General features: G+C 39.0%; 1 pseudogene; it reads right to left on the reverse strand.

Annotated features, from left to right (window-relative positions):
- Positions 1-3,715: 3,715 nt before the first annotated feature.
- On the reverse strand, positions 3,716-34,358 carry LOC130455592 (ruvB-like 2; annotated as a pseudogene).
- Between the last annotated feature and the right edge of the window lie 37,731 nt (positions 34,359-72,089).

Consider the following 72,089-nt stretch of genomic DNA (forward strand, 5'->3'; position numbering starts at 1 on the left):
CTTCACTGGCATTTTGCCTACTAATACCATGGAGTCCTTAAGACAAGTGGAAATCTACCCAGTTGACTAAGGCAGTCACTCTCATTTGCCTTGTTCAGGATACAGTAAAAGAGTCTCCAGAGTTACCAGCTAGAATGACACATTCTCAACTTTTCTGAGTTAGCTTCTCTCCTGAAAGCTAGGGTGTACCTTCATTTATTTAATGTCCTTTGGGTAACACAGACCCTGAAAACAGAGTGCCAAATGCACAAGACAGCTTATTATCTGAGCCACAACCAGGATAAGTGATACCTTCAAAGGAAAGCTGAGATTGAAGACCAGGATAAATGGGGCCCCCAAAGAGGGCTATAATTAGGGTTTGGGGAAGGAGAGAGTTGATTTGGCAGCAAGCTACATAGAATGAGAATATGGCGAGTATAGGAAATGCTATTAATTATAATGATTATTAATGCCTTTTGTATTATATATACATATATATATATCAGTCATGTCTGGAATAGTGAGTGAATGAATAGTGGAAAAGCATATATTAAGTGCTTACTATATGCCAAACATTGTACTAAACTTTGGGAATACGAATAGAGAAGAGGAGCAAAACTCTGGCTTGAATAGAAAGCTCCATAATGTCTGTAAAGGTGGGTTGGAGACCTTCTGGATTTCTTATCACCAGGTAAAGACAAACTGAGTCAGTCCCTGATACTGTCACCACCTTCTTCAGTCAGACTGCCCAGGACACAAAAAGCCCAGGACACATTGACCTTTACAAGTATAGTGAGTCACTTCCCTTCCTTGGGAAATTTTCCAGATTATCTATATCCTTCCTGAAGTACGTAGCCCCAAACTAAACACAATGCCCCAGATGTTGTCTGATGAGGGCAGAAGGCAGGAGAATTTTTTCTCTCTCACTTTAAGATCATGAGCTTTCCCCTAAAAACACACTTCTTTTCACCTGAGCTGATGTCTAGCCTTCCCTTTTGTACCTGTGGGGTCAATTTTCTGAACTGAGTTGTGAAATTTTACATTTCATTTACATTAAATTTTACCCAATTAGGTCTGAACCAATGTTCCAGCATTCTAAGGAGAGAAGCCTCATTCAAATGCATGAATGTCCTAGTCTTATGTATCTTAAGTGGGGGAAGGAAATAAGCATTCTGTAGCACCTATTCTTATTATGTTCCAGATACTATTAATCATTTTTAGACAAACATTATCTCATTTGATCCTCACAATAACCTTGTGAGGCAGATATTGTTGTCCCATTTTATAGCTGAAAACTGAGATTAAACCAAGCTTAAATGACTTGCCCATCATCCCACAGCGACTTAGTGTCTGAAACTGGATTTGAAAGCAGGTCTTCCTGATTCCAGGCCCAGCACTCTGTGTACTATGCCATCTAGCTGCTTCTAAGTCCACAGACTTTCCTGGATATTACCTTTAGCATGGGATCTTGCAGTATGCCCCTATGTCAGTTTAATAATAATATTAATAATAACATTTATATAGCTCTTACTCTCTTCCAGGCTAAGCACTGTAGAAGTATTTTTGATCCTTATAACCACCCTGGGAGATAAGTGCTATTATTATTCTCATTTTTCAGAAAAGGAAAATGAGGCAGACAGAGGTTGAATGATTTGCCCAGGGTACACAACTAGAAAGTGTCAAGTTGGATTTGAACTCAGGTCTTTCTGACTCCAAACCCAGCACTCTATCCATTGTCCCACCTAGCAGCCTCTAAGTCCACAGACCTTCCTAGATATTCCCTTTAGGACAGACTCTTACAGTACACCCTATGTGAGTCCAACATGAGAACTACCAGGTGGAACTAAAAGAAAGCCTTAGCTGGCATGTCAGCCACTGAATTAATCAACAAGCATATTAATTACCTACTATGTGCTAGGCACTCTATGGGAGGTATATGAGGACAAAAGTAATCTAACCCCAGCTCTCAAAAGATTTATATTACATTACAACGAGCCAACATGTACAACTATATAAAAAACAAATACAAAGTCAGTACAAGGTAGATAGGGTAGGAAGATACTAGCAGTTGGGAGAATCAAAAAGAAGATAGTTTTTGAACTGTGTCTTAAAGGAAGTGAGAGATTCTCTGAAATGACTGTGAGGACATTATAGGGGTGTATGGGATATTTAGGGATGACTGGCACCTATAAGATTAAAATAATATCCAATAACTCCAAGTATTGCATTTATAAGATTTATTAATAATCGCTTAAAATATAAGAAATAAAAATAAAAGTAAAAGCCTAAGTAAATAACACATGAGAAAAATTCTCCTGCTTGGTACTCATCCAACCTCCACCAGCACCATTTCTGGGAAAAGAGAGGGAGGACAGAGACACTCTTATAACTTTATCTCCAAAACATAAAGATGTAACATGAGAAGGTAGATGGAAAGCTGGGAAAGAGAGTTTTGGGGAGCAAAATTCTAATTATATAATTCTCCCTGTGATTCCAGGGAAACAAGCATGTAGAAATCTCCCGGATTTACATGCCCAGTTTCCCCAATGAATCATTTCACTTTAACCAACTTATATCTCTAAAAATCTTTAACTAGAGGTACATACAATTTTGCACTTTCTAAGGGGAAATTACAATAATTTGGGGATAAGAGGTAAATAAAAGAAAGAGCAAAACCAATGATTGCTAGGTGAGTTGACAAAAAGACAATTAGGAGGCAAAAATATACCCTTTGGTATAAGAGTATACATTCAAAATAAATGTGTTCAACTCCCTCGCCCCCCTCCACAGTTCAATTCACTACATCCCAAAGTTCATTCTGAATCTTTTGGTATAGTGTATGGTTTATTTAGGCTTCTTTATCGTGCTTTCTCTAAACAGCTCACTTTTTTGATTTGGGGAGGTAGCAAGTTTCTTATCCTAAAATTACTCTCAAACAAGAAAAAAATTTATAAATCTAGAATTTTATGACAATAATAAAATCCCCCCTGAGGAGGGTGTTGACCAATACATGGATCACCCTGGGATACATGGCTAAATTATGAGGTATATGAATCAATTGTCAAAAGAAAATCAAAGACACACAAAAAAACAAATAAAAGAGAAAAAATAATTTCTGGATGGAACATAAAATATCAAAGTCCCATGTGTAAAAATTCTAAGTAAGGAAGAACAAGCCCATAACAGGTCCTTGAATCAGGGCCCAATTAAAGTAATTTATGTCCCAGAAGCCTGTAATAGCAATTGTAACAATGTAACACTTACCGATTGGCAGCCAGGACTACAGAAAATGGTCATACCATAAAAGAAAGAAAAAGGACTAGATTTTGAAGCAAAAGGGAAATATCATTCCCTGGTATGATTTTACCTTTGCTCTCAGGGATAGAGGAGTCAAAATGGCAGCCAAATGGAGGTACTTGGTAGAAGTCTAGATCTGGCACAAGGGAATCCTGCATCTGACTTTGCAAACAGCCGTTTCTTTGAGCCCCAAAACAAGTCCTCTGTCTTGGCACAGATCTCATCAACCCCACCTAGATTGGTTGGTCTCCTTGACCTTGTACTCCTAGGCACTGTTCAGGTTAACTTTGGGCTCTTTGGCACTGAACAATGGATCTTTTGTGATCCCTTCTCCTGGAATCAGACACAATCATTAATGAAAGTGCCACAATATTTAACTATCAATGGCAGGTTTCCATAGTCTAAAGTTGTTTTTTTTGTTTGTTTGTTTGTTTTGTTTTTTTCCAGAACAATTTTATAGAAAGTCAGTGTCACAACTTGGGTACAAAAGTGGGGCAGGAGCTCAGGAGTCTGCGTCTGCGGCCGCTCAGGAGGTGTCCATGGTCTCACAGTTTAGCTCATTAAAGAGGAAAGTGTCCTGGTACTCCTTCATGTACTGTGTGGACCAAGACTCGTCCAAGAAGAGAGAGTAGACCCGCTTAATGTCATCCACCTGCACTTCGGTGCCCTTGCCCTTCCGGCACACCAGGCTGGCGGCTGTGATGTGCTGAATGGCATACCGAGATCTCCAGACCGATTCGGGTCAGCACTGTATAAGCATCTTCACTCATCTCTACATCCGGAGAATATGCTTTGTGTCCTTCTCACCATAAGGAGTGGTGGAGATGATGAGCAGCCGATCTAGCAGGTCAATGGGAATGCTGTGGGGACTCTGGTAGCTGGTACCCTGGATTCCGGTAATGCCTCAGTTGGGAGCCATAATGAGCACAGACGCCATGTCACTCTCCAGTGCCCGGTTGAAGAAAGAGACATTAGAGCTAATGGACATTTTAAACTTATCCTAGTACAAATAAAAAAAAAAACATTAATACTGGTAACATGTGCTTCAAGTACAAAAAATGAAAGAAAACAAGAAAACTAAAATACTTTATTGTACATACAAGGAAGAAAACAATAATAAAATTAAAAAAATTAAAATATATATTTCACATTCCATGAAACACTGCATTAGCCAAGGAGAGGCACAATACAAAGGATTATCACTCAAAAATGAGATCTATTTCCTTTTTAACTTGGCCATAATCCACAGTGTGAGTGCACATGATTTTCACAAAGTAACAACTTTATAAAAACAGTAGTACAGCATCTAATGCACATTCAAAGAAGTACCCAAATCCCCCCAAATCACAAGACCACATCATCTTCTCCAAAGGTTACTAATACAAGTTTTGTCCAACTGGTTTATGGACTTTTATAATGGTATCTTCTCCAGTCCAGGCATAGGATGGTACAAATAAAGACAGATCAACTGACTATATAGCTAATAGCCAAAACACAGTAACAGAAAGTGACATAGTATAACAATATTAAAGATTAAATTAATATGTAAACTTAAAAACAAAATTAAATTTTAAAGCAAACAATCAGCAAATACAATATATATGACAGGATGTGAACAATGAATTCAAGAGTCCTTTTCTCTAATTCTAATAGCTGTGCTACAGAGACTTCTTCACTATTTGGAGGGGAACAAACTGAAACAGTTAACATCAATAAGGTAAATTGAGTCTGAAAAGTCTTAAAATTCACCTCTAGACTCTTTAAAGTTCCTTCTCCTCCCGAGTATCATTATCCATTTAGATTCCTTTGGTCACACATCTGGGGTTCCCCATATCTTCACTGAGCATAGTGTGGACCCACCTTATATTGAATGTATTGCAGAGACTTGGCATGCTCAGGTAGTAAGGGGGATTGCCAACCCCTTTTAAGGTATGCTTATCTGTCTTTGGTTTCTATCTTTCACCCAACTCTTGCCTATGGCTCCAAGAAGAGGTAGTAAGCATAGAAGCTACACCATGGTCATCCTCTTGGCATATGAGGGTAACCAATAGACCATAAACCTCTTAGTGAGTTAGGAGAATGTCTACTACCCCAGGCTCATGAAGACTTTCCCCAGTGGAATGGGTATATGAGAACAGTTGTTTAAACATCCATGAAGGAGACTGAGGCCAGAGCTGTGGAGTGCTTAGAGCAGCTTGGTCAGACATTGAGGATGGAGGACACCAAGGTATCCTGAGCCATCACAAAAGCCACTCTGACTTTTGTCTTGAATGGACATAGATGACTCCCGAAGAGAGTAAGGCTGATTACTTTGTGCAACTCTGAGTCACTGAAATCCAAATCACAAACAAGTCATGGCATTGATCCTCTTCCAAAATGAAGGATGAACAATAACATTCCAGGCATGAGATCAGCCAGGGTGAAGGCACAGAGATGGAGTTATGGCACATACAGGGAACAGAGAGAAGGCCAGCCAAAGGGTCACAGTTGCATAATATGAGTAGAATATATATATATAAAGATATATATATATATATATAAAGATATATATATATAAAATCATCATGGAATCCATCTGGCCACTGGTTTCTGGGAAGCATAAGGTACCAAAAAAATCTGAAATATATTCTTTAGTCAGTCATTCAATAAACATTTATTATTCATTTGCTATGTGGCAGGCACTATGCTAAGTGCTGGGGGTTTAAAGAAAGGCAAAAAAACCCAACCTTTGCTCTCAAGGAGCATAGAAGAATAACCCCCACATCTACTACATTTAGCAAATTGCAAAGCATTATGCTCGAAATGCCTTTCTAGGTAAGTAGTGCTCATATGATCCCTGTTTTACAGATGTGGAAACCAAAGATCAGAGAATTAAGTGACTTCTCCAGGGACTGGGTGACTGGTGAGTATCAGAACCAAGACTTCAAGTCCTGTCTCCTGCTGTCCCAGCCAATGTTCTTGGTAGAACTTGAGACTGACTATCCAGTCTTTCTTTGCTCATTACGTGCCTAGTGCATCTCCCAAATCCTAGTCAACCTTATCTACCTAAACCAAAACCAGACTATAAGAGAACAGAGTGATGTCTAGAGCTTCTAATTGTCCCATATTTCCACTTAATATTTTCTAATGAGGTGAGACAGGCTTTCCTGAGGGCCCAAATCACTATGTGAAAAGTTTGTTTTAAAGGCAGGTACTGTTTGTTAACTCTTAGAGGAAATTAATTGAAAAAAACATGGGAAGCGCTGAACTCTAATTCTCCCCCTCCCACCTTCCCAACCCTCTTCTCCAATCTTTCAAAGCCTAGTTCCATTCCTTTACCTTCCAACACTCTATCCTGGACCATACCAGCCCATAGGGTTCTATATTCTCTGAACTGCTCTATAATTTTTCTGTGCTCATTTACCTTTGTATACTTCCTTATATTGTCTTACTTCTTAATTATTTTTTGTAGGTTTTATCTCTCCATGCATATTGGAATAAGGACCATAATTTTTGTTTCATATCTATGGATCATTTATTACACCTTAGATAATATGTAGTTAATGCTTTTAAAATGTATATATGTGTATATGTGCAAATTCACATGATAGGAAGTGCAGAGGATAGAATACTAGGCCTAAAGTTAGGAAGACATAATCCTGAGTTCAAATTTGGCCTTAGACACTAGCCATATGGCCTAAGGCAACTTACTTAACTCTGCTGGCCTCAATTTCCTCATCTGTACAATGAACTGGAGAAGAAAATGCCAAACCATTCCAGTATCTTTGCCAAAGAAACTCCAAATGAAGTCATGAAGGATTGGGCAGGACTAAAAAACTGAACAGCAATGTATATTATATACATGTTAAGATATTATCTGATGAAGGCAGAATACAGAATCTTATCACCCTCCTTGTCCTGAGCAACATATGTCTCCCCTAATATATGGCTTAAGATCATAGTGAGTTTTTTTGGCTACCATATAATACTTTGGACTCATATTAAGGTTGCTCTTCCCTTTTTGCTTAATTCAATGTCTATCCATACCCCTTGTGCTTATGAGGCTCATTTTTGGAACTCAGTTGTAAAATTTTACAAATTTTTATTCCTTTTAAATTTTACTCTATTAGGTTTGACCCCAGCGATTCCTTATTCTAATGAGAGAACCTTCATCCAAACTCATGGGCATCCTTGTCTTGAGTGTATATGCCTAAGGGGATATAGATACATGCAAACAAAATCACGTCTAAATGTACCCATATATAATATATAACATATGTCTATATACGTGTGTGTATTTGTATCTAAGACTGGTTCTTTCTATTGTGCCCAGGCTGGAAATGCATCAGTCAATCCTATTGCCAATTGGCACAGAAACTTTGACCCCCATTTCAAAATTGGGCAACCTGGTGGCCCTCCACCCCCAGAGCCTCATGGTATTGGTACCAGACTAAATGAGGACATCTGATTGACTTTTGCCTTACTGTATCTCAGAATTCTTGAGCTCAAGTGATTCACTATCCTCAGCCTTGCTAGTATCTGGGATAATAAGGCATATGTCCCTACCCAAATATAATATTTGTTGAATAAATAAATGTATCATTTTCTTCATATGCCTTACCATGTCTCAGACAATAACTTGCACTCAGTGGGTGTTCAGCAGCTCAGATGGAATCTGTAATCTGGTCAAGTCTCTGTCCTCCATTGATGATCCAGTTTGTAGAATATCTGTGTCCTTTACTTCTCTTTTGAGGCATACTATTCAACCATCAAGCACATAAACCCTCAAAATCTTAGACGTAGAACAATCCACATACTAAAGGCTTTAATGTTTTCAAAATACGTTCATCACAGAAACCCTGGAAGATAATTGGAAAAATTATAATTATCTCCATTTTTTAGATAAGGAAATTTTGGTTGCTGGATTTACCTAGAGTCACATAGTTAGTGTTGGTGCTGGAACCAGAAACTAAGTCTGTGAACTTTAGATGTTCTTCCACCATATTGATTGTCTCTCTTATGCTCATAGGAGCATAAAGCGAGATCTGAAAGGGACTTCAGAGGCTGTCTCGTTAAACTTTCTCATTGTATATTAGGAAACGATGACCCAAAGAAGTTGGGTAATTTGCTCAAAGTCACTTAAATAGTATCAGAAATGGGACTTGAACCCAGGTTCTCTGACTTCAGAATCAGTGGTCTTTCTACTCTACCATAATGGTGATTTTTTTTCCCTTTAGTTATTTTTCCATGGTTACATGATTCATGACTGTCCTCACTCCCACTCCCACCCCCTAGATCCACTTGAGATGGAGGCTAAACCCGAGCCAAGTGGCTCTTTAGCATAGTAGGCAGCATGTCAGCCTTGAAAGCTGAAGGTCCCTAGTTCAATCCTCAATCCTCAATCTTCAGAAGGAGGATGTGATATACTGGGAGAGGCTTCTGGATACAAGAAGAGTCACTTGGCTCCACCTCAAGTGGATTGTCTTTCACCTTAGGGTCCATTATTCAATCTGAAAGTGCTAGCCTGAGATTCCCTTCAGGGTGAATTCTCACAGGAACAGGGAACAAGTACAAGCTTTTGGGTCTCCAATTTAGAATCTATTCCTAAAACTTGAGGTTAATCAGATCTTACTAGGCTACAAGTTTGGGGTTTCTAGATTCCATGTTACCAATACAAATACAAATAAAACCAAAGGCAATCTCTGACCTCATGGAGTTTAAAAGCTAATGGGAGAAAGATAACCCTCAGGGAAAAAAAAAAAGCTGAGAGGTGTATGTGTGGGAGGGGGAAGAAATCAGCAGGAGAGGAGGGGGGAAATGATGGAGAAGCCTAAAGAAGTCCAAATGGAGCCTCTTTTTAAGGCCCTGCCCTCCCCTCCAGTCAGAGGAGCAAAGGGTACTGATGAGATGTGAGTATCAGGGAAGATTTAATCTTGCCAGTCTTCCCAATGATGAGTTTCCTGGAAAAGGAAGGCATGATGGAGAAGTCCAAAGAAGTCTAAAAGCAGTGTAGATATGGTGGCCCCACTGAGATTACCTCCAGACAGAACTAAGAAAATATGGGGAAAAGAAGAAATCAAAGAAGATCTTGGACCTACCGATTGGTTTTTATTTTAGTCCATTATGTCACAGAATAATGTATGTTGGAAGGAGGGAGAGCAAGAGAAATAGGCATTATCTCTTTGTGTTAGAGCAATGCTGTTTCAGGTATGTGCTCTCACTTGGTGATTTTTCTTGGATTTGTATCTGTGTTTTCCATGTGTTATGTTTATTCCTGAAAAAAGGTGGTGCGTGCTGGGCTGCACTGCAAGCCGACTGAGGTATCTGGCATAATAAAAATAGCAGCAAATATTTTTATAGTTTAAAAAGATGTTTGAAGCACCTTACATATATTAGCTCATTTGATCATAGAGAATGTTTAAAGATTGAGCAACAAGGACTGTATCACAAGGTTAAGGACAGTTGTGTTCTTGACAATACCTTCTGAGTTAGTCCCTCCTCCCTAAGTTATGCTTCCATGAGGCCAGGGGACCTTGACAATGAGAGCGTTCTTGTTGACATCAATTCAAGACTGGCAATGTATTTGAAATACAGTTTACCTTCTTCCTTTTAGCATATGTGTATGGGAACCCCGTTTAGTTAGAGTATATCTTTATAATCAAACACCACTGAAGAGTAAGCTATAACTTGCTGGGGAAATTATAACATGTAGAATATGATCTAAGTGTAAGAAGTGGAAAAATAAAAGATATTTATAAAGATATATATGACTAGAAACAGAGATAAGCTAGTTGCAATGAGAATTGGTGACAACAAATGGATATTTTGGTAGCCTGGCATCCTTAAGGTATAAAAAGAATAAGAGAAGTCTCCGTCATGGTGAGGACATCTGTAGAAGAGAGCTGAAACAACACCAATAACAATTGCAAATAGAGGTGTGTTGGTAAATGTTTAACAGTCAGCTTTCAGGAGTTGGGGGTGGGGTGGGAGGAAGATGCAAAATACATTTTTAAGTTTAATCTTCATTATTAACCTGTTCTCCATCTTTAGGTCTATACAATCAATAAAATAAAAAAAGTTCTGATGTGTAGTGTTTGTCAGTTCCCACTGACATGTAAATGCTCACCCTGAAGATGTAACAGTTAAATGGACTCCAGCACACTCCTTTAAAGGATGAGAAGATGTGGCAGGGCTATGATCAGAGAAGGAAGTACCCACGCCCATGAAGAAAATCAGGGGTTAGTATAAATATGATATTGGTCTAAAGAAATGTTGTACCCCTTAAGAGAGATTGTTTTTGAAGGGAAAAGAATATATGAGTACACTGAAGATAAAAGCCATCATAGGAAGTACACAAGTGTTATACAAGCCACATATAGGAAAACATGTAGCCTACATTTGAATCAACCTGGTATTCAAAGTTAAAATAAATTGAAATCCTTTATTGTTGTTGTTAAGTCAACAATCATCTACTAGTAAAGATGCAAAGACAGAAGTCAAACACTACCCTCAAGGAGTTTGCTTTTAGGGAGAAGGTTTAAGACATTCTATTGGGGTTGTTGCTTTAAAAAAAACGGTTAAAGTATGGTTCTTCTCATCATCAGTTGGTTTGCAAAAGTTGAAGTCTCTAGGCATCCCTTGATACAGAATAAAAAAATATTCCAAGGATAAGCATCTTTTTGTTTTTATTAAATAAACTAACTCCCTACAAACCTCAATGACTTTGTTAATTGCCTCAAGATGTTGAGTATTTTAAGTATGTTGTAAAATCCCAGCATGCAGACAAACAAAGCTCATTAGCTAGTACTATGCTATGGAGATTTAATTCTAAAATATATTAAGTGCAAAAGCTTATGGCAAGGCAATATTATGCCTTCAAGTTAAACCCACTAGCAATATCAGAAAAAGACAAAAATGAGTACAAAGCTAGTTATGCTGCATTTTGGATCTCTAGAGTTTGGCTTGGGAGGAGGGGTGTGCAGACAGAGGACTGGTAAAAGCACTCAGTTGAAAGTCAGTGGGTCCAAGTTTCAGTTTAGTCTCTGCTGTTAACTTGCTCTCTGCCAAATCACTTATTTTCCTTCTCTAGACTTGAATTCTCTCACCAGTAAAATGAATGAGTTGGATTAAATGATTTCTAAATTTCATTTCCATCTCTGATATTTTGTATTCTAAGATCCCTTTTACATTCTGTGTTCTATTGCAATGTCCCTTTCAGGTCTAAACTGCTAGATTCTAAGGATGTGGTAGGACAGGCAGGATTCAGAAGAGAAAGAGAAGATACTAAGAACAGGAGTATGCTAGAGCCAGCTTGAACTAACTCACTAAGAGCCCATTGTTAAATTTTCAAGGTAAGTAGATACACTTCAGAAATTGACAAGGGCTCGATTTGTTGTTTTGTTGACTGTCTAGATTTCAGAAAGCAATAGGGGACATGTTAAAAATGAAGATTAAACGTTAAGTTAAATCAAAATGTATCCTGTGTATGTTTTGGGGAAGGCAGAGGACTTGAAATATTTAGCAACCCATTCCTGCTTGAAACTAAGTTACAGATATGAGATTTTTTTTCTAAAGAGGAGATAGTTCCCTCTGAGGAAGAATCAACTGATTATTGTCTGAGGAACAATTGACATGAGTCCTCAGCTGTGATCCCAGGTGAGAGGTAATCCAGTAAGGATCTAAAGAAGAGAGACAAATAGGAGTGGCTGAATGCTCCCTGCTTAGACTTATTGAGTCAGTTATTTGTTAACCTAATAGTAAGTAACGACAGAGAGACAAGCTGTCTTCCTGGATCATGTGTAGAAGATAGCAACCATCTGAGACTTGTCACTCTAACAACAATTAACTGCTTCTGCTGATCCATCTGGGCAAAACTGACGTTCCCAGAAGGTGTTAGAAAACATGGTTAAAGATTATGAAGTCTGGGGAGAGAAATTGAAGATCTTAGGCACACAGGTGGTGTTTTCATCACTGCTACCAATATAAGGCCAAGAAGCAGAAGACAAAGGTAGATTAGAGATGTGAACAGCTGCTGAAGAAAAGGATGTTTGAGAATTGGATTTGTAGCACATTTTAAAATATAGGAAAGAAAGCATTTGCCTGGAGTCTTGCAAATTTAATCAAAAGGGCTTTAAAGTGAAAAAGGAAAGAAGAAAAGAGAGAAAACATTCTATATCTCGCCATCAAACTAGATACCACGAGATAAACTATAATGTAGAAAGAATAGTGTTAGAGAGGCTGAGAAATTCACAAATGAAATTTTTTTTAACCCAGAAAGGAGCAAGCAACAAAACCCACTATTCAAAAATGCAAAAGGTATGAAAAACAAAGTAAGGTGAACTAGAGATTCAAACCTAAGTAGGACAGCAAAAGTATCAGTAAAGTTTGGTGGATAGGACTCATATGTTCAATATGACAATTGAAGGGTTGAAAGGCATAAGATAGAGAGTATGTGTGTAGGGAATCTGGGTGGCTCAGTGGATTGAGAGTCAGGCCCAGAGATGGGAGGTCCTGGGTTCAAATATGACCTCATATACTTCCTAGCTGTATGACCCTGGGCAAGTCACTTAACCCCCATTGTCTAGTCCTCATGATTCTTTTACCGTGGAACCAATACATGATATTAATTCTAAGATGGAAGGCTAGGGTTTTTTAAAAAGTGAGTGTATGGAGTAGCCTTATATATTAAGAAGGTAGATGCATATTAGGAAATTCATGAATAAGACAGGGGAAAGAATAGTGGAAGATATTTGGGTAAAAATTATTTTAATAATAGCCAAATATCTTTAATAGTAATAAAGTATATACATATATTTTTATAATATAGGAATATAATATATTAATAGCAGTCATGAAAATAACATCTTGATTAATAGAAAAATAGAGAAAATATATGTGACAAAATAAAATACATGTGATATATAAAATATATGTGAAATATAGAAATATGCTATAATATATATATGAAATATAAATATAGCTGAAACATTGATTGTCCCTGAAAGGGATTTTTTTTTCTGCATACAAACATCAGCAGTTCTAAACTTTTAAAGAGATCAAGTTTCAAAAGTTCACGTGTAAATCAGTTATTTACTCTCAGAATACATTCTCCCACAGTATTTAATGCATGCTGAATGGATTCTCAGGTCCTCTTATAAAAGCTTATTTAACCCCAGAGCAGATAAAATCAAACATGCGCAATAAAAATAAAATATACTATTATTCATAGCAGTGGTAAAAATTCCATCTGGGCTCCTAGGGTCTTCACTTCCTCTCCTAAGACTTCCTAATTTTAACATGCATATTTTAACTTTACCATATATTTTACCATATATTTCATAATTTTACCATATATACACACATGTATAGACCTAATACGTATATATGTAGGTATCTATATATCTATAGTTATCTGTATCTCTATCATCTATCTCTATCTACCTTAACAGACCATTTAAACAGAAAGAAAGGGAACTAAATGAGGAATTCTGGGGAAATATTGCTGCATTTTACACTATATGTCAGATGAGAGAAAAGTCTGGAATACTTTGACATGTACCCTAGATTTTCAGAGAGTAGATTTCAAAAGGTTCAGTGAAGGATGGGTAGGATCCCATGACCCACATTTCTAGAGGAAAAGTAGGCCTACGAGTGATGAGAAATAAGAATGACACTATTTTGATGAGAAGGAAGGGGAAAAGTTGTATGGAGATCATTGGATTATATCTCTACTATCTGCAGCTGAAAGAGACATCAGGGATCCTCTCTTCTTCCCCTCCTTCAGTGGTCAGCTAGTCTGAACTATTAAAAATCCTCTCTGCAACCTAGCTAATGATCAAAGGTCATCCAACCTTATTTGAAGACTCCAAATGAAGGGGGAACCTTATTCCCCAAGGTGACCCATTTTCCTTTTGGCTAGTTCTAATTTTTAGGAAGGGCAGCTAAGGGATATAGTAGACAGAGCACCCTGGGTTTGGAATCAGGAAGACTCCTCTTCCTAAATTCAAATTTGGCTTCAGACACTTACTATGTGACCCTAGCCAAGTTCCTCATCTATTAAAAAAAATAAAATGAGCAGGAGAAGGAAATGGCACACCACTCCAGTATCTTTGCCAAGAAAATCCCAAATGGAGTCATGGAGAGTCAGCTACAACTGAAGAACAACAAAATTTTAGAGAGTTTTTCCTGTTGTCAAGCCTACATTTGTCTTTTTGCACCTCCTAATTTCTGTTCCGCATCCTGTCTTCCCCAGCCAAGTAAAAGCAAGTCTGGCCTCTATTGGTTCCTTACTTCAGATATCATTTCTCTATTCTGTATGGTTTGGGAATCCCATCAACATATCAAATCTCCATCTTATATTTTGGGGAGGTAGGAAGGAAGGAGAGTTATCCATCTTGTCTGAATCAACTACATTTCCATAAACCTATTTAGTTCAGTAAAGAGACTTACTCTGAGCAGAAGCATTAATTGTGGGTACCTGAAATAGGATGGGGAGGGGTGGAGCAGAGGTGGAGAAATGGGATGGAGAGGGAAGAACCTGGGAAGAAGAGGCTCTCTAGACAGTTGGCCTTTGGCGGGTATTAAATGTGCTGCCAGGGCTAAGTTTTAGATGAAAGTGCTTCCAGGGGTTCTTTCAACGGCTGGCAAATGGTAAAGCCAAGAATAGTTCTTTGATCCCTTAATTGGCCCTTATGCCAGACTGCAGTTCCCCACAGCCCTGTAGTTATCCCTCCACCCCTCCATCTGCATCTTTCCCTTCTACTCAGTTTCCTCCTCCCAGTAGTTCCTTTTGGTGCTCTAGGGAGATGTGGATATAATAATATTACATATCAATAATAATAATAATAATAAGATAATTTGCAAAGAACTTTACAGTTACTAAGTGATTTGCATCCCTTTATTGCATTTGATCCTCACAAAACCCCTGCAAGTGCCTTTATCACTATTTTATAGATAATTGTAGTTCATTTATGTTGAATTTTAGATTAAAAGTATGGAGGAGTGGATAAAGAACCAAACTTGGAGCCAGAAGGAAATGGAATCAAATCCCACGTCTGACATGGAGCTTCTCAGAGTTCTAGGCAACTTCCCAATACATTGCAGAAAAGGTATCACCTTGAATTGGTAAGAGGTATTTCATCATCCAGGAACTCTGTAAACTAATAAAATCATACATATAATCCTATTAAGTGATTAGGAGCAAACCACTTAACTTCTGGAGACTCAGTTTCTCCTTCTGTAAAAGGGAGCCAGCATTTATACTCCAAGATCTCTTCTACCTCTCAATTTTATGAAGTCTGTGAAGGAGGTAACAGAAATTATCTATCCCATTTTGGAGATGAGGAAACTGAGGTTCTGAAGGATTAAAGGACTTGGTTCAGGCATGCGACTTAAGTATTAGACACTAGATTGTCTTTTGAGACAAGCCCAATGTTGGTTCTGCTGCGGCACATTCTATAGCTTTTGCTGCTGTAGATCACTAACACTTTGGGGATACCTTTTATATATCCAGACTATTTCACTTTTCAGCTGCCCCAAGAACATGTTATAGAGAGAACTCTCATACATTGTAACCTCAGCTCTGCCATGCAATAGATCATTTTGCCTCAGTTTCTTCACTTATAAAAATGAAAGGTTTGAGCAGACAGATTTTTTTATTAACTCCAAGGCTGAAGAGTGGTAAAGGCTGGTCAATGAGGGCTAAATATCTTGCCCAAGGTCACACAGCTAGGGAGTGTCTACAGTCACATTTAAGCCCAGGATCTCCGGTCTCCAAGCCTAACTCTCAATCTACTGAACCACCTAACTGCCTCTGAGCAGACAGTTTTTTAAAGGTGCCTTCCCACTCTCAGGGTCTATAAGTCTATATAGTTGTAGAATGAATGACTTTTAGAGGAAGATCCCTAGCCATGTAACCTGGCTACTTGTCAAAGGTATAGAGGAGAGGAAAAAGGAAAAGGAAGATATGTGTATGTGCAGAAAGAAAGGTTAAGTGATAGAATGAAGGGGAAAGAAAGAATGGAGGAGAAGAAAAGGAGGTGAAGAAGAAAGGAGAAGGAAGAAGAAGAAGAAGAGGAAAAAGAAGAAAGAAGGAGGAAGGAGAGAAAGAAAAAGAAGGAGGAGGAGGAGGAAGAGGAGGAAAAGAAAGAAGAGTAGGAGAGAGACAGAGAAATAGGAGAAAAGGAAGAAATAGAAAGGCAGAAGAGATAAACAAAGAGAAAGTTAGAGAACAGAGGAAGCAGAGAATTCCCACCTTCCCAGCCCCCAACTAAGAACATAAACTAGATAGCAATAGCAATAAAACTCTTGGAGAGAAGTTGTGATAATTGGCTGAAATAGAAGGAAAAATGTAATGAAGGGTTGGGAGGATCAATAATGATACAATAATTATCCTGAATAAGGGAAAAAGAAGACAAAGAGCGTTTTAAAAATAAAGGAAGGGGAAGGAAGGTGGCTCAGTGGATAGAAAGCCAGGTCTGGAGACTAGAAGTCCTGCGTTCAAATCTAACCACAGATACTTCCTACCTATATGATCCTGGGCAAGTTATTTAACCTCCATTGCCTAGCCTTTACTGCTCTTCTGCCTTGGAACTGATACCTAAGGCAAAAGGTAAGGATTATTAAAAAAAAAAATCAATGGGAACCCTTTCCAAAAATAGAAACAAAAAAGAGATTAAAAAGGACCCTTATCTTATAGTTGTGTGCTCTAAATAGCACATGAGCACAAGCACTACCCATACAGAACCACTCAAGCTAATTCATGTCGTCCAATCCCATCATTTGATAAAGTGTAGAAAATGAGGCTCAGCTAAGCAAAACAATTTACCCAAGACCACATACAGGAAGTTAATGGCAGAGTGAAGATGGCAGCCTGATTTGCATTGAAACCCAAGTGCTGGAAGGAAGCTTAGAGATCATCCAGCTCAATTCCTCCTCCTCTCTTCTTCCCCCTTTACAAAGCTGGAAATGGGCCAAGAGAAGTGAAACCAAGATCATTTGGGTTATAAGTCAGTGGCAGAGCAGAGACTGGAACCCAGATCCTCCCATTCCAGAGCTAGATGTCTCTATTGTACCACCATGTGAGAGGATAAGAATTTTAGTAAGTGACCTTTGGAAACCTGGCTTCCTTCACAAGGCAGAATTACTTTGAGGAAAGTATGTGGAATGGGATTAGAAAGCTTAGAATGAAATTCTGGTTCTGTCACTTACTAGCTATGTGTCTAGTTTCCATGAGTCATTTTATCCCTCCATGCTTTAGTTTCCTCATCTCTGAAATGGACATAATTCTTAACCCTCACTTACCTGAAAGGTGGTTGCCAGGATCAAATCATATAATTTTTTAAAAAACAAGCATGTATTAAGTACCTACTATGTGCCAGGCTCTAGGCTAAGCACTTCACAAGTATGATCCTATTTCATCTACATAACCACCTTAGGATATAGGTGAGGAAACTGAGATAGACAAAGGCTAAGTGACATGTCCAGGATGACGCAGATCATAAATGTCTGAGGCTATATTAGAATTCAGGTCTTACTGACTCAGCCCCAGGGCTCTATTTACAGTACTACTTAACATAGTTTTGTAAACTTTAAATACTAGGTGTAGGTCCAAGATATTTATTGATGTACCCATTCTCTACAATAAGCATTGTTCAATCACTTCTTGTTCTTCTAGAGTTAGATTGAACTTAACTGAACTTAAAAATTTGTTTAATTCATTAGTTTTTTTACATTAAAATTCCTACTTTCTCGCTTCCTCCCTCCTATTCCCACATTAGAGAAGGCATCACTTGACAAAAAGATATAGGTATATATAAAACTTGCTTGTTTCTACTTTTCAATTCTTCTCTGGAGGTGGATATATGCAAGCTATTCTTCAAACACTATTTCTTTTGCTATATATAATGTTCTTTTGGTTCTGCCCATTTCACTCTTCATAATTTCATGTAGATCTTTCCATATTTGTTTGTTTTTTAAATCAACAGACTGGGGACAGCTAGGTGGATCAATGGATTGAAAGCCAATCTCAAAGATGTCCTGAATTCAAATCTGCTCTTAGACACTTCCTAGCTGTGTGACCTGGGCAAGTCACTTCATTCTCATTGCCTAGCCCTCTTCTGCCTTGGAATCCATACTTAATATCAAATCCAAGATAATAAGGATTATTTTTTAATTATAAATTGCCAATCTTCATCAGTGGAGGGAAATTTTTACATTGGGAACTCTTTACACTTAATTAAATCACAAATCTAGCCCTGCTACCTCCAAAAAAAAGGCAAGTTACTTTTGATAAGAAAGTGTGGATGAGATGCAATCAACACCATTTATTGATGAGATCAAAGGTCCATTGAAGCACCCAAGTGCAATACTAGCTATTATTCAGGACTCAAAAGAAGTAATCAATAAAAAGTGGGATTTTCAGGGATGGTCACTGGAAAAACATTTTTAATGAGGGATTTTCTGAGATCATTCCTCCTAGTCAGAAGGCCAGTCCTATAATTAATTATAATTAATTAGCCATATAATTAGCCACCTACACCATCCCAAGGAGCTAACCACCAGCCCTTTTAAACTATAGGATAATAGAGCCCAATTTCTAAATATTTATGAATTCTCTCTACTTCTCTAATATCTTATTGTTGAACAGCAGAGACTTAGAGTTTACATGAAGAATTGGCTAAGCATACTGATACATTGTTGGAAAAGCTATGAATTGATCTGATTATTCTGGAAAAAAATGTAAAATTTTACAAGAAAAAATTGTTAAATTATACAGATCCTGTGGTTCAATGATCTGACTACTGGGTAGACACCGGAGGTCAGTGGAAAAAAGGTTCTACAAACAACAAAATGTTTATGACAACACCATTTATGGTAGCAAAAAAATAAATATGATATATGGATATGTTAGAATGCAGTGTGCTATAAGAAAGAAAGAATATGAGAAATTTAAAGAAACACAAGAAAATTCCTACATAATTTTACAGATAGATACAATATCTACAATAATTTAAAATGTAAGTCACTAGTAGGTAGCTTACCTCAGATTAACTGAAATGAAAAATGTTGGTCCTCAATGTAGTTCTTATCCCTCCTTATCAAGAAAGAAGTGAGGCACTATGAGTATAGAATATAGCCTAATTTGTCATTCTTGATTGCTTCATAAATGCTTAACTATTCTTCATTACAAGTGTAGGTTGTGTGTGTGTGTGTGTGTGTACTGGGAAATAACACAAGGTAAAAACTTTAAAAGGGGGAATAATTAAAAAAAGAAAAAAATGGCCAAAGTAGATCTTTCCTCCAGAGCAAAGAACGAATCTTTAAATTTTTATAGTTTGGCAAACAGTTCTGTGGTTTGTTTTGGTCCTAGACAGCATTTTGAGGAATATTCCTGGGCATCAACAGCATTGCCAGTGTACATTTTTATAGTGTTTTATAGCTTTCAAAGGGCTTTTACGTGCATTATCTCTTTTTATTCTCACCACAATCCTCTGTGGTAGGTAGGATGAAGGAACTAAAGCTTATAGAGGTGATTGATCCAAGGTCACACAATTAGAAAAGGATAAGAAGCTACGCTTTAAAAGTCTCAGTCCTGTGGTAGAAAGCAAAGATGGAGCTTTAAGATAAACTCATAGGTCCCAACAGTTTAGGTTCTTTACCAGTGTTTTCAGTGAAATAACACATTGTGCTGGGTCTTTCTATTTTAGGAATTCCTCTGATCATGAGAGAATGAGTAACCACCTCTGAACTCTTTCCTGTTTCCATTTGAAAATGTATTTCCAAAAGAGCTCTTTCTATGTTTGTTTCTTTTTCTTTTTCATCTTGCCTCTAAGGCTGCAATACCTACATAGAGTTCGCATGATCTCCCCCTCTCCTGGTCCTCTCAGTGTAAATAATGGAACCCATTAGGGTTACAATTTAGGAAGAAGAGTCACCCAGCAGGAGAGTGAGAAAATCTGAGGATCAGTATTGTAAATGGTAATTATGGGTATCATGAAATATATTGAACTCCTGATTTCAAACTCATAAAACTCATTCCCTCCCATCTTTTTTTAAAAAGCCAAATAACAGCAGTTGTTTGGATCCCCAGCTGGGAAAAGGAAGAGGTTGTTGACTTGGAAAAAACACAGAACTACTAAGTAGTCAGAAAATCACTCTTTAATCAAGGAACAAATACAGACTTTTGGGGTCTTCAATTTACAAGCTAATCCTAAAACTTGGGGCTCATCAGATCTTATGAGGCTACAAGTTTGGGGTTTCCAGATTCCATGTTGACACACACCCCTTTTGGGCAAAGGCTTAAGGCCACTGCCCAAACAAATGGGCAAATAGGTGATGCTGTATAGGGTTTGACTCTGTTACTAATGGTGAAAACTTTGGGGTACAGGTGTGGGCAACTGGTATTTGGGGGCATTCCCCAAATACCCGCACATTGCCATTTGAGCCAGAAAGGTAGGCAATCTGCCTTTGGCAAAAATTCTAACACACACTTCCTCAAAGTCTGTAAGTCTTTCAAATCTGGTGGGTCCTGATGTGATGTCTTTGGCCTCCTCTCTCTCTCTCCTCAGACTTCTCTGTCCTCCTGCAGACTTCTTTTGTACAAGACCTCTTCATTGCTGCAAGAGAAAAACAAGAGAAATCCACAAACATTCTTTACCAGGACTTGATCAACTCCCAATATACTTACTCACTATAAAGATTATCCATGCTACTAACCTTAATCTGCAATCCCATATTATTAATTCTATTAATATGTCTATTCTATACCAGTTATAAACTTATGTAAACTATATGCTTAATCAGAAAGACTGCCCTACTCTACCAAAATAATCATATAAAGAGCAACCGTACAAACTATAGAAATATTAAAGCAAAAATAAAATCCCCATCACAGGTTATTCAGGGCTTATAAATCTGAAAATGGCCCTTCCTCCTGGTTCATGGCCAAAATTAAAATATTGTCTAGCACTAAGCAAAATTCTAACTAGATATTCTATCACCCCCAAATCCAAAAACACATTAAAATGACTGCATGGCAATTTCAGCCTTGAAACAATTTTAAAAGGCAAATTTTTAAAGTCTCAAAATTAAAATTAACTTCAAAAAGTTCTCAAAATTAAAAATGCTTCTACCTTTCCCTAATTTTAAAACCTCTCACACACACCCCTTTGTGGAGGTTGAGATGTTAGGTATTTAAAAACTGTTTTCATTCACCTTTAATTAATTAACCACTATAATCATGCTTAAATAGCTTAGACTTTATAACTTCTATTAACTATTACTTTGTATGAAAAAATAATGTTGCAACTGAGTCAGCCAATGTAAAAAGTCTGTAGACAAAAATTATTGTGAAAATAATTCTCCTGATTTGACTGAGTTCTATCCTTAACAAAATTAGTTTGGGGTACACATTTCAATTTCCTGAGTATCTATTTATTGGCAATAAGGGCTCATTTACCATTGAACTTAGTCCTAGTCGATAGGTGATTTCATTAATATTCCTAGGCACAGAGGCTTTTTCTAATCTCATTGTTTTCTGCCTTGAAGCTCCAAGATTTATAAACTTTACTGGTACTAGGGAGCAATTCAGTGTTCTATCTGAACCTTGTTTATTAAAAATACTGCTTAGAATCTACTATTTATGTGCAAGACTTCTCCCCTTTTTGGCACTGATGTTCGCCAGGTTTTCCTTGTGACCTGGTATCTCTTTCTCCTTTTAGGAAAAGGGACCTCTTTGAACTTGCTTACTCATTCACAATAGCTAAAATTTTCTATCTGCCTTCTCAATTCCCATATTTTAGGCCTTGCCTTTGTAAGGCATCCTTCATTATATGATTACAGAAAACTTGGTATAACAGGAGAAAAGTGGGAAGTAGCTTAATTGAGGGAGAAAAGCTCCCATAATTTGTAATATTAATGCCATGTGTAAGTTGGTAATGATCAGCAGTCACCTGTAGAACTTGACAAACCTAGCCGAGCCATTTCTCAGCCCTTCCATTCACCCTTGTGACTGTATCAATAACCAATTTTCCTCCCAAGAATTTCTTTTCCCAATTATCTTCCCATACAATTAACCCTTAGATGGCCATTCTCTCTAACCATGCTCAGGGGTCAAAATAAATTATCTTCTGTTATTAAGGATTATTTTTAGGCTCCATCATTTCTTTCCTAACTTCTTCTGATACTACCTTGAGACAAACTAGCACGCTAGAATCTCTTCTGCAAATTCTCAAATTAACAGGTATTACTTTCAAGCCTCCTAATAAAGTAAAATGCTACCTATTTTAAACTTTTCCTACTTTAGCTAAATCTTGGGAATAGCTCTGTTCTTTCTAGGTTCTCTACTTAAAGGGATTTTGCTCAGGTAAATAGAATTCACAGGGGAAATAAAATGACCAGCTTTATGTCTGCTACATGTGGAAAGGAAATAAGACTGACAGTTTGGGGGGCAGGGGGAAGGAGCAACTGGGAGTGGCAGTTGGGTCTTGTGACTAGCACTTCCTGCCGGGAGTGGCAGTTGAGTCTTGTGACTTGCACTTCCTTCCTGCCGGGTTAGACTTGCTTTCTGGTGTTGGAGGAGAGAGGAGCTTGTTCAGCCCAGTCTGGAGTGGCATGCTCTTCTTGGTTCAGCCCGAAGACACAGGCTTCTGAAGGTTAGAACTGTTCTTGTTTGCTTTCTGTCTATGGCTAAGATTCTGACTTAGACAAAGCAGGACTAATATAGAGTAGACGGGAGTGGGAGAACTTTCCTCTAGCCTCTGGGGCCTGGCCTCAACTCTGAAGCTAAGGAAAAACTTCAATCCCAACTGGTTATTAAACTTTATATTATTTGAATTCGCAGTCAGCTAAGTGGACTATCTTTTCTGGGCATAGAAGGAGCTGAACTTCAGTTCAGTCATTCAAAGACAAACAGACCTTATTGGCCCCCTGCTGCTTCCTCTCAGCAGGGGGAAACTCTCTCCTTTGCTTCACCGAGCAATATTCCCTCTCTCCCCTCTCTCCTCAATACCCCCATACAAAAGCCTCCCTTTAGTCTCCATTTTTCAATCCTCCATTTCCTTTCCAAATAAATATTACATACAGAAATATTTCTAAAAGTCGATGAAAATGAACAATACTTATCTGGATTCAGTTTCTTGGGGGCTCCTTTGGACTTCTAGGTATCTTCTTCAAGAATCCTTCAGATTCTAGGCTGCAGGAAAATCTTGTCCAAGCTTTTGGCTCCTAAGAAATGCCTTGAGATATCAAGTCAGTGCTACAGGGGCTCTAAATAAATTCCTTTTAATAAGCAATCTATAAGACTTAACTTTAATAAATTCTCATCACTTCTCCCACACCACTCCAGAACTGGGGTGGTAAAATGCAGGACATTCCTAGAAATTTCTTAGGAATTTCCCAGGTAGGAAATTCCTCAGAAAAAATAATGCTCACAAAACAATTAGTTCTCTCCACTTAAAAAGGAAAAAGTAGTTAACAATCAGGATTCATTGTTCTTTTTAAAACAAAAGACTTACCTATTGTAATGGTTGTACTTTGGAAATTTACCTTAAAACTCTTAAAAATCAGGCCATAGTTCATGGTCCTTTTACTTTTCTTTTTTTTAAGTAAAACTGATAAAAATTTTCTCTCCAAACACAAAACTTAGGATTACTAAGGAAAAGCTTAAAAACTTACCTTTAACTCAGAATACCTACACAATTCCCTTCTTCTTATCTTTTTACTCTAATTTACCCTTGGCTCCAGAATTGCATTTCTTGCAGCTTTGCCAGAAACCCCTTTGGCCTAAGGCTAAAGCCACTCCTTGAAGAGTAAATTTGTTGGTCAACTAAAACAGGGTTCTCTTATCATTTAACGCAAACCTTTTCCCAACAATGTCTTGTCTTTGTATAGCCATGCAATGACCAAAAAGGAACTTTCTTTACTTCAGAAGACATACATGTTAATCAGAAAAACCTTGCTCTTTGGAAACAACAGCTTGACAAAAATGTGAAATTACAGCACTCAAATAACAAAGTTAATACCTAGAATGAAATATATATCATTACCAACACTAAAAATTAACTGCACATGATAAACAATATTTCACACATTAACTATACCCAAAACTGGGAAGAAAAGATTAGACTTGAAAGCTTTGAATTTCTGGACCTCCTTTTGCCTCCTGCTGGATAGTCCCATATCCAGATTGCCAGCTCCTGTCTCGCCTCTTCAGCTTTGGGGAGGAATTAACTGTTAACACAACTTTGTAGACATTATTTGCTAACATTTATATCACCTGCATTTAAAAGAAATACATTAGACATATAATATAAGCAAAACCCCACAGAACATTGAGAAGAAACCCAGAACTTAAATTCTTAAGCTACTATGAGAAGCTTTCACAAAAAAATGTACAACCATTTAAACCTTAAACCGTGAAATTTTAATTCATGAAGAAACTTTATTTTAATCTACTTAAAGCAGTTACCCAGAACTTCAACTGAACACTCAGGCTCTCACACTCCAGCTCAGCTTCCCATTCAAAACTTTCAGCCAATCATTCATGGCTCTGAACTGCACTCTCCTTGCTCTTACAATCTAGCATAGACACTGCTTCACTCACATACACATGCACCAACACACATACCCCAGACATGTAGTCCCACTTGGAGCTTGTTGTTCACAGATATAAGTGCTGCCAAAGATGGTTGCCATTTTGAGTGCATGGTTCCTGAGATTAGGATATGTCTCAGAGAGGAGAGATGCATATAAATTAGGCAAACTACTTGACTTGAATGGGTCTTTCAGAGAGTCACAATTCTGCAGTTCAGCCAGTTCCATTTTGTTAATTGTATCCACATTCTCAATGGAAATAGAAAATGGGTTACGGAAAAGCTGTATGTCCTGTTCATAGAGATGAAGCTCTTTAAATGTGAATTGGAACTCCTTTTGAACTTTTCCAGTGAATCCACACTTTTCTTTTGGGAATGCAATCAAGGGTTTTTCCACTAACAGATTTTGAGTTAAGGGGAGATGGCATAAATTTTCCTCCTTCACTTGTTTGATAAGGAGGCCTAATTTTACTTCAAATGCTTTCACATGTGTTTTCATACCACAGATGAGCTTCCCTTTTCCTTGAAGTTGCACATTGAAACTGTTGAGTAGCTCTCTTACATCTGTCAGAAAGGTGTAATAAAGAGAGGGGGACTTAAAAGATGAATGGAACCAGAAAGCAGCTGTTTTGAGGACTGAGTTCTGTGTAACTTCCTCTTTCTCCACTAAGCTGGGCAACTTTAATGGAGTCAGTCAGTCCAGACCAGAGGGTAAGTCTACCTCTCACAGTTTTTCTTCTTTTGATTAACTGAAAAATCCCTCTCCTATTACATAGACTCTGAGTCAATTCTGTTGTAATTTAAAGTTATCTAATTTATTTTGAAAGAAAGGGTAGAATATAGAGGGGAAGAAGGAGATCCCTGCTATTTCTTTCCTATGACAACTTTTGAGGGCTTGATCAAAACTCTCTTCAAGTAATATAGCTTTGAGTTCCCCTGAGGGAAATTATAGTCCAAGGTTGTCTTCAGTTTAGGGCAAGAAACTTCAATTCAGTCAGGCAAAAGTGTTGAGAAGAGTATCTCTCCTTTCCAGCTCTTTCAGAATCTTAGACAAGAATAAAGACCAGAAAATCTCTCCCTGGCCAACAGTTTTTCCTTTTGAATCTTCATGGAATTCTCTCATCCCCCAAAAGTCCTGAATGTTCTATTTGCCCCTCCAAAAACCTTTTCTTCAAATTTCATGTTTCCCTTGTTTTTCACTATTTCCTTGTTCACAAAGACGTGGAGCCATTTCCATTCTGCATCATTGAGCTCTGGTACTTCTTTGTTTTTTGAAAACATAAAAGCTGTAATCTGTGAAAGTAAGTCATAGAAATGTTTAAAAACTCCCTCGACTAAGCTAATGGACTTCTGTGTGGTACAGAACATTTTCATAGGCAACATTTAGCTCAGACAGAAATTCCTGAAATTGTCTGTGGTTTAGTACATTAGCTCTAATGAAGTTAACACAAGATACCACAATTTTCATAAGAGTCCCACTTCAGTGATTTAGTACATAGCAGCTCTTCTTGGTGGATGAGGTGGTGTATGGCTATTGGATGAGAATGATTATGTTTGCCCATCCCTTGGTTAATGTGAGCAATTACTCCTTTCTTAGAACCCACCATGATAGGAGCACCATCACTTGTCACACTGGCTAGTTTAGCCCATTCCAGCTCCAAATCCTTCACAGTTTGGGAAACCTTTTCATAGATATCCTCTCCTGTAGTTGTTCCTTTGATGCTTCGCAGTGCAGCAAGCTCTTCTGTGACTTTGAAATTGCCATTCATCCCATGAATAAAAATTAGAAGTTGTGCAGAATCACAAAATTCATTGCTCTCATCAAGTGCCAAGGAAAATAGGAAAGTTTTCTTGCGGAGTTTTGCAAATGTTGATGCAAATTGTCTCCCATTTCTTCAATCCTTTGTGTAATTGTAGATCCTGAAAGACTAATGGTACTAAATAAGTCTGCCTTTTTTGAATACATCTCTTTGACAACAGAAAGAAGGCACTCTTTAAAAAATTCTCCCTCCACGAATGACCACTGCATGCTATTAGCTTGGCAACTTGAAAACTTGCTCACAGTGATGAAATATTTAGCTGCTTCTGCTTCACAAAAGTATTTTGCTGAGTTGTCAATGTATTTTTCAGTTTTAATATTTTATCTTTTCTCACATCTCTGACCAAACAACCATATTTATCTTTATGTTGAATTTGATAATGTTGACGCAAATTGTATTCTTTGAATACAGACACTATATTCTGGAATATCAAACGCTCAGCTCTTTCCTTGTACTGCATGAAAAAGTAATAGTAATCATAAGTCCACTGTTTTTTGAATATCCTACACTCCAAGTCAGTTTTTCTCTTTCTTGACATCATTGTTTCCTAGGGATTCCAAATTGCTATTTGTAAAATACCTATATACATATAGCCCTACAAAAACAATATACCAACAATAATTTTGTCCACACAGAGGCATATAGACTGCACTGCTCATCAATGCAGTTTGATCTGTGTCCATCAATGCAGCCTTCCAGTCCACATCATTTCAGCCTTACCTGTGGCCATATTGGTGTAACTCCACTTTTACCTCAGGCTCACACTGATGTGGTGTGAGAACTGACATGATTGCAGAGCCAGTTCCTCCACCACTTTTCCAATTCACACTACCCTGTGCGAACCGCACAGTGATCTGTGAACTCACACAAGAATCTGATTGCATGAGTGAGACCCATGTGATAAGATTCCACAGAAGGGCAAAAGAAGGCACGACACTAGTGTGTGTCCTCTTGCAGTCCGTATTTATGGATCTTTAATTATAGATCGTAAAACAAAAAACACATGCCTCACTTCCCCCACATAGTACAATGGCAACCATACTCCCCCAGATGCACAACACAATGGTCTCTAACCTCCCTTTGCACAAAAGTCTCTCCCCACATTACTACACAGCACAAGGGCCCCCATATTCCTCCAGATACACAACATAATGGCCTATTATAGGGACCATTATGTTGTGCATCTAGGGGAGTATGGGAGCCATTGTACCACTGTGTTTCTCTGAAAATAAGACACTGTCTTATATTAATTTGATCCCAAAAAACAGAGGGTGTCTTATAAAACACCCAGTGGCAGTGGTGGGCTTCTCACAGTAGAGGCCCACTGCTGATGTCACAGGCCAGATCACCACTATCTGATGCCTGTATACAGTACTAGAGGCAGTGCTGGGCCTGTGACACTATATACTGCTGTCTGGGATAACAGAAGCTGTAGCACTGGCTGTGATGGGCCTGTCACACCTTGTACAGGCCCATCACCACCACCACTATACTGGGCAGCAGTATACACAGTGCGGATTCCTCCCACAGATCGCTGCTCATCATGCTGACATCTTCCATTGTGCAGCCACATAATCCTTTGCATAGCACCTTGTTCTCATTCAGTTACTCTCAGAACAAGGCACCATGCAAAGGATTATGTCACAGGAAGTAGTACTGTATGTAAGGATGCATTCTGTGCTCCTCTCACTGACCATCAATGAAAGAGGTGCCCCTTCAGGAAGTGCAGTGGGGTTCAGATAAATAGCCTCAGGGGGCCACATGTGGCCCACTGGGTAGTTTGGGGACCCCTGCTTTAAGCACTTTACTTTGGAGGATTATTCAAATCCTCCCCAAAAGAGGGCAAACAGTTGAGGGAAAAAATATTGAAAATTTGTCAGAGAACAAAGCCCACAGACTCAGTCCTGGGATATAGGAGGTGTCTCCTACTTCCTACCTAAGGTAGGAGAGATGAATCCCCCCAGGCTACTTGGAATTGGGGAAAGAAATAAGAAAGAACAAAGGATAAGAGAAGGAAGAAAAGAGGAAGTTTCTTCCTGATGTAAACAGAGAGTAGCCTGATCAAGTGGCTATATTGTTGTGGGGGGTAGAGGTGTACCCCTCCCGTTCAGAAAGGATACCTTTCATGAGAATGCAAGACTCCAAAACTTAGCTTAAAAGTAAAGAGAGATTTATTAGTAATGTTAATTTTTTGGCCAGCAAGACAGCATGAGTGGAACAACCTGGGGGGTTGCTCCCAGAATGCCTCAATTCTGGGGTTTTTATATTCTTTTCAACTGTGATGGAGTGATTCTGGAGCAAGGGTTTGGGGAAGGTTTGCCCAAGGGCATGGGGGTGGTTCTCTTGATTTGTAGGATGAATGAATGGGGTGTCTCTTTGTCCAGCTCAATTCAATGGGGCAATCAAAGGAGGGTAATCTCCAAGGTCAGGTGTTTTGGGTTGGGAGTCAGGAGGGGCTAAGGGAGCCAAGGGAGGGTACAATGCCCATGCCAATATGATACACTGGGCAGAGAAATACAGGGGGCAGATTTGCAAACATGCCGAGAAGTATTGCACTGATGTATTTGTTTACATATTATCTCCCCCATTAGTTTACAAGCTTCTTGAGGGCAGAAATAGTCTTTTGCTTCTGTTTGTATCCTTAGCCCTTAGCACAGCATCTGGCATATAGAGGTTCTTAATAAATGGTTTTTGGCTGATTGATGTGTTATACTAGGAAGGTTAAGTGATAAGAGAAAAGGAAGATAACCTATTCTATTGTCAGATCTTCTGAATCTAATATGGGGGAGAGGGGGAGGAATTCTCCTAGAATTTCCATTTAAGGCAATTCAACAATTAAAAGTTCCTACTGTATGCAGTCCTATAATAAGAGATGGAGGAAATACTAAGTTTGCATAGTTCACTTTCTCTCTCTTGGACATTACAGTCAATAAGGAAGGATCCCAAGACAAGTATATTAGAGATTATAATGAAAAGTTCTAAATGAGAACAATGGGAGGGTCAGAGGAGATTTCATGAAAGAGGTGACATCTGAGTCTGACTTTTAAGGATGGGTAGGAATTTAGTGGGCAAAGAGGGGCCATTATTCCAGGCAAAGGAACTAGTATGAGAAAGGAAAGTTGGCTTTCCTCCAAGGTGCAGTAATTTAAAGGGGCTAATGGCATCTGTAGTGTTTTAGAGACTGTAAGAATAAATGATTAAGGTAGGAAAATAGGGAAGCCCCAGTCCAGGTAAACTTTATGCCTCTTGCCTTAGGCACAAAATTCCTAGTTATGGTTCTGTATAGAAGTAGGATAACATGGCACAGGGAACAGAGAATAGCATAGTTTGGCCAAAGTGTAGAGACTATCAGGGAAATGATATAAGGTTAGACTGGAAAGGTTATGATGATGGGTGATTTCTGGCTAGGAGTTGACAGGTCAAAGGTTTAAAAGTTTATCCAATTCAGGATTGGCGGGATCTACAGTTAAGGATAATGGAGGAGCCAGAACAGATGGAAGCAGGTTGGTTTTTCTACCCCTAGTTAAAGGTGATCCTTCTCTTCCACTACTCTTGGAACCTTCTGAAGCTAGTGTGGGGAAGATACTGTGATACAATCAATTAATCAATAAACATTTATTAAGTGCCTATTATATGCCCCATATTTTATAAATTTAGTAAAATTGCTTTATTATTTTACCCTAGTAAGGATTAAGATTACTGACTAAGTATTCTAGGTAGTATTATTGGAATAAAGAGTACTGACCTTAGAATCAGAGGAGCTCAATTCAAACCTGTTTCTGATATTTATTTTTCTTTGGCAGATCACTCAAACTCCCTGGCCCTCTAATACCTCAACTGTACTTTGAATGGGGTTGGACTAGACAGCCTCTGAGGTCTCTTCTGGCTCTATGACCTTTTAGCTGTACATGAGGGAGAAAAATCCTGAAATATTTCTCTCCCTATCTTTCTCATCCCTGTTAGGTCATTCCACTGTGTGTGTGGCCCTTTCCTCCGATTCCTCCGCTCCTTTCAGAACCTTCTTTTAAGAAAAGTACACAAGCCATTGTCAACATGGAATCTAGAAACCCCAAACTTGTAGCCTAGTAAGATATGATGAATCCCAAGTTTTAGGATTAACTTGTAAGTTGGAGACCCCAAAGCTTGTCCTTGTTCCTTGTTCCCTGTTCCTGTGAGAATCCACCCTGAAGGGAATCTCAGGTTAGCACTTTCAGACTGAATAATGGACCCTAAGGAAAAGACAATCCTTATCAGCTAGGATCAAGCCCAAGCCAAGTGACTTTTTAGCGCAGTAGGCAGCACTTCAGTCTTGTAAGCTGAAGGTCCAGAGTTCGATCCTCAGAAGGAGGGTGTGATACAGTGGGAGAGGCTTCTGGAGACAAGAAGAGTCACTTGTCTTGGACTTAGCTCCCACCTACAGTGGAGTGTCTTTACCTTGGGGTCCATTATTCATTCTAAAACTGCTAGCCTGAAATTCCCTTCAGGATGAATTCTCACAGGAACAGGAAACAAGGACAAGCTTTGGGGTCTCCAACTTACAAGCTAGTCCTAAAACTTGGGGTTCATCAGATCTTACTAGGCTACAAGTTTGGGGCTTCTATATTCCATGTTGACAGGATTAAACTTTATTTTTACTCTTTTCTAGTGTATCCATTCTAAGACAAAAGAGCAGCAAAGGCTAGGCTGTTGGTGGTAAGAGCCTTGCTCAGGGTCACAAAGCTAGGACAAGTCTGAGGTCTGGTGCCCTTTCCACTGTCTGTCTCAAGGATTAAATTAAAAGCTTGTTGAGGGTACATTTTTTTCCCCAGAGAGCAGTTTAAACATTTGCCAACTCTGTCTATCTGTCTTTCTGTCTCATTTTGTCTCTCCGACTCTGTCTCTGCCTCTCTCTGTCTCTTTTTTCTCTTTTTCTCTGTCTCACTGTCTGTCTGTCTGTCTCTCTTTCTCTCTCCCCTACCCCCTCTGTCCCCTACCGACTCTGTCTACCCCTACACCAGCGGTCCCCAAACTATGCGGGCCACATAGCCTCCTGAGACCATTTTTCCAGCCCCCACCACACTCCCGGAAGGGGCATCTCTTTCATTAGTGGTCAGTGAGAGGAGCACTGTATGTGGTGGTACCACAAAGCATGGCGTCACTCATGTACAGTGCTACTTCCGGTGACATAATCCTTTGCCTGGCGCCTTGTACTGAGAGTAACTGAACGAGAATGAGGAGCCACAAAAAGGATTATGTGGCTACACAATGGAAGATGTCAGCATGGTGAGTGGCCATCTGGGGGAGGGGATTCCGCACTGTGTATACTGCTGCCTGGTTAGAGTTAGGGTTAAGGTTAGGGTTAGGTTTTTATAGTCCAGCATGATCTGAGGGACAGTAAACTGGCCCCCTGTGTAAAAAGTTAGGGGACCCCTGGTCTACACACACACAATATAACTGTGTATATACATGTACATAATACATCTATCATATATGTACCCATAAACTTATATTATATATAATATATTCATATCATCTCCTTCCCTGACCTCACCAGTCACTGGAATCAAAGCTGTAAGGAGATGGAATTAGAAAATGGTGAAAAAAAGGGAGGTTGGAGGTCCAGAGAAATTGTCACCAATGTGAACTGGACCTGCTGAGGCTATTTTTCTTTTAGTCTTAGCCCCTGGCTCTTCCTAAATCAGGTGGATGCTCTGATCTCTGTGCTGAAGACTCTTCATAGCACTCTGGAAAATCTTGAAAAGTTCCATTTAAGTGTGTTTTTAAGATGTACTAGTCACACATAGATAGTTCCTGTGCTTTCATTGATACAGGATCCTCCTGGAAGAGGAAATTCCTTCTACCAAAACAGATAGTGTCCTTCTCTACCAAGAAGTTCATAGTCTTAAGGAGTTCTGTTATGATTAAAATTCTCCTGGGAGAACTTCATATGAATTAATAATTATTTATTAAATAGTAAAAAGCAGGTCAGAGAAAGAAAAGGCACATAGCTAATTGACGGGTTACATACCTTCTTCCCTAGCTAACCTGAGCTTGATGCTTGCCTTGTGTCTCTGTTCACACCAGCTGCTAGATCTGAAAAATCTTTCTTGATTCATTACTTATGCCCTGCTCCCTTCCTGTGACATCACTTTTTTTGGGTTACGTGATTGGACAGGCTTGACCTCAGTCCGGTTTAGAGACCAGTCCTCCAGATGCTAGGAGTGATGTGGGACAAGAGGCAAGCCTCTTCTGGGATACCAGGGAGCTGTGAGGCTTTGGGCATCCTCCCAGAGTTCCCATGGTCCCCCTCATCCAGATAAGCCTCAGGCCTTGTTCCTAATCCAAAGGAGGGGTGGGGGCTGAATCAAAGCTCAATATACTAGAGAGTGGGTTTTCTTGTTCTTTCTTTTTTTTTTTAACCCTTACCTTCTGTCTTAGAATCAATACTAAATATTGGTTCCAAGGCAGAAGAGTGGTAAGAGGTAGGCAATGGGGGTCAAGTGACTTGCCCAGGGTCACATAGCTGGGAAGTGTCTGAGGCCACATTTGAACCCAGGACCTCCTGTCTCTAGGCCTGGCTCTCCATCCACCGAGCCACCCAGTTGTCCCCCTGAGAATGGGTTTTCTAATGCAACATGAACCTTTCTTTTTAACACCCCAAAATTGATCTTAGGGCACCAAGAAAAAGGGGTGCAAACTGGTGTTAAATTCTTGCAGTTCCTTAAGTCTCTGTAACTTGTCCCATAGTCATACAACCCCAGTATATGTCAGAAATGGAACGAGAACCCTGGTCTTATTCTCTCTATCCATTACGCAACACTGCTTCACTAAGAATAATACCAAGCATTTATATGACATTTTTAAGTTTTACAGAGCACTTACACTTGTTATCTCATTTTACCCTCACCACAGTTCATGAAGACAGGTCTATTATTATCCCTACTTTACATCTGAGGAAACCGATGCAGCCAGAGATTCAATAACTTGTCTAGAGTCACACAGCTAACACATCTGGGCTTAGGTTTTAATTAAAACTAATTTTAATTCGTTCTTCCTGATTCCAGGTTCAGCACTCTATCCATTGTGGGGCTTCGAACATTCTCTGAAAGTGAATGTATTTGTTTGAATGCAAACACCACTCCTAGACGTAAAATAAACCCTGCTGGAATTGGAGTCAGGAAGACCCGAGTCCACAGCCTCCTCTCAGACCCCAGATCATTCACTCAGTAGCTTTCATCCCTTACCCATAAAGTGGAGATAATAATAGCATTTGCCTTCCAGAGCGGTTCTGAGGATCAAATACGAGGACATATAAATGATATATAATTATATATCACATATATAAAAATATGTATCATATACACATATTATAGAGTAAATAGACTATATTATTTATGGCATCTGTTATAAATGCTATGGAGCATAAGCTACATAATATTAGTGAGTGTAATTAGGGTGATCATTCATTGTTGAAATTGGGAGCCTGAAAGGGATGGGAAGGAGGAATGGCAGGAAGAAGTGGTGGCCGTTTGCCACCTTTGCAACCTTTCAACCTCCCATTGGCTCCCCTGACTTGAGACGACTTCAGCCGGCGTTGCTTTAATCTAAGAACTGATGAAGAGTTGGGATGCCGGTCGAGGAATGGTACGTTTTGATCCATGAGGAGACATTCTTTGTGCAAAGCCGGAGCCCTCTCCAGGACGGGGGTCAGCATTCCGTTGTCAGGGCTCGTTCACGAGTCCAGCAGGCACTCCTCCCTCTGTGGGATCAAAGCGCCACCCAGGCGTGAGGTTTTCCGTCCTGCAATACTTGCAGCGTGCCGGTCGCATTGTGGCACAGTAAAGATGTCCTGCAGTCTGGAATGTGTCCAAGCGGGACATCCTGCTCTTGTTTACACGCTACTCTTCAAAGGGAACTTTTCTCTCCAGGAGAGAGCTCACCCCTCATTCCAACCGCCCCCCCTCGTGGGAGGTCAGGGTGGATTGAGACCCCTTTGTACGAGCTGGGTAAAAAGAAGCAAGGAAGAAAATGCTTGTTAAAGTGACACACTGCAGAGTGGACTAGTTAAGCAGGAGGATTTCTCCAGTTCTCCGTTCTATCCATCTGGCCACACTGCCTCTGTCACTTATAGATGGATGGGGGTCAGTAGGAAATATAGTTTAAGAAAACATTGGAATAATATGATTTTAGACACCTTTGATTAGAATAATTCCTTTTATGAACCAAAAACGTGATCACAGAGGCAAAAATGTGGGTGTGAGATTGTGGTCTTTGGCATAGCAATCAGTATACCTCCTTTTGATTTAAAGTCCTTTTCCCTGTGAGGCAGCTAGGTGGCATAGTGGATAGAGTGCTGAGCCTGGCATAGGAAGACCTGAGTTCAAATTTTGTCTCAGACACTTACTAACTATGTGACCTTGGGCAAGTCACTTAACCCTACTTGCCTTAGTATTTCTAGCTGTAAAATTAGCTGGTGAAAGAAAGGGTAAACCACTCTAGGATCTTTGCCAAGAAAACCCCAAATGAGGTCATGAGGAGTCATACATAACTGGGGAAAAAAAAAAGATTTTCTTTATCAGCTTCTAACATGAATATGGCTCTTCTAGGTTAGGAATACTGAAGGCTGAGGAAAACTGGAGAAATTCCAAAATCTAAACCCCAGGGAAGTGTGGGTAGCTAGGAATCTGTAGCCTCGACTAACCTTTGAATAATAGATAAATGGCAAACAAACCCTACTGTTCCTAAAACTGGTACATCCAGTATATTTCCATTTTTTCCCAGTATACTTCTTCCCTTGAAGTAGGTACAGAAACCTTATCATGACCTAGTAGAATTCCAAGGAGCTGGACTTTTCACTCCTGTCCTTGATCACCCAGAAGGACTTTGATTTGGAACACAAGCTTCCACGTACCTAAAGACCAGACGAAATCTCCCCAGATGTTTTCCCATAGACATAAACAATAGAAGCTCAGGGAAAGATAGGCAGAAGAAGGAGCTTTGAAGACTTTCAGTCATTAATGTGGTTTTTACTTTTTTTCTTTAAGAAGGATTTTGGGAAAAATATTGATGGAATGGCAACAAGCCTCCAAATTGAATCCCAAGGTCCTTAGGTACAGATATTAGAAAAGATCTTAAAACTCATTTAATTTAATTCCTTTATTATCCAGATGAGAAAACTAGAATTCAGAAAAGAGAAAGACTTGCCCAAGGTCAATAATCCTTCCTGATTTCTCTGCAAAGGTGAGAGACTGTCTCTCGCCTTTGCAATCAGACTTGGTGCTTCATTGGTTAGTTTTATTGACTTGCTTTTTCCCCTTATTCTTTCATTTTTGTTCTCTCTGGGGAGGGGAGGAGAAAGAAATGTTTGGAAACAAAAGTGATATAAAAACAATAGATCAGTAAGAAATTCAATATTAACAATAATTGGTAATAATTACTAACATTTATATGATGGTCACTATATCGCATATACTAAGCTAAGCACTTGACAAATATTATATTATTTGATCCTCACAACAATCCTGGGAAGCAGGTGCTATTATTATCCCCATTTTATAGATAAGTAAACGGAAGGAGACAGAGATGAAGTGACTTACAAATAGGGAATACTTAAGGTTGGATTTGAATTCAGGTCTGGAAGACTTCAGGTCCAATTCTCTATCTACTATACCACTATGCTGCCAAATAATTAAATAACAAATGACAAAGACCTTGGGAGAGGGAGGCTTTCCTTTTGGTTATCCACTCAATATTTAAAGGACCTCTAATTTGCACTGTCTATAGATAGTGTCTACCTTCTCTCCACTGGCCACTATATTCCCACTATGATAGCCTTGGTACATCACAACTGGGTTATGGAAGTAGAAGACTCTGGACATATAATGAGCTCTCCAAAAGTCATCTAAGAATATAGCAGGCCTTCCATCATGGAGGGCAGCCTGTGATAAAAGAAATGAGAAAGAGACTATCATCACCTGCTTTCCCACAAGGGATTTCATATCATTATCAAGACCTCTGGTTTTTAGAGCCGCCATATTTCAAGAAAGTTGGACATGCTCTGTAGTATCTGTCATTAAATGTGGCTTTTCTGTGTTTGGAGATATTTGTGGAATGATTAGTATGGAAAGAACATCTCAGAAGACAAAAAAAAAGGTCACCCTGCCCTCAGGTTCTCAATAGTGATCCTAAACATATCTTTCTTTTATTTTACTCCCTACTGTAATTCTTGTAAAGTAAATCACTTTTCCCAGATTCATTCCCTCCTCAATCTAGATGTTCATTCACCTGGTTTATTTTCAGTATATCCAAGCATACTTCTACATTGACAAGAATTTCAAGGACCATCTATGCAAGTGGAAGGGTCCTTAGAGGCCATCAAATGTAATACTTTCACTTTATAGATAGGGGACCAAAAGCACTGAGTGATTGGGTGACTTGCTCATGAACACCCAGCTAGTTGAAGATCACTGGTTTCCAAAAATTTCACTTTTCTGAGATGAAGATTCAAACACATGACAGATTCCAAGTAGAAAATGTTCTAACTTTGCCCATGACTTTAGAAGGTAAGCCAGGAGATGATGTGGGACTCTCTTCTGGTTGCCTCTATTGCCATATACTAAAATATTTTCAAAGGCCACTCATTTCATTAGTCTGAACACTCCCTCCATAGATACAAATTATAACCTTCTACGAAGGTCCTCATGAGATGCCTTAAAAGATTCATCCTCTTGGTACCAACCTTGTGGTGATTTGCCTCTATGCCTGGGTCCCTATTTTAGCATTCCGGACATGCAGTCCATCAGTGGACCCATATTCAGAGCCATCCCAGCTTTGAGAGGATCCATCAGGACTTGCATTGTGCTGGCATAGCTCTGGAGAACCCCATGTCACCTCTATGCCAAGATGAGTCATCAGTCAGGTGTGTTCTACATTTGCTTTAATATCCCAATCCATCCCTCTGTTTTTTCCAGCCCCATGTTCTCATCTGTTATCCATATCCACCCAGTCTGGAATGAGGGGTTACAGAAACCAAAAGTTCATCCAAATTCAGCCTCCAGGGACAGCCTCCTCATGTCCTCGTTGTTTTTCTTCCTTTGAAGTTGCTGACGTGCCACAATAGGAGTCACCTCCTTCGTGGTTACATGTCAGATCAGGACAGCAAAGAAACCTTTGGCCATAATTCTGAATTACTTTGAGGCTCAAATGTGTCACAGTCCCAATCATGCATCCATGGCACCTTCAGTAAATGGGCAATTCCATGTATTCAAGAATCAAGGTAGCAGCGGGGTGGCTAAGTGGATTGAGAGTCAGGCCAGAGATAAGAGGTCCTGAGTTCAAATGTGACTTCAGACACTTCCTAGCTGTGAGGCCCTGGGCAAGTCACTTAACCCCCCTTGCCTAGTCCTTAGCACTCTTCTGCCTTAGAACCAATACACAGTATTGATTCCAAGATGGAAGGTGAGGGTTTAAAATTTTTTTAAAAAGACTCCACAAAACCAGTGTTGCCTCTCAAATGATTTTAGAGTGATCTATCATTTGTATTATTTAAACCTCTTAGGGTAGTGAGGAATTCTTTTCAGGGTGCTAGCTTTGGGCAGCTTGAACATAGCTATTCTCTTATCATCTCTACCCAGATGAGGAAACCCGCTTCTGTCATGCCCGGCGGCCATCTCCTAGCTTCCTGGTATTATGAATTATAGGCTGTCTTTTGATAAGAGCCTTTGGCACTGGTCCAGAGATTCAGCTCAAATCCCACCTTCTGTAGGAGACCTTTTCCCATTCTACTCCCAGGACCTTCCCTCTGAGATCACCTTCCATTTACACAGTATATATTCTACGCACGCATTTGTTTGTGTGCTGTCTCCCCCATTAAAAAATAACCACTTTAGAACAGGGATTATAATTTTGCCTTTCTTTGAAACCCAGCACACAGCCAATAGCCCCCGGAGAAGAAGCACTTAACAATGCTTGCTAACTGACCGGCGTGTCTTTCCCCCCTTGTGCACGTATAGAAACAAAATTCCCTCGAGGACTTCTGTGTGCATTCTCTGAAGGTGAGAACAAGATGAAGGCTTGGTCTATGAGTTTCTTGGATGAGAATTGGCTTTCGGGCCAATTTTTCCTTAAGGCTTCTGCATGAGCCACAAGGTTTTCCAACTCTACCTTTATTTATTCAATAAAGGGAGCAAACCAGAGGAGGGACGCCAACAAACACAGCATGTTAAGGTATGCTCTGTATCAGAGCTAGAAGGGCTATCAGAGGCCATCTAAGTGCATCCTGCTCATTTTACAAATGAGAGAACAAGGTCTCAGGAGGTGAATGAAGCCTCTTGCTTCAAAGCCACAGAAGGAATTAAGGGGCAGAGTCAGAATTTGAAACCAGGGGCCTGGATCCCAATCCAGTATACTTTTCATTGTATTGTGTTGCCTCTCTTTGATCTTTATCTGACATCGAATCATAAGACCTTGATGATATAAAGCTTTAATCTCTGCAGGATGACTCTCAATAAATATGCTTCATTTACTAGGTGTGTGTGTGGCTTTATCAGCACATTTCTTGTAATAGTCTGACAGTTTGTGTCCACATTCCCCCCCCCAAAAAAAAAAGCCCAACGAGACAAGATGGCTAGGTGGCTTTTGAAATTATCACTTACATTTATGAAGGTTTTGTTTTTGGTTGTTTGCTTGGGTTTGTTGAGACTGGGTATTGCTATATCAACAAGGCTAGAAATAGAGCAGCCATATAGGGGGCCAGTCCCTCCACTGATCAGCAGGGAAACCTTGGCCTGCTTTGTTTTTCTGATTTGGGTCAGTGTGCCCCTCCTGGGGCCCCCTCCCTTTCCGGGAGCTTATCATCTTAGTGCCAGACTTCATATGGACCCCCCAGTCAACTTTAACCTCACGCTATCTTCCAGCCTCAGCCTCCTAGGCTGAAGGGATTACAAAGATGCTCCATGGAGCCTGATAGTCTCCTACACTGAGAAATAATCACTCTCTACTTTTCTGATATCTTCTCATTACAAAATATAGCCTTAACTTGGCATCTATGAACTTACTTATTCTGCCTCTTCCTTACCTCATTTTCCAACCCCCCCCCCCATTCTTCCTCGAAATTTGTGGTTTTCAAGCTGTGATATTCATACCATATCACAGAGACAAGAAGCTTGTTAATAAAGAGAATATTTGGCAAAAGACCATCTTATTGAAATGAATTAATCTATTTTATTTCTCATAAGCACATGAAGGATTAACTCTAGAATTTATTCCCCTTCATATAGACTAAGGGGCACATAAAGATTTCTAGAAAACGAAGGGGCAAATGGAGTGGGGAAGGCTGGCAGTTTTTTCTCTGGGCTTGGTTTTGGCCAAGTTGGTCTTATTTCTCAAACATATCGTGATTAGTCTCCTCTAACACTCTTACCCTAGCTAGTCCATTTGGCCAAAATGCACTCTTTCCTCTTCTCTTCTCATCTAAACCTCCTGTCTGGAATTCCAAGACCCAGATCAAGGCCCACCTCTTCCAGGAAGCCTCAGCACAATTCCATTCGATTCAATACCTACTCAAGTCCAAGAGCAGGACAACCACTGTTCTAAGGTTCTTATGGGGTTATAAAAATCAACCTGCCCCCTGGAGTTGACAGCTTAGTGGATTAAGGAAGGAATCTGACACCCAGACAAATAGCTGTCGCTAAAATAGAACATGAAGAAAATATAATGGTTCTGTGAGAGGCTCTCCAGCGAGCCCCTGGAGCTGCAGGGACTCAGACAATGGTCTTAGGAGAGGTTGTGTCCGAAGGACCTCACCCTGCCCCACTTCTCTTGATCCAGCAAATTGACCTCTTGCTCTTGGGGGGAAGTACAGGGTGGTGCCACTCGATGAGAATATGGGATAAAGGAAAACACAGATACTTGTATGGAGGCCCCAGCTGCCTCCCTCATGGTCAGGGATTTGGCAGAGAGGAATGAAGATTCACTGATCTTGGGGACACGTTCCAAAAACCCCGATCATGCAGTTTCACCTCTTCCAGATGGTGATCTTGCTTCATAAACCACCCAAGCTGTCTGTAAGCTCTGAAATGTGGCCTTCTTGAATGCCCACAGGCAATCAAAACAGTTTTATTCCTTCTGGAGCATCCCACTGACACTTCTTTACACCATCAGGCTGGTAGTACAGTTGCTTGCAACACTTTTTATTTGTTTCTCAGGTTGGCATGGGACTGCTTGTCTCAGTTTCTTCAGTTGAAGAATGAATAATGGCAGCTATCTGGCAATGAGGATTAAATGAGATAATAATGGTAACGCACTTAGCATAGTGCCTGGCCCATAGTAGGTGCTCTAAAAACATTAGCTATTATTATTATTTTCCTTATCCTCAGTGTGTTTTCAGCTCCCTTTTATATTATCTTCCCCTCCTAGAATATAAACTTTTAGAGAGTAGTGTAAAAGAGGAAAGCAGACTCATCATGAATTGCCTTTCAGTTTGCTTGTATGGATATCCCTTCCGCATCTTTCCCCATCTTTTCCCCATCTTTCAATATATTGTGGGCCGGCATAAGAAATTAACTGGGTATTTGGGGGGGAGTTTTATGGAAGCAGCAAACAACATGGGGAGACCAGCAGATGACACAATACAAGTTCGGACACTTAGAAATACATAAAATATATGTATGGTATCACTATGTGTATCAATATACCAATATCAATAGATTTTATCTTTTAATGCCATAAATATATACAATTTCCTTTTTAAAGTTAAAATAAGTAAAAAGTTAAAATTTGCAAAAAGAACACAAAAGCCAGCAGATGACACACAAAGCCTAGAAATGAAGGGCTATCTTAACATTGATCTACATAGAGCCTATGACCAAGTACTGAACCGAGTTTTACAATAAAATACTTGAAATGCCCCATATAAGAAAAAGATGAAAAATTCAGATTTCTTCTCTGGTATGAAGGGAAGGCCAAAAAAAATTATATATATTGTCCAGATCATGGGAGGGAGGGGTGGAAAGAATACATGAATTTATATTCCCAATGCCTACTGCTAAATAAATAAACTTAATTAATTAAATAATGAATGATTGCTTAAAAATAATTGATTTGACTTAAAGCAGAAATTCTTTTCCTGACTCAATTGGGATCTTTCTTATACCAAGTTGTGAGTCTTATAGATAACATTCCATTTATATTTTTGACTTGGGGGTGGTGGGGGTCTAACTTTTCACCTCAGACGCAATACTCTATTATAATTCCATCACGAATAACATTTAGGGCAATGAAAATTGATTATATATATGTGTGTGTGTGTGTGTGTGTGAATAGAAATACATAATTACTTTAAGAAGAGACAATTTCTTTTTTAAAGTTACATAAAAAGTTAACATTTTTACTTAAGTTAAAATCTTTACTTAAGACTTTATCTTCCAGTAAAATGTAAGCTCCTCGAGGACAGGGATTTTTATCTTTGTAACCCTAGCCCTTAGAATCTAGCCAACTTAAGTGCTTGAGCCCATTATGAATACTTATTCTTGGTTTGAGTACTTGTTATATGGGTTAAATACTTATTATAGGGGTTGAGCTGAAGCATCACTTCACTATGAGTTTCCTCATAGAGGTGGTCTTTACTAGGCATATGGGTTGCGATCCTGTGGATGAAACTGTATTGAGCCCAGTACTGATGGTTATTGTGCCCCAGCAGCTCTTTGTCTCATGGTAGGCTCATCAAAACTTGGCCTGGACTAGGGACTGTGGGGCATACAAGGGGAAACAAAAAAGCCAGTCTCTGCCATCAAGGATCTTATAATAGATATGAATAATACAAGACCCTTCCAATGGAGTACCAAGGACAGTTAGTTTCCCCTCTAGGGCTTCATAGTATATAAGCCTGTAACATTATCGTGTCTAAGACAGACTCCCAGAATTTAAATGGAAGGAGCTTTTAAAATCATCTAGCATCTAGCACAATGCCTAGCACATTCTGGAGGTTTAATAAATGTGTATTCATTGACTGACCTAATCCAATGCCCTAATTTTACAGAGAAGAAAACTGAACATTAGTGAGGTGAAGAGAGTTAAATCTGAGGTGACATGATTAGAAAACCCTAGATTTAGGGTTCAAATCTTGGGCCCCCAACTCCCAACCTAGTGTCCTTCTATTACATCTGCTGACTGGTCCCATTTACCTTGGATATATAATTCCTCATTGAGCAGCTAGGTGGTACAGTAGTTCAAATCTGGTCTTAGATCATCATCTTTGTGACCCTGGGCAAGTCACTTGAGCCTGTTTGCCTCAGTTTCCTCATCTATAAAACAAGCTGGAGAAGGAAAAGGCAAACCACTTCAGTATCTTGATTAAGAAAACTCCACAAGGGATCACAAAGAGTTGGATTCAACTGAACAACAACATAGTTGCTTACTTTGTGCAAGGGTGTTAGTCTCTGCAAAATGGAAGAATTACTGCAAGCTTTATTAGAAATAAATCACATAGAGGCTAAAAAGTTAGGGGAAAATAGACAGCTAGCAAGGAAAGGAATGTAGAGATACTTTCAGGAATATTTTGAAAGACAGACAAATGGAGGAGACTGTCTAAGTTGTCACTGCAATTTCAGGCCACGCTTCCCTTTCCTGTTTTTTCTTAGGCTTTCTTGTTTCAGTCAGTCAACAAGCATTTTGGGGGAACCTGTGGAGTAAAGTAGTATAGGAGAAGGCCTGTTCTAAGCAAAATATAGACCCTGAATTTTGGGAAAGTTTTTGATTCAATGCCACAAAACTCTCTCTCTGTCTCTCTCTGTCTCTGTCTCTTTCTCTGTCTCTCTGTCTCTCTGTCTGTCTGTCTGTCTCTCTCTCTCTCCCCCTCTTTCTCCCTCTCTGTCTGTCTCTCTGTCTTTTTTAACCCTGACTTTCTGTCTTCAAATTAATAAGTATCAGTTCCAAGGCAGAAGAGCAGTAAAGGCTAGGCAATTGGGATTAAGTGACTTGTCCAGGATCATACAGCTAGGACGTGTCTAAGGTCAAATTTGAACCCAGGATCTCTAGTCTCCAGGCTTGATGCTCTTTACATTAAGCCACCTCACTGATCCTGACATTAACTCTTTGTTTGTTTGTTTTTATTTTCCAATTACATGTGATAACAATTTTCAAAATATGCTTTCTGAAATGATAAGATTCTAATTGTCTCCCTCCCGTCTATTCCCCTTCTTAGAGAGCATAAGCAATTTGATTTGGGTTATTCATGTTTTAGCATGCAAAATATACTTCCATATTGGTCATTGTTGTAAAAGAATACTCATGTAAAACCCCAATCCAAAATAAAACTATAAATAACCTAATATAAAAAATAGTATTCTTTGATCTGCATCCAATTCCAGCAATTCTTTCTCTGGAGGTGGAGAGCCTTTTGTGTCATAAGTTCCTCTGAAATGTCCTGGATTACCGTGTTGCTGAGAGTAGCAAAGTCTTTCATAGTTAATCATAATACTGTATTGCTGTTACTGTGTACAATGTTCTCCCAGTTCTGCTTAGTTCTCTCTACATCAGTTTATGTAAGTCTTTCAAGCTTTTTTCTGAAATCATCCTGCTCATTGTTTCTTATAGCTAACATTAATTCTTAACAAAGCAGCTAGGTAGCTCAGTGGATAGAATAATGGGTCTGGAGACAGGAAGGACCTGAATTCAAATGTGACCTCTGATACCTGCTAGCTGTATGACTCTGGGAAAATCATTTAATCTTTGTTTGCCTTAGTTTCCTCAACTGTAAAATGGAGATGATAACCAATCAATCAGTCAATAGCACCTACCTCCCAGGTTGTTGTGAATATCAAATGAAATAAATGTACACAGCAGGCACTCACTTAATAAATGCTTGTTTTCTTCCTTCCTTCAGTAACTGGTGGTATCTATTTCCATGACTGAAATGGAAGCAAAGCTCCTGACTTGCCTTAGATAGATATTGAACCTGTCACCTAGTGGCTCATTCTCCAGATAGGAGGTGATACTCCACTGTCCTAGGATGCTGGAGGAGCAGCATTATGTGGTCAAGAGGGCACAGACCTGAGTTCAAGTAATAGCTTCATCACTTACTGGTTGTGAGACCTTAGGAAAAATCCCTAGAACCAAGCAACTCAATTTCTTCATCACTAAAATGAAGATAACAATGCCTGTTCTTCCTCATTCAGAAGTTGTAAGAAGGATAATTAGGAGAAGAGCTTTGTCAACCTTGGAGTCCTATTCATGACAGCTATTTCTTTCCTCAAAAGATTCCCAAAATTTGCTTTTAAAAGTATTTCTTCCTCCTACTAATATGAATGGAAGGGGAAAAAAGAATTTTGAGGTGGAGAAAATGGGGACCCCAACAGGAAAGTCTTTGACACTTTGTTGGGAAGACATAAATAATGCAGGAATTTACCTGGACTTTCAGATCCTAAGTTAGACAAGAACTCTCAAGAATGTTTTGCCTTTGTTAACCAAGAAATACTGATAAAAAATATATTTAACCCTGAAGGCACTAAAAACACAGTTTTGAGCCTGAAGTTAGCTGGAGGTAGTTTTTTTTTTCTTTATTCCAAATAGCTTGGTTCATGGGATGAGGAATCTCCTGGAGAGGAAAGTATTTTCTGGCCAAGGCTTTGATAAACAGACATCTCTCATTATGGGGAAGAAAAGCAGTCAAAAGGGGTTTATCTCCCTAGTCTAGTGACTAGGGAGCTTGTGACTTAAGGCTTCTGATTTTCCCAAGAGAATGATAGAAAATGACCCAACTCTTCATGACCTTGTTTTGGGGTTTTCTTGGCAGAGATACAAAAGTGGTTTGCCATTTCTTTCTCCAGTTTATTTTACAGATAAGAAACTGAGGCAAACAGAATTAAGTGACTTGACCAGCGTCATATACCTACTAAGTGTGTGAGGCCAGATTTGAACTCAGGAAAATGAATCTTCTTGACTTGGCTGGTGGCTCTATCCATTGGGTCACTTAGCTAATATTAGGCTTCAAGTAATACATTTGCATTTGTTGTGATATCCACAAACTGTCTCCGAAAATGTCCTGTTATGGCTCCAAGGTTTTGAAACTTGAGGGGAAAATTGAGTTATTGTTGATGTAGTTTTAAAAAATATATCAAGTCCATATATTCTAATGATGCTTTAGATCCTTAATAGCTTTCAGGTTCCATGCCAAGAGACTATATTAAACTAGACTATCCACTTTTTAGGGATTGTGATAATTAAAATGTTTGGGAGCAAGGGAAATATATATATCAATTATGACCACTAAAATATGTTTTCTACTGTGTCTTGGGTTTATATAAATATAAGATGGTCGCCAGGGAATATATTCCCAATTTATGAATATGCCCAAGCCAACTGGGTTTTATAGAGAAATTTAATTTATAATACACTGATTAATCAATAGAAAAAGAGAGAAAGTAAGAAAGAAATAAGAATGAATAAATCAGTCAGTTGGTTTTATCACTCACCCAAGATCTCTCTAGGTAAGGCTTCTCATGCCAACCTCAGGCTCCACCTTCAAGAGAGCCTCCTTTCAAGAAATGTTTCCAGAGAATTCTCCTCCTTCAGAGCCAGCCTTCTCTCCTGGTCCTCCCACAGAGCAACCTCCTCAGTCCTCCCTCAGAGCCACCTTGATCAGAGCAAAACCTCCTGAGCCAAAAAACTCTCCTCTGTCCTCAGACCCGGCTATCTTTAAGGAAACCATCTAAGTTCCCTCCCCTCAGTTCTCACATCTACCAATCACTGTCCATGTCTCCCCTGTGCCAATGGTGGTTCTAGTTTAACCCAGGACCTCCCAGAGGTCTGTGGCTTTGCACATGTATGTTGAAGGTCATATTCTCAAATAATTAAATCTTGATCTTGCTGCAGCCCTTCCTAAATCCTGTTATTCTAAGTAGGGTGGAGATTGTATTTTCCAAGACCTGGTTCTGTCATTCCAAGTATCTCTATTGTATCAATTCTAAAATCAATCATGACTCAAAGAACTTCCTGTTCTATGCTTAAGCATAGGTCAAAGCCCTTTCCATAGTTTAGCAAAAGGTTTCTGTCCTAAAGTAGTCTTAAGTAGGGAGGAGAAGGATCCTCCCATGCCAAGGGGTTTCACATTCCAATAGAGTTCTTACTATCAGTAGGAAATTTTTTCCAAGTATGAAATTTCCCAATGGTGAAATTTCCAACATTCATAAGCCTGAGAAATTTTAAGGTTTACAGGATATTTACTATGTTGGGGTATATGGGTATGCAGGGAGATTAATTGGGCTTATTGAGTCCTTTTCAAGGTTGCTTATCCACCTTTTAAGTCTACCTGGCACTCAGTTCTCGTGTGCGGTTCCAAGAAGCTATAGCACAAATAGTGTAAGATTAAAATTACTATCCAATAACTCCAAGTATTATATTTCATAAAGTTTATTAATGCTCACTTGAAGTAGAAATAAAAAGAACAAAAGTAAAAACCTGAGTAAAATTCTCCTGCCTCTCACCCTGCTCCATCTCCACCAGCTGCATTTCCAGGAGAAGAAAGGGAGAGGGAGAAGCTACACAAAAATATATCCTCCTTACATTAGCACATATTGTGAGAAAGAACATGGGAAGCTGGGATTTAGAGTCCTGGGGAGCAAACCCTAATTATGCAGTAGTAGCCATCGTAATATAACTGTAAGATGAGGGCAGGGAAAGAATGGAGTCTTCCTTCCCTGCTGGGTCAGGACCAGATTGAGGTAAAGATGGAGTAGAGTCAAGTAGCAAGAGAGAGCAGGGATGGATTGTCTTCCCTCTCAGCTCTCCCTGAGTGTGTAGCTTCTCCCTCTCCACTCTGGTTGCCTTTCAAGACCTTCACTTCTGTTCCCTCAGAGACTTTGACTAAACAAGCTTGATGCCGTTAGCTTCTTTCTCCCTGGGGAGAGGAATGCCACTTCCCTCCCCCCAACTTCAAGTCTCTCTCTAGAGGTGATGGAGGCAGTCACTTGTTCTATTTAACTTTTATTCTAAGGGAACAAGGCAAAGGATAGGGCAGATGAGTTTAGGAATGAGGCAGAAGGGAAGAGGGAGCAAGGGGTCCCTAGAATCACTTCTCCCAAAAGTCTGGCAGCTCAGGCGTTGTTGATCTGACCTCCTGGGGTCAGTTAGTGAAGAAGCCCTGGCTCTAACTGCCTTGGCAACTGTAACCAGTTCAGGACTTTAGGGGATCTGGAGGAAATCTTTCTTCTGGTGAACAGCTTCCAGTTGAAATCCTATTCCCTTGATTGTGTTCTTGGGGTACTGGGTCAAGCTTTCACAGGAGGAAGTGCATGCTGGTTCAGAGATCTGCCCAGTCCACCTTTCTGGTAGCTTCTCCCAGAGGGGAAGAATCTTTCCAACTGTCCAGTTTAGCTCACTTCCTTTCCTTTTCCCAGAATTCTCTCTCCTTCCTGCCCTTCCCCCATTCCTGCAGAATTATCCAGTTTGCCAGATCTGCTTCTCTCTATTCTGCTGGCAGATTAAGTCCAGTTCCTCTCTTTTACCCCATATTCCAGTAAAACCACCTCAGCAGACAGGAAAATCCAGATTTAGGGTAACTCACTGGCCACAAATCCATCAGAGTTATAGAGGTATCTGCTCCAAGCATATGAAGACTTCCTCCAATAGAAGGGAAAGAAAAAAACAATTTGATCCAATGGTTAAGAAGACACTTAGACATTGAAGATACCAAGTTCATATACTGCACCCCAGGACCACCATCAGTCATCCTGTCATCCTGACTTTTGTCTTGCCATTTGACTTTGATGACTCTGGAAGAGAGACTGAGGCTGATGACTTTGTGCAACTCTACTTTACTGAAATCCATGCACAAGCTAAGACATTACCCCTGTGATGCCATTGGCCTTCTTCTAAAAAGGACAAACAAAACCAAAATCTATTTATGTGTTAAGCATCTCCTTAATTGGCAAAATAGATAGAATGTAGTACCTGGAGTCAGGAAGACCTGAGTTCAAATTTTGTCTCAAACACTTTAGTGTGATTTTAGGGAATCAGTGTTTAAAACTCTTTTTGCTTCAGTTTCTTCAATTGTAAAATAGGGAAGATAATAATATCTATCCCATGGGATTATAGTGAGGATTAAATGAGCTACTTACTAATTGTAAAGTGTCTGCCATATAGAAGGCACTTAAAATATTGTTTCTTTGTTGTTAGTTGTTCAGGGATGTACGGGGTGCTAGGGGAATATGAAGTCTTTGTGCTCAAAGGTCTTCTTTTCTAGTTGAGGATAGCAGACTAATACTTGTGACATTGGGGTAATCAATTCTTTCTAGGCCTTAGTTTCCTTTTCTGCAAAATGTGAGCATTTGACTACATGGTCTTTAATGTTCCTTCTAGTTCTAATAATTTAGATCCAACAGAGGTAGTGTAGTGCAGTGGACAAAGCACTAGTTTCAAGACCAAGAAGACCTGGGTTCAGGTTCTCCTTGTCTGAAAGTCATTTAACCTTTCAGTTTCTTGGTCAATTCATGTGATTTCTCTTGGTTTTGTTATTGATATGATCAATTATGCTGATGGTTTTCCTAAAATTAAACCATCTCTGCATTCCTGTATACCTGATAGTGGTGTATCATTCTTGTAATAAAATTTTATAGTTTTCTTGCTATTATTTAATTTAATTTTTTTGCATCAATTTTCATTAGGAACACTGGTCTATAGTTTTCTTTCTCTGTTTTATCTCTCCCTGTTTTAGGTATCAATATCACATTTGTTTATTTAAGGGTTTGGAAGGATTCCCTCTCCCCCTATTTTTCTAGTTTATGTAGTATTGGAGTTAATTGTTCATTGAAAGTTTGGTAAAATTCAATTGTGAATCCATGTGGCCCTGTGACCTTTTTCTTAGGAAGTTCTTTGATGGCTTGTTCAGTTTCTTTTTCTGTGACATAGTTGTTTAAATATTCTATTTCCTCATTTGTTGATCTAGGTAATTTTATATTTCTGTATGAGTTAATCTACTTCACTTATATTTACTGGCATATAGTTGGGCAAAATAACTTCCAATAACTGCTTTAATTTCTTCTTTATTGGTTGTGTTATAATATTTTTCATTTTTGATACTGAAATTTGGTTTTCTTCTTTATTTTATAAAATCAATTTTACCAATAGTTTATCTTCCTTATTCATTTTTTCATAAAACCAACTCCTTGTATTATTTATTATTTCAGTGGTTTTCTTGCTTTCAATTTTATTCATATCCCTTAATTTTCAGGATTTCTAATTTGGTGTTTAATTGGGGATTTTTAACTTGCCCTTTTGCTCGTTTTTCTTTTAGTTGCATGCCCAATTCACTTATCTGTTCTTTCTCTAATTTATTGATTTAAGGATTAAGAGATTGAATTTCCCAAGTACCTCTTTTGCTACATCCTATAAATTTTGATATGCTGTCTTCTTATTGTCATTTTCTTTAATGAAATTGTTGATTTTTTTCTATAATTTGTTCTTTGATTCATTTGTTCTTTAGGATAAAATTGTTTAGTTTCCACTTAGTTTTTGTTCTTTCTGCTCCTTTGTTGAGTGTTATTTTTTATTATATTATGATCAGAAAAGTAGACACTTAATATTTCAGCTTTTCTTTATTTGGGTGTGATTTTTTTATGCCCAAGTATGTGATTGATTTTTGTGAAGGTACCATTTACTGCTGAGAAAAAGGTATCCTCCTTTTCTATTTCCATTCAATTTTCTCCAGAGGTCTATCATATACAGCTTTTCTAACCTTCAGTTTACCTTCTTAACTTCTTTCTGGTTTATTTTTTGATTGGATTTATCTACTTCTGAGAGGAGAAGGTTGAGGTTTCCTCACTAGGAACATTTTACTATCTATTTCCTCCTATAACTCATCTGACTTTTCCTTTAGGCATCTGAATACTATGCATTTGGTGCATATGTGTTTAATATTGATATTGTTTCATTGTCTGTATTACCTTTTATCATGATGTAATTTCCTTCTTTATCTTTTTTATTAGATCAATTTTTACTTTTGCTTTCTCTGGGATTATGATTGCTTCACTTGCCTTTTTTACTTTAGCTGAGACATAATAAATTCTGCTTCAGCCTCTTACTTTTGCTCTGTGTGTCTCCTGGTTTTAAATGTTTTCCTTTTAGAAAGCATGTTATGGAGGTCTGGTCTTTAATTCACTCTGCTATCCTTTTCTGTTTTATGGGTGAGTTCATCCCATTCACATTTACAGTTATGATTACTAATTGTGTGTTTCCTTCCATCTTATTTTCCCCATTTATTCTTTCCTCTCCCTCCTTTTAGGCTTTACCTGCTCACAGATGTTTTGTTTTGACAACTGCCTCCCCCAGTTCACCCTCTTTTTTGTCCATTTCCTCCCCACCCCCCACCCCCTTTATTCTCTCTATCTTCCTACTTCACTGTTGGGTAAAGTAGGTTTTTATAGCTGAGTATGGGTGTTATTCCCACTTTGAGCTAAATTCTGATGAGACTTAAATTCAATCATAGCCACCTTCCCAGCTCCACTGTATTTGCTACTTATGTGCCTCTTAATGAGGGGTAATTTATCCCCTTCTACCTCTCCTTTTTCCTTCTACCCATATGTTCCTCTTTCCCATTCTCTTTTTTTATATCACTATCTAATTTAGCATCCTTCCTTCCTTCTCTGTATATTCCTTTTCATTGCTCTAACAATGGATAAAATTCTTAGGTACTTTAAATATCTCGCATATTTCAGTTTGGCTATTCTTACCTTTCTCGAGTATCAGAGATATCTTAATTATTTCAGCTATCACTTTATGAAATGAATATACTCAGTTCAGCCTTATCAAAAACCCTTTTTACCTATATATGCTTCTCTTGAGTGTTGGGTTTTCTCATCAGATCTTCTTTTCAGCTGTGGTTCTTTTTGTTTGTTTGTTTGTTTTGTTTTGTTTTGTTTTGTTTTTTTGTCAGGAAAATCTAAAATTCCTCTATTTTTGTTAAATATCCATTTTTCTCTTTTGATGATTATACTCAGTTTTGCTGGATGTGTAATTAATTCTATGTTGTAATCCTAGATCTATTGCCTTTCAGAATATTATATCCCACACTTTCCAGTTCTTTAATGTAGAAGCTGCTGGGTCCTAAGTTATCCTGACTGTGGTTCCTCAATATTTGGATTGTTTCTTTCTGGCAGCTTATAGTACTTTTTTCCTTGGCCTAGGAGTTCTGAAATTTGACTAAAATAGTCCTGCTGTATTTTATTTTGGGTTCTCTTGCATGGGATGATATATTAATTCTTTCTATTTCTGTTTTCCCCTCTTGTTTGAGGATATCAGGGTAGTTTTCCCTGATGATTTCTTGTAATATGTTATCTAGGCACTTTTTTTTGATCATGGCTTTCAGGAATTCTAATGATTTTTAGATGATCTCTTCTGGATCTATTTTCCAGGTCAATCATATTTCCAGTGAGGTATTTTAGATTTTTCTCTATTTTTCCATTTTTAAAAATGTTCTTTTATTATTTCCTCGTGCTTTATGGCTTTGTTAGCTTCTATTTGTCCAATTCTAATTTTTAGGGAATTATTTTCCTCCTTTGTGTTTCTTTTTTTAATTTGGCTAATGCTTTTCTTTAAAGAGTTGTTTTCTACAGTGTTTGTTTGTTTGTCTGTTTTTCCTCCTTTCCATTTGCTTGATTCTATTGCTTAGGGAGTTGTTTTCTTTAGGAAGTCTTTCCCCAACTGTTGAGTTTTTTTTTCTGTCAATTCTCTTATTATTTGGTTTTTAAACTTCTTTTCAAGTTCTTCCAGGGACTCTTTTGAGACCTGACATCCTTTCATACTTTCCTTTGAGGCATCACATGTTTCCTTTTAGGCACTGATAGTCCTCTTCTGAGTTCACATTTTGGTCTTCCCTGGCACTAAAGTAACTTTCTAAGGTCAGGGTTTTATATTATTTTGCTTTGTCTTTTGCTATTTTTTCTAGTCCCCCCCCCCCATTTCCTTATTTATCTATTGAGGTTCTTCTCTGTTGCTGGGATAGAGGGCTAACTGCTCCAAGTTTACAGAGTACTCTTCCCTGGTACATGCGGTATGGCTGGCTGCCCTTGTTCCTCATGCTGTGACATTGTGTGGCCCTACTGGCTTACTCCAGGGAGGTTTATTGTTATTTTGTACAGCTATATTCAATACCCCATGCTATCAGTTCCCCTAGTGTTTCATGGGCTGATCTGGTCCTCATTCTGCTGCTTCTCTATCCTTGACACATGACTTCGGCTGTACAGGTTCCCTGCTTTGGGCCCAGATGCCTCAGGTACTCTTCAGTCACATGGGAATGAACAGGTGACTTCACTGTAGTTCCAATCTCTCCATTCTGTTCCCTCATAACCCCAGGGTTTTGCTGCCACAAGGAAGTGGATAGTTTGCTGTATTTCTAGTTCCCCCTCTTTGCTCCCTTGTAGCCCCAGGGCTCCAATGCCACGTGAGAATTTATAGCTTTCCTGCCATCTCTACCTGTGTGGAGTGGCTCTGGTTAGATTCTATGAATTCTGGGGTGAGGGGTAGAGCCAAGATGGTGGCTTAGGAGCATCTAAATTCCAAAGCTCTTCCAAACCAATATTTATATTGCACTTCAAAGAAAACAGAAATCCAAACCCAACAAGAAGTCACGATATTCTCCTACTAAAAACAACTTGAAAGGTAGGCACAATATGTCTATTTTCATGGGATAAGGGAGTGACAGGCTGGCTGAACACTCTCCCTGACCTAGCTCTGAAATATGCAATAAGATCAGGCTGACTGTGTGAGTCCCAGGCCAAGACTGAAGTTGAAAGGGTAAAGCCTCAAGGATTCACCTCTGACCCACTATACATGGTCCAGAGCTCTGATAACAGCTGGCAGGGAGGAACATGATGGAGGGGGGCATCAGGAGGGATACCCTCCCCCACCCACCACACTGAGGCCTACAAAAAGACCAGTATGCTGTGTGAGCCCTAAGCAGAGGCTCCAGCTGCAAGGGTTCACCTCTGACCCACCACATCTGGTCCAGGACTCTGATAATGACTGGCAGAAAGGAACTGGGGCTACCACCTGGCTGGACACTCTTGGCCTGCTGGGTACAGTGAAAAATGTGCCCCAGGGCAGGCCAGCTCAACAGGTTAGCTCAACCAGCATACCAGCAGAGGATTGAGAAAAGAGAAGATTTGACCTCAGGGCATAATAGCTCAAAGACTGATTTGGTAAATCAACAGAGGGGCAAGTTTATAGTTCATAAGGCAAATAAATAAATGAATAAAATGTGTAAACAGGGGGGAGGGAGCTACATTTGAAAGCTTCTATGGGGTAAGGACCAAAGAACAGAACCAATGGACAAGGATGAGATCCAGGAAACATCAAAGTCTTAAAAAAACAGGGAATTGGATGAAGGCTATGGAAGTGTTCAAAAAGGAATTTAAAAATCAAATAAGACAAATTGAAGAAAAATGGCAAAAGGAAATTAGTAGCCTAAAAAGCAAAATAGGTTATCTGGAAACAGAGGCATAGGCATTGAAAGCCAGAATTGACCTGCTGGAAAATGACACAAAAAATTGTAAGAGAAGAATGATTTGAAAGGAAGAATGGAACAAAAGGAAACAGAGAACCAAAAGGTTGTGGAAGAAATTCAGTCTTTAAAAATTAGAATTGGGCAATTAGAATCTAATAACTTCATGAGATACCAAGACATATTAGAACAAAATCGAAAGAAAAAACTGAAGATAATATGAGACACCTCAAAGAGAAAACTGCCCTGGAAAATAGATTCAGGAGAGACAATTTAAGAATTATTGGACTACCTGAAAATCATGACCAAAACAAAACAAAACAAAACAAAAAAACCCTAGACATAATGCTACAGAAATTATCCAAGAAAACTACCCTGAAATTCTTGAACATGAGGGTAAAATAGAGATTAAAATAATCCACAGATCACCTCTGGCATTAAATCCCCAATTGACAACTCCCAGGAATGTTATAGCCAAACTCAAGAACTCCCACACTAAGGAGAAGATACTACAAACTACTAGAAAGAAACAGATTGGAGCCCCAATTATAATTACACAAAATCTGGCAGCATTCACACTGAAGTACCAAAAGTCATGGAATATAATATTCTGGAAGGCAAGGGAACTGGGTCTAGAACCAAAAAAAATTTTTTTACCTAGCAAAGTTGACTATATTCTTTCAGGGGAAAGTATGGTCATTTAATAAAATAGAATACTTCCAAGCATTCCTGAAAAAAAAAAAAAGACCAGACTTAAAACAGAAAATTTGAGGCCCAAATACAGAATTCAAGAGAAATATAAAAAAGGAAAATAAGAAAGAAAAAATTTAGGGACTTCAGTAAGGTCAAATGACATGTTTTCCTCTATGGAAAGATGATATCTTAACTCTTAAAAATGTGATCATTATCATAGTAGCTTGAAGAAGTATACATAGAGGGTACAGTGGTAAGCCATTTATGATGATATGTCAAAAAACATAAAAAAACAAGGAGTAAAATAAAAAAGGACAAAATGTAAAAAAGCATGGGATGGGGGAGTAGAGAAGACCAATACCATGGAAGGAGGGAAGAGGTTGGAAACATGTAATACTTAAACCTCACTCTCACTGGAATTGGCTCAGAGAGGGAAGAACAGTCAGATCCATTGGAGTATAGAATTGTCTCTTGCCCTATAGAGAAATAGAAAGGTAATAAGAAACGGAGTGGCTCCCCTTCCTGTCAAGATGGCAGCTTAGAGAAAGCTAAAGTTCAGAGCTCCAGAAACCCTTCCTTACCTATCTCAAACTGAATGCTCCTAGGGCACCGGAATTCAAAACAAACAACAGAATAGACCCCGGGAACACTCCTCCTGGACCTAGATCAAAAGGTATGGCCCCCCAAAAGTCAGAACCCGAGATCACTCAGATCTAAGGGGTAGGCAAAAGGAAGGTCCCAGGACCCATCCCCCCCAACCCAGAGCGCTGAATCCGAGGCAGCAGCAGTAACCTCAGGGCAGGCAAAAGGGCCTCGGGAGCCGGCTATTCTGAAGGCCGCACCCTGAAAACAACCTGAGCCAGTCGCAGGGGCACCCAGACAGCAGGGAAACAGAGAGAGACAGGGGGAGGGGGGAGGAGCCTGTAGCCCCCTGAACAGATCCTTCCATTTGAGTCTCACCAAAAGTCCCTGCCTCAGGGCATACTCAGTCTGAGATTAATCCTATCACCAGCCCTCAGAGCCCCTGGAAGCCACGGGCCCTCCCCCTCAGAGTGCAGGCTCCTCTGGCCAGCAAAGGCATTGAAATACATCTGAGACTGTCAATCCAGGCGAAGAGCATAGAAGTAAGGCAACAGAGAAGCATCGGGAGGGAACTGAGGAGGGTAGTAACACCAAAACACCGAAACACCAGCAATTCCAGGCTTCCTGGAGAAGACAGACAATTTGCCTGGGGCTAAAGCCACTGAACACCAGACAGATAACAGAAGAGCCAGCCCCCCTCACTCAGATAGAGATGGCAAATAGCACAGAAGCAAAAAAGCCTCAAAACAACAGGAAAAACAAGAAGGGGGCAACTTTGGACACATTTTATGGAGCAAAAATACAAAATACAGAGGAGATAGAATAGGAAACACAAGCAAATGAGCTAAAACCTTCCAAAGGAAATGGAAACTCTCCACAAACTTTTGAAGAATTTGAATTGAAAATTATCAAAAAGATGGAAGCCTTCTGGCAGGAAAAGTAGGAATTAATGCAAAAGAATTTCATGCAACTACAAAACCGGTTTGACCAAACTGAGAAGGAAAACCAGGCTTTAAAGGTCAGAATTAGGCAACTGGAAGACAACGAACAGGTAAAAGAGCAAGAATCAATACAGCAAAGCCAAAAGATCAAGAAATTAGAAGAGAACATAAAATATCTCACTGACAAGGTGACAGATCTGGAAAATAGAGGGAGAAGAGACAATTTAAGAATAATTGGACTACCAGAAAATCCAGAAATAAACAGCAAACTCGACATCGTAATACAAGATATAATCAAAGAAAATTGCCCAGAGATTCTAGAACAAGGGTGCAATACAGCCACTGAAAGAGCTCACAGAACTCCCTCTACACTAAATCCCCAAAAGACAACTCCCAAGAATGTAATTGCCAAATTCGAAAGCTTTCAAGAAAAAGAAAAAATCCTATAAGAAGCCAGAAAAAGACAATTTAGATATAAAGGAATGCCAATCAGGGTCACACAAGACCTTGCAAGTTCCACTCTGAATGATCATAAGGCATGGAACATGATTTTCAGAAAGGCAAGAGAGCTGGGTTTTCAACCAAGAATCAGCTATCCAGCAAAACTGACTATATACTTCCAAGGGAAAGTATGGGCATTCAACAAAATGGAAAATTTCCAACTTTTTGCAAAGAAAACACCAAAGCTCTGTGGAAAGTTCGATATAGAAAAACAAAGAGCATGGAATACCTGAAAAGGTAAATATGATGGAAAGGGAAAAGGAGAAAATTGTTATCTTTTCAATTGTTCAAACTCTCTTCTATAAGGACTACATTTATATCAATCTATATATATTAATATATGGAAAATGTAATGTGTAAATAGGGGGAAAAGAAAAATCAAATAGAATAATCTTTCTCACACAAAGATTCACACGGGAAGGGGAGGGGAAGAAAACTCCTATAAGAAGGAGAGGAAGAGAGTTCTTACTAAAACCTTACTCTCAGGGAAATCAACTCTGAGAGGGAAAAACATCCAGATCCATTGGGATCTTGAACTCTATCTTACCCAACAAGGGTAGGGAGAAGGGAAAACCAAGGGGGGGAGGGGGAGAGGGAAAACAAAAAGTGAGGGAAAGAGAGGGGGAGGGGGAGGGAACAAATAGGGAGGGGCTAGAAAGGGAAACATATCAAGGGAGGGGACAAGGGGAACTGATTTAAAGTAAATCACTGGATTAAAAGGTTAGAGCTAAAGAAGAAAGATTAGAATTAGGGAAGGATATCAAAATGCCAGAGAATTCATAAGTCACAATCATAACTTTGAACGTGAATGGGATGAGCTCACCCATAAAACATAGACAAATAGCAGAATGGATTAGAATCCAAAACCCTACCATATGTTGTCTTCAAGAAACACAAATGAGGTGGGTAGATACCCACAAGGTCAGAATTAAAGGATGGAGTAAGACCATCTGGGCCTCAATGGACAGAAAGAAGGCAGGAGTGGCAATCATGATATCTGATAAAGCCAAAGCAAAAATAGACCTGATTAAAAGGGATAGGGAAGGTAATTATATTTTGTTAAAAGGGACTTTAGATAAAAAGGAAATATCACTAATCAACATGTATGCACCAAATAATATAGCAACCAAATTTCTAATGGAGAAACTAGGAGAATTGAAGGAAGAAATAGACAGTAAAACAATATTAGTGGGAGATTTGAACTAACCATTATCAAATTTAGATAAATCAAATCAAAAAATAAATAAGAAAGAGGTAAAAGAAGTGAATGAAATCTTAGAAAAATTAGAGTTAATAGACATATGGAGAAAAATAAATAGGGACAAAAAGGAATACACCTTCTTATCAGCACCACATGGCACATTCACAAAGATTGACCATACACTAGGTCACAGAAACATGGCATACAAGTGCAGAAAAGCAGAAATAATAAATGCAGCCTTTTCAGATCACAAGGCAATAAAAATAATGATCAGTAATGGTATGTGGCAAACCAAATCAAAAATTAATTGGAAATTAAACAATATGATATTCCAAAATCATTTAGTTAGAGAAGAAATTAGAGAAACAATTAATAATTTCATCAAGGAAAATTACAATGGCAAGACATCCTTTCAAACCTTTTGGGATGCAGCCAAAGCAGTAATCAGAGGTAAATTCATATCCCTGAGTGCATATATTAACAAACTAGGGAGAGCAGAGATCAATCAATTGGAAGTGCAAATAAAAAAACTCAAAAGCATTCAAATTAAAAAACCCCAGCAGGAAACCAAACTAGAAATCCTAAAAATTAAGGGAGAAATTAATAAAATCAAAAGTGATAGAACTATTGATTTAATAAATAAGACAAGAAGCTGGTACTTTGAAAAAACAAACAAAATAGACAAAGTACTGGTCAATCTAATTAAAAAAAGGAAGGAAGAAAAGCAAATTAACAGCATCAAAGATGAAAAGGGGGACATCACCTCCAATGAAGAGGAAATTAAGGCAATCATTAAAAATTACTTTGCCCAATTATATGGCAATAAATGCAGCAATCTAGGTGATATGGATGAATATATTCAAAAATACAAACTGCCTAGACTAACAGAAGAAGAAATAGAATTCTTAAATAATCCCATATCAGAAAATGAAATCCAACAGGCCATCAAAGAACTCCCTAAGAAAAAATCCCCAGGGCCCGACGGATTCACAAGTAAATTCTATCAAACATTCTCAAAGAACAGTTAATCCCAATACTATACAAACTATTTGACATAATAAGCAAAGAGGGAGTTCTACTAAACTCCTTTTATGACACAAACATGGTACTGATTCCAAAACCAGCCAGGTCAAAAACAGAGAAAGAAAACTATAGACCAATCTCCCTAATGAATATAGATGCAAAAATCTTAAATAGGATACTAGCAAAAAGACTCCAGCAAGTGATCAGAAGGGTCATCCACCATGATCAAGTAAGATTTATACCAGGGATGCAGGGCTGGTTCAATATTAGGAAAACTATCCACATAATCGACCATATCAACAAGCAAACCAACAAAAATCACATGATTATTTCAATAGACGCAGAAAAAGCCTTTGATAAAATACAACAACCATTCCTATTGAAAACACTAGAAAGCATAGGAATAGAAGGGTCGTTCCTAAAAATAATAAACTGTATCTATCTAAAACCATCAGCCAATATCATCTGCAATGGGGATGAACTAAGTGCATTCCCAATAAGATCAGGAGTGAAACAAGGATGCCCATTATTACCTTTACTATTTGACATTGTACTAGAAACACTAGCAGTAGCAATTAGAGAAGAAAAAGAAATTGAAGGCATCAAAATAGGCAAGGAGGAGACCAGGTTATCGCTCTTTGTGGATGATATGATGGTCTACTTAAGGAATCCTAGAGATTCAACCAAAAAGCTAATTGAAATAATCAACAACTTTAGCAAAGTTGCAGGATACAAAATAAAGCCACATAAGTCATCAGCATTTCTACACATCTCCAACATAGTTCAGCAGCAAAAACTAGAAAGAGAAATCCCATTCAAAATCACCTTAGACAAAATAAAATACCTAGGAATCTATCTCCCGAGACAAACACAGGAACTATTGAACACAACTACAAAACACTCTCCTCACAACTAAAACTAGACTTGAACAATTGGAAAAACATTAACTGCTCATGGGTAGGATGAGCCAATATAGTAAAAATGACCATCCTACCCAAACTTATCTATCTATTTAGTGCCATACCCATAGAACTTCCAAAAAAATTTCTTTACTGATTTAGAAAAAAACATAACAAAGTTCATTTGGAATAACAAAGGATCAAGGATATTCAGGGAAATAATGAAAAAAAAATACAAAGGAAGGGGGCCTTGCAGTCCCAGATCTCAAACTATATTACAAAGCAGCAGTCATCAAAACAATTTGGTACTGGCTAAGAGACAGAAAGGAGGATCAGTGGAATAGACTTGGGGCTAGTGACCTCAGCAAGACAATATATGATAAACCCAAAGATCCCAGCTTTTGGATCAAAAATCCACTATTCGATAAAAACTGCTGGGAAAACTGGAAGACAGTGTGGGAGATATTAGGATTAGATCAACACCTCACACCCTACACCAAGATAAATTCAAAATGGATGAATGACTTGAACATAAAGAAGGAAACTATAAGTAAATTAGGTAAACATAGAATAGTATACATGTCAGACCTTTGGGAAGGGAAAGACTTTAAAACCAAGCAAGACATAGAAAGAGTCACAAAATGTAAAATAAATAATTTCGACTACATCAAATTAAAAAGCTTTTGTACAAACAAAACCAATATAACTAAAATCAGAAGGGTAGCAACAAATTGGGAAGCAATCTTCATAAAAACCTCTGACAAAGGTTTAATTACTCAAATTTACAAAGAGCTAAATCAATTGTACAAAAAATCAAGCCATTCTCCAATTGATAAATGGGCCAGGGACATGAACAGGCAGTTCTCAGCCAAAGAAATCAAAACTATTAATAAGCACATGAAAAAGTGTTCTACACTCTTATAATCAGAGAGATGCAAATCAAAACAACTCTGAGGTATCACCTCTCACCTAGCAGATTGGCTAACATGACAGCTATGGAAAGTAATGAATGCTAGAGGGGATGAGGCAAAGTAGGGACATTAATTCATTGCTGGTGGAGTTGTGAACTGATCCAACCATTCTGGAGGGCAATTTGGAACTATGCCCAAAGGATGATAAAAGACTGTCTGCCCTTTGATCCTGCCATAGCACTGCTGGGTTTTTATCCCAAAGAGATAATAAGGAAAAAGACTTGTACAAGAATATTCATAGCTGAGCTCTTTGTGGTGGCCAAAAATTGGAAAATGAGGGGATGCCCTTCAATTGGGGAATGGCTGAACAAATTGCAGTATATGTTGGGGATGGAATACTATTGTGCTAAAAGGAATAATAAAGTGGAGGAATTCCATGGAGACTGGAACAACCTCCAGGAAATGATGCAGAGTGAGAGGAGCAGAATCAGGAAAACATTGTACACAGAGACTAATACCTTGTGGTATAATCGAACATAATGGACTTCTCCATTAGTGGCGGTGTAATGTCCCTGAACAATTTGCAGAGATCTAGGAGAAAGAAACACTATTCATAAGCAAAGGATAAACTATGGGAGTAGAAACACCGAGGAAAAGCAACTGCCTGAATACAGTGATTGAGGGGACATGACAGAGGAGAGACTCTAAATGAACACTCTAATGCAAATATTATCAACATAGCAATGGGTTCAAATCAAGAAAACATGTAATGCCCAGTGGATTTACACATCGGCTATGGGGGGTGGGGGGGAAGAAAAGAAAATGATCTATGTCTTTAATGAATAATGCTTGGAAATTATCAAATAAAATATAAAAAAAATAAGCTAGAGAAGGAAAAAAAAAGACTGTCTGCCCTTTGATCCAGCCATAGCACTGCTGGGTTTGTACACCAAAGAGATAATAAGGAAAAAGACTTGTACAAGAATATTCATAGCTGCGCTCTTTGTGGTGGCCAAAAATTGGAAAATGAGGGGATGCCCTTCAATTGGGGAATGGCTGAACAAATTGTGGTATATGTTGGTGATGGAATACTATTGTGCTAAAAGGAATAATAAAGTGGAGGAATTCCATGGAGACTGGAACAACCTCCAGGAAGTGATGCAGAGCGAAAGGAGCAGAACCAGGAAAACATTGTACACAGAGACTGATACACTGTGGTATAATCGAACGTAATGGACTTCTCTACTAGGGATAATGCAATGTCTCTGAACAATCTGCAGGGATCTAAAAAACACTATCCACAAGCAGAGGATAAACTGTGGGAGTAAAAACACCGATGAAAAGCAACTGCTTGACTACAGTAGTTGAGGGGAAATGACTGAGGAGAGACTCTAAATGAACACTCTAGTGCAAATACCAACAACATGGAAATGGGTTTGAACCAAGAACACATGTGAAACCTAGTGGAATCGTGCCCCGGCTATGGGAGAAGTGGTTGGAGGGGGTGGAGGGAGGAAAAGATAATGATCATTGTTTCCAATGAATAATATTTGTAAATAACCAAATAAAATGTTAAAAAAAAAGAAAGGGAATGGTGGGGAGGGGAATAATCCATGAGAGGAAGAAGTTGGGGGGTGTTCAAAAGGCCTTATAGTAAAGGGGGAATAAGAAGAGAGGTGGTGGGAAGGGGGAGAAATATAAAAGAGGGGAAAGGAGGGAGATTGATTAAAAGCAAAATACTAGAGTGGAGGGTAAGAGGGGAAGGAGAAAGGTTAGGATTAAAGGAACAAGTCAAAATGGAGGGGAATACACAGATGATAATTACAACTATGAATGTGAATGGGATGAACTTACCTTAAAATGGAAGTCAACAGTAGCAGAATTAAAAACCTACCATGTGTTGTCTATAAGAAACACACTTGAGGCAGATAGACACACATAGAGTAAGGGTAAAAGGCTGGAACAGTCTGTTGGGCTGCAACTGAGACAAAGAAGGCAAGAGTAGCAATCATGATCTCAAACAAAGTTAAAGTAAAAATAGATTTGATTAAAAGAGATAAGGAGGGGGCAGCTGGGTAGCTCAGTGGATTGAGAGTCAGGCCTAAAGATAGAAAGTCCTAGGTTCAAATCTGGCCTCAGACACTTCCCAGCTGTGTGACCCTGGGCAAGTCATTTAACCCCCATTGCCTAACCCTTACTACTCTTATGCCTTGGAACCAATACACAGTATTGATTCCAAGACAGAAGGTAAAGGTTTTTTTAAAAAAAGAGAGAGATAAAGAAGGTAATTACATCTTGATAAAAGGTAGTACAAATAATGAAGAAATATCACTACTTAACAGGTATAAACCAAAAATAGCATCTAGATTTTTAAAGGAAAACTAAAGGAGCTTAAGGAAGAAATAGATAGTAAAACCATATTAGTGGGGGACCTCAACCTTCCCCTATCAGAACTAGATAAATTGAACCAAAAAATAAATAAGAAAGAAGTAAGGGAAATTAATGAAATATTAGAAAAATTAGAGCTAATAGGTTCTACCCATTCTGCAGTTTCATTGCTTCTGACAGATTCATGAGCTACTTCAAAATCTGCTGGTTCTTGCAGATGCTATGCTGCCTGGGCTGCTGTCTCCTCATACCTCAGTGAGACATGTTCCTCCAGCTTTCCTTTGTTTTGAGGTGACATCTTTTCTCTTATGTCTGTGTGGGGGTGGGGTGGAGGTGGGGGTATGGACAGAACAGAGTGTCTTTTACTTCACCATTTTAGCTCCAACATCCCACTCAGAATTTCTTTAAAAATATAGTTTGTGGATGTGGATAAAGTTGTTGGTATCAGAACAAACCGATACCAGAACCAGAAAGTTTGGAACTAAGGAGTGTTTATTGATTTTGCCAGAACTGGAGCCCTACCAGTGTGGGCAGACACTATCAGAAGGAACAAAAGGTTTCCATTAGGCAGTGGGTAGATTGGACCTCTTAATTGAATAAGGTTTATAGGTGGGGGGTTAGGGATGGGATTGAGGATGTGTAGCCCTAAAGCCTTTAGTTTGGGTGAGCTATTTCTTATTATTCCATACTAATAGGTGGGACTGTCCCTGTTTACTCCTGTTTAAATAGAAAGAGATAGGTATTACAAACAGGGCAGGGGCTGAAATACAAATGGGGCAGAGATACATAAAAGGATTCTACCTCCATGGAGAAAGTGGCAACCTTCATTAATTGAGGGAGTTTATGCACTTGGGATTTCCCTGTACTATCACAGGTGAGTCCCCTATTCCTCTTCATATATTCTGAGGTCTCTTCCAATTCCAATGTTCTATGATCTAAGGTCCAGTCCTAGCACAAATCTGGCCATGCCTTATCCCTGATCAAGAAACTTCAATGGTTCCCTATTGCCACTTGATTAACATATAAACTCCTTGGATCAGCCTTCCAAAATATGGCTCCTAATTGCTTTCTGGGTTTCTTTGATATCACTTACCTTCATGTGCTTTACATGCCAGCCAAATTGGCCTAGTTACCATTCTTAAAACTTGACACTCCATTTCCTACCTCAGTGGTTTTGCACAGGCTGTCCTCCATGCCTGAAATATATTCTCTCCCCCCCCCACCCCCTTTTAGAATCCCTAGCTTCTTTCAAGGATCAGCTGGTATGATACCTCCCAAGGGAAATCTTTCCTATTCCCCCAGCTAATATGCTTCCGTCCTTCTCCAATTATCATGCATTTTCTTATCTATTCCTATGTTGTATACTCCTCTCTTCCCCAGAGAAAGTAAACTACTTTACAGGTGGAATTATTTTTCATTTTGTCTATATTTCCCCAGAGCCTACCACAATGTCCTTCAAATAGGTGGATTGGACTCAAATAGATGTCTACTCCAACAACCTATATGAAACAACCTGAAATAGTATATATCTAAATGGCAATTTAAGTAGTAGAGATCACAGGTACCCAAACCATTAGCAGAAAAGAATTTTGAGTTTTGGCTATGATAATAATCACTAAAGTTGATGTAATGCTTAAACCATAAGCCTTTGCAACTGGATTTAGCAGAGATATATGTTCCTAATAGTCACATTCTACATTATAATATTTAAAAGGTACATACCATTATATCTATATAACATTTTAAATATCCATCATTATCATTACAAATATTATCTTATTTTATCTTGAGGTATATTATTCTCATTTTATAGATTAGGAAACTGTAACACATAAACAGTTAAGCGACTTGCTAGTGAATATCTGAAGCTGGATTTGAACATTGGACTTCCTTTTTCCAGGGTCAACACTCCATTTATTGTACCAGGTATGTTACTTCCTTGATAGTTAAGGAATAAAGATTTCTCCTTAGGTGGGGTCTAGGACAGATCCAGCTTGCATGGAGAAGCAGCATGACATTATAGAAAGATCACTAAATTTGTAGTCAGGGGACCATGGTTTGATTTCTAGCTCTACCACCTATATGACCTTAAATAAATGGCTTCTTTTCTCTAAACTTCAGCTTCCATCAAAGAGTTGATGTCTAAGGTTCCCTTCCAGATCTAGATCAGAAGGTCATAAATTTAGAGCTAGAACAGAACTTAGGGGACAAGTCCCTCTCCTTCATTTTATGGGTGATTCTATGGAATTCTCCCCTCTAACAAATGTAAAGCCCTTCATAAACAAACCTATTTTTTTCCCACCAATAGACTGAATACAATGAGGGCAGAAATGGTTTCATTTGGGTCTTTTTAGCTCCCTTTCTAGAAGAGAGCCTGCCATATGGTAAGCACTTAATAAATGGTCATATTTCTAGAGGGAGGCATGGCAAAATGAAAAAAACAGAGCCCTGAAGAATGGTGACCAGAACCTAACACATTGTACCAGGCAGCCCAGGAACAAGAAAGTGCTTAGGAAAGCATGCTGATTGGATCATCTTCATTCTCTTTCATGGTCCTCCTTTTAGTACAAGACATAACATCTTTGCTGGTTTGGGGACGGAACAAAGTGCTTTGCTTCTGCAGGGATCATTCTGTTAACTTTGGTCTCATTAGGACATTATTCAATCCGCCTGGGCTTGTAGCACTTTAAAGTTGGACAAAATTCTGCCTTAATTTTGCTGTTAAGAAGAGGTAGTTGATTCCCCTACAGACAGGAGGCATCCAGGCAGCAAGAGATACAGTAAGAATCATGTTTGTTCCTGTTTCTCACCATTGTTTAATCTCTTTTTTCTGGAAAAGTCATAGCTTGAGTCTTACTACCTGGAACTGGAGGTGGTAACCTGGTTTGCTCTAATCTCACCAGATCATTGGGAGAAACACTTAACCCTGGGAGACCTTTGGTCTGTGTGGTGGGGTGGAAAGCCTAGGAGGTAGGTATTCTGGGTTTTAGTCCTGAATTTTCTTCTACTGAGTGACTTTGGGCAAGTACTTCCCCAATCTGGGCCTAGTTTCTCTTCTGCAAAGTGAAGGAACTGCAAAGTATCTTCCAGCTGTAATACTCTATGATTCTGGGGTTTAGGGAACTGGATCAGTCTCCTCAATGTTGGGTGCCATATTTTTGGGTGGCTACCTTTCACCTCCAAGAGATGCTGCTGGCTATGGGTCAGTTCCCATCAAGGCTATATGAAGAAAGAGTGATAGGGAATGTAAACATGTTAAAAACAGCATCGAAGACTTGGGAAAAGGTCTGAACTGAGAGTTGGAAGGGACTTTAGATGTTATCTAGTCCAACCTTCTCATTTTTAAAATGAGGAAACAAGCCAAGAGAGATTAAGTAATTTGCCCAGGGTCATTCAGGGAGAAAAGTGGAAGAGCTAGGATTTTTATCTGTGTTTCTAACTCCCAATCCTTCCCAGGTGGGTGCAAGTTCTTCCCAAACTGGAGGGCCAGTGAAGACTCTAGTTCCATCTAAGTGGGGGGGAGTTTGGATGTTTTATTTCAATTTCCTTGCCCTATCAGGTTGGGTCCCCATCTAACAACACCTCTGACAGAATACTACTTCTTTTTTTCTTTTTGAAAAATGTATTTAGTCAATTTATAACATTATTCCTTGGTTAGAAAAATCATATTCTATTCCTCCCTACCCTACCCCCACCCTTCCCATAGCCCACAGGCAATTCCACTGTGTATTACATGTGTCCTTGATCAGAACCTATTTCCATGTTGTTGATGTTTGCATTAGGATGTTCATTTAGAGTCTACATCCCCAACCATATGCCCTCGACCCATGTAATCAAGCAGTTGTTTTTCTTCTGTATTTCTACTCCCACAGTTTTCCCTCTGAATGTGGATAATGTTCTTTCTCATAAATCCTTCAGAAATGTCCTGAATCATTGCATTGCCACTAATGGAGAAGTCCATTACCTTCGATTGTACCACAGTGTATTAGTCTCTGTGTACAATGTTTTCCTGGTTCTGCTCCTCTCGCTCTGCATCACTTCCTGGAGGTTGTTCCAGTCTCCATGGAATTCCTCCACTTTATTATTCCTTTTAGCACAATCGTATTCCATCACCAACAGATACCACAAGTTGTTCAGCCATTCCCCAATTGAAGGGCATCCCCTCATTTTCCAATTTTTGGCCACCACAAAGAGCACAGCTATGGATATTCTTGTACAAGTCTTTTTCCTTATTATCTCTTTGGTGTACAAACCCAGCAGTACTATGGCTGGATCAAAAGGCAGACAGTCTTTTTTCATCCTTTGGGCATAGTTCCAAATTGCCCTCCAGAATGGCTGGATTTATTCACAACTCCACCAGCAATACATTAATATCCCAACTTTGCCACATCCCCTCCAGCACAGAATAATACCTCTAAAGAAAGCAGACCTGTGGTTTGGGCTGGTTGGGTTTGCTGGGGACAAGGATTACCTCTTCTCTCCCTCTTGCCCCTCAGCTAACTTCCTTTCACTGAGTTCCAAACTTCAGCAGAACCACTTGGGCCTCTTGAAGGTTAAAGGCTATTAGGAGCCAAACTTAGTTCTTCCCAGAATAGGAGCTGATCCTGTCCATCTACCTAGCAGTCTGGGCAAATTGGAAATCAGGCAGCAGGCATGCCCTGTGACAGGTTCCTAAAAAGATGACTACCTGGCCCAGGACATAACTCTTTGTTGGCAAAATTTCTAAGCTGCCACTTAGCCCTTCTTCTAATCTCCTCTTGGTCTTGGCACACAAGAGACCAGGACATTATTCTTTCATTCAATCTGGAGCTTTCTTGTGGTCAAGGTATTGCTGGGTCTACTAAACCTAGGCTCCCAGTAATCTTGGGGCCCCCTAATCCAGCAGGAAGAACCTGCCTTGAAAGCTTGTCTCTTCCCTCCTCTCTTGGAAAGCAGGACTTAGAGCTAGGGCACCAGGGTTGTAATCACAATACAGAGATGAGGTAACTTGAGTTCCCCAGGCAGAATCTTGCAGCCATCATAGCAGATGTCTCTCTGTTCCTCTCTCAGTACTAAAGACAGATCAGATTGCTCTTATCTGCAAGGGCACAGAGACTTGACTAGGGGAAACCCAGATGAGGGAGAGATCCAAGGTGGAGTAAAATAAGCTAGGAAGCCTCCAGAGAGAGACCTTTCTACTTTTGCTCTCATCCCCAACTTCTCCTGATAGAAAAACATGGTGTAGTACCATAGTTCCTAGGCTTTTGGAGTATTTTGATGAAGTCAAATAATAAAACCAACACAGTCTGTTGACTGAGAAAATACATGATGATACAAAACTTGGGTACAGAGGTGGAATTAATCTGCTGCCCCCAGGGGCTTTGTCCAGATACCCACAGAGAGGGAGCCTTTTCTTCTTATTTTTTCTATCTCCTCCTTGCCCTTCTACCCACAGACTGGTTCCATGGCTGGCTGCCATGCCTCTTTTCTGAGACTCCCTTTCCCATCAGAGTAAACTGCTCCTAATAAGCCACCTGGAACTTCACCTGGGATCAACCTAGAATCATCGGTGAAAGTGTTCCTGGTGCTCTCTTTAGCTCTGCACAGGAGGGATACAAAATGGAACAGTTTTCTGGGTTACTAGGCTGCTGGATCAGAGCCCAAGATAAACTGGGAGCCTGGACCCAGTAACTCAGTGTTCTCAAGACCACAAGCAAGCATCAGATTGAATGGAATGGTTAAAGTTCCAATCTCTGATGCCTCAACACCAAGTACAACCCTAAGGAGAATTGGGTGGGAACTGGGAAAATTCACCAATCCTAGATCTGCTCATAGTAAACTCTAAAACTATCTTCCTTTGCCCACCCTTTCCATCATGCCCTTGGTAACTCTTCTCTATTCATATTGATTATCTTCTTCCTGGAGCTCTTCCTCTTATTTTCTTCCCATCTTCTGGGCCTCATTAAACCTAGTTTTCCACTGATGACACCAATTACAACTCTTGGCACTTTTTTTCAAGACTGGATATTTCTTCTCTCAGACTCCACTGAAAACTCAAACCTAGGAGGAAGCATTGGTATAATTCTCCCCTCTCAGTGCCACCTTTAGACCCACTCACTCAGCAACCATCTTTCCTCTTTTAAAGTTCTCTATATTATGGCTTCCAAGGAGAATTTTCTTTCCATAAAACATATTGCCTCTCAAAAACAAAACAAAACAAAAAAATTGCTTCTTCCGTATGGCTCTAAATCCTGTGAAATCTAGGACTACAATCAGCTTGTCCTAAAAATTCCTTCTTTCCAATCCTGGTGGTAGGAAGATGAATTTTGTGAGCCTCAGCTAGGAGACAAGTAAAATGGGCCTAGGGCAGCTGGATGGTGCAATGGATGGAGCACAAGGCCTGAAGTCAGGAAGATTCATCTTCTTGGGTTCAAATCTGGCCTCAGATTATATGTGTGACCCCAGGCAAGTCACTTAACCCCGTTTGCCTCTGTTTCTTCATCTGTAAAACGAGCAGAAGGAAATGACAAACCACTTAAGTATCTTTGCCAAGAAAACTCCAAATGGGGTCACAAAGTGTTGGAAATGACTGAAAATGACTGAACAACAATAACAATAAAACTGAAAGACATCAGTTTTAAATGGAAATAAATACCACTCAGGTAGACCACAGACTTTATAATTCAGGTATTTCTGCCTTCTGGAAGAAGCATCCCATAATTATAGGAAAAGCACCTAGGAGGAAAAGAATTATCCTCATTTTTACAGTACTCTGGGATGTGTAAAATCCTTTCCCCCCAATAATCCTTTATGTATTATGATTCTCATATTTACAGATGAAAAAAAGGAGGTTTGGACAGCTTAAGTGCCCTACCTAGAATCATACTGAATGGTATGAGAGCCAGGATTCAAACTCACATTTTCTGATTCCATGTATATTCATTCAGTTTAAATTCTCTTTTTTTCTCTCTACATTTTTAGGGATTTCAGTAGCATCTCAGCCTATCCTTCAGGCATGTCAGTTGATCCTGTAAGTTTTCTAATTCTTGGGATAATTAAGTGATTTCCTGTGCCTATATTTCCTTTAGTTGATCTGTATGGATTACTGCCTTTTCTATTACACTCAGTGATTTCTTAAGTAACAAGGTCTCAAACCTAAACCTGGAAATTTTAGTGTAACAAACAAATTATTTTTTTAAAGCCTATATCATTTTATACCTTGTGGCCTCTCAGCAAAAGTCAAACCATATTTACTGTACATGAAAATAACCCATGTTTTGATATGGATGGCTTAATTTTCCTTACTGCAGATGGTGCCACAGTCCTCATCAGTACATTTTCTGGGAGGGAGAAATATGAAAAATGCATATAAACCTTTGCCAAAAATTGAGGTAATTCTATGGGTTGAGTCTATTAGCTAGCCCTTATCTATTAGCCTGGATTTGGCCTCCTCTCTCAGTATGCCTCTTCTTGTTTTTCTTGCTCCAGCTGATCCAATTTGACTGCTGACCCCTGCTAATATTTCAGATACTAGGTTGATATGCTAATAACAAGGTAATACCATTAACTGGGACATTGCCATTCATCTATTCATTAGGCATGAGAAACAATTTGTGATGCCCAAAGAAAAAGGAATACTGATTCCATTCATTTCCCTATCAGAATCCTCCAAGGAGGCAAATGGGAAAATAGTTCTCTGGATTGTTGCGTGCTTGGCACAGTTTAACAAAGCTGCAAAATCTCCCTTTGTAGAGGGAGGCAGTAAAGGCTTGACCAAATGAGTACTAGCCTAGAAGACAGGGGACTAAGGTTCCAAGCCTAGTTCTGCCAGTTTCTTAAGTTTAATTCCAAATGGATAAGTCATTATTCTTATGACCTCACAGAGTTGTTGGAATAAAGTCAAGCAATATGGTGAAGAGAACTTTGTGTCTGAAAAGCACTATCTAAATTAAAGAAATTGGTATAATGTACCATTATCATTCCTTTTTTATTTTCAAGTTTTTATTACAAATTGAAAAACCAGTAAAAAAGGTGAACAATCAAAAAAATACAAAAAAGTAATAAAATCTTACTTAAAACAGCTAGTATTTAATAGAACAAAACTAATCTATTGGATAGCAAACCAATAATAGATTGTTTCTTTGCACAGACAATAAAAAACAAGGACTGCTTTTACTTTGCCGTCCCTTTCAAAGTCTGCCTGAGGTTCTCTTATCCTTTGAATTTGTTTTCCCTTTACATATACATCTATGTATACATATACACATACATCTATATATATGCATATACACATATCACATGTATATATTTTAGTTAATGTGCATTCAGTTTATATTCTTTTGGAGCTTTTCCCATATTTTTAGAAATCTCAGATACATGTTGACCTATTTTCCAGGGCTATCAGTTGATTCTATATGTTTTTCAATTCTTGGGATAATTAAATTATTTCCTATGGCAGTATTTCCTTTGGTTGATCTGCAATGGCTATAATTCCATTTTCTAATTTCATTAAGTCCTGTATTTTCTTTCAGATTTGCGCTATTCCTCACATTGTTTGTTTTCTTCTTAATTCCTGCCAATCTATTTTAACATCTTCTAATTCCAAGTTGAAGTGTTCATGTTTCTTGTTGGAAGTTTTTTATTGTCTTCACATACTTTTATTTGGTCTTTTGACTTTCTTAATAGTGAGAATTCTTATCTAATTTCTTTAAATGCATCATCGATCCATTGAGGATGTCTCTTGAGATGACTTGCATTTGTCTCGGTCCATTAGCTTCAGTTCTAGTATCTTAGCTTATTCATTCCTGTGTAGTATTTTTTAATTGTGTCAGCACTTT

This window comes from Monodelphis domestica, chromosome 7 (genome assembly GCF_027887165.1).
Source record: "Monodelphis domestica isolate mMonDom1 chromosome 7, mMonDom1.pri, whole genome shotgun sequence".
Taxonomy (NCBI): Eukaryota; Metazoa; Chordata; class Mammalia; order Didelphimorphia; family Didelphidae; genus Monodelphis; species Monodelphis domestica.